The sequence below is a fragment of the Lolium perenne genome, chromosome 6, assembly GCF_019359855.2.
Source record: "Lolium perenne isolate Kyuss_39 chromosome 6, Kyuss_2.0, whole genome shotgun sequence".
Classification (NCBI taxonomy): domain Eukaryota; kingdom Viridiplantae; phylum Streptophyta; class Magnoliopsida; order Poales; family Poaceae; genus Lolium; species Lolium perenne.
In genome coordinates, this window is record NC_067249.2 from 42,843,457 (window position 1) to 42,915,545 (window position 72,089).

At 44.3% G+C, this 72,089-nt stretch overlaps 3 protein-coding genes across 3 annotated transcripts; all 3 read left to right on the top strand.

The window, feature by feature from the left end:
• Positions 1 to 378: 378 nt before the first annotated feature.
• On the top strand, positions 379 to 2,347 carry LOC127321580 (F-box protein At5g03100). Its single transcript, XM_051350600.2, has 3 exons — positions 379 to 1,460; positions 1,567 to 1,728; positions 1,810 to 2,347. Exons 1-3 carry the CDS (start codon positions 564 to 566, stop codon positions 2,170 to 2,172), a joined length of 1,422 nt encoding a protein of 473 aa, XP_051206560.1. The 5' UTR covers positions 379 to 563; the 3' UTR covers positions 2,173 to 2,347.
• A 10,838-nt stretch (positions 2,348 to 13,185) lies between these two features.
• On the top strand, positions 13,186 to 15,635 carry LOC127321575 (sugar transport protein MST8). Its single transcript, XM_051350596.2, has 2 exons — positions 13,186 to 13,761; positions 13,875 to 15,635. The coding sequence occupies exons 1-2, from the start codon at positions 13,629 to 13,631 to the stop codon at positions 15,308 to 15,310; spliced, it is 1,569 nt and encodes a 522-aa protein (XP_051206556.1). The 5' UTR covers positions 13,186 to 13,628; the 3' UTR covers positions 15,311 to 15,635.
• Positions 15,636 to 34,714: 19,079 nt separating this feature from the next.
• LOC127321566 (putative F-box protein At1g67390) lies at positions 34,715 to 36,832 on the top strand. The gene is made up of 3 exons (XM_051350590.2): positions 34,715 to 35,715; positions 35,853 to 35,999; positions 36,114 to 36,832. The coding sequence occupies exons 1-3, from the start codon at positions 34,789 to 34,791 to the stop codon at positions 36,525 to 36,527; spliced, it is 1,488 nt and encodes a 495-aa protein (XP_051206550.1). The 5' UTR covers positions 34,715 to 34,788; the 3' UTR covers positions 36,528 to 36,832.
• The last annotated feature ends 35,257 nt before the right edge of the window (positions 36,833 to 72,089 follow it).

Below are 72,089 nucleotides of genomic sequence, written 5' to 3' on the forward strand. Positions count from 1 at the left end.
GCAGGATAGGATCCTGCTGAATTAAAAAAACAAGGCACAAACCGTGGGCGATTGGCCTCCAAAAGAGTGTGAAAAGGGAACAAAATGGCGGAGAGAATCGTTAATTATTTTGGCAGGAGCGTGCAACAAGGCTGGCGAGTGGCGAGAGAGAAGGGGAAAGAAAAAGGAGGCGAAGGCGGCGTGTGAAACGCGGCCGGCGACCAGGCACGAAGCAAACGCAACGTACGCCCACGGCCCACGCACACAACACAACGGTGCGGACGCGACGCGACGCGAGCCGGGACGGGCGCACCAAACAAAGCAGAGTAGTAGCTAGCTAGCGGCGGTAGAGTAGAGCAGTACTAGAATGGACTAGTCTGTCCTAGTAGGGGGGAGAGGGAGGGGCCAGCCAGCGAGCCAGCGATTGGAAAAAGGAAAGGAAGAAACGCAACGCGCACCGCACCGGCGAGACACCTCCACACGTCTCTTCTCTGCCCCCCTCGCCGTCCCTAGTAGTGACCCCAGCCCAGCGGCACGCCCCCCATCCAGTCCCCTTCCTCCGAATCCTGCCGGATGCGCGAGGGATGATGGAGCGGATGTGGCGGCGCGCGGGGGCGGGCGACGAGGACCGCATCTCGGACCTCCCGGACGCGCTGCGCCTGCAGATTCTCAGCCTGCTGCCGCTCAAGTCCGCCATCCGCACCGCCGCGCTCTCCTCCCGCTGGCGCGCCCTCTGGGAGCACCGCTGGCCCGACCCCTCCTCCCTCCGCCTCCGCCTCCCCGCCCCCGCCCAGCTCGCCGCCGCCATCGACCGCCGCGGGCGCCGCCGCGTCGACGTCCTCTCCCTCGCCTTCCACGCGGGCCAGCTCGCGCAGCCCGACCTGCGCCGCTGCCTCGACTACGCCGCCGCCTGCGGGGCCGAGGACGTGCAGCTCCGCCTCGACGGCACCACTCCTCGCGGCGCGCGCCGCCGCGCGGGCGTCCTCACCGTGCACTTCCCCGTGGGGAGCCCCCTCCTCGCGCGCCTCTCCGTGCGGGGCCTCCACGTCACCGCCTCCGCCAACGCCATGGTCGCCACGCTCGAGGTCCTCCACCTCCACTCCGTCTCCATCACCGACGCCGCGCTGCGCCGCGTCGTCGCCGCCTGCCCCTGCCTCCGCGACCTCGACCTCCGCTACTGCCGCCACCTCCGCCGCATCGACTTCACCGCCGTCGGGGTCGGCAACCTCAGGACGCTCACCGTCGTCGACTGCTCACGCGCCACCGAGCTGCGCGTGCCCGTCGCGCCCTTCCTCCGCTCGTTCCGATTCAGCGGACCGTTCCTCTGCAGCAACCTCTTCACAGGCGTCACCGAGGGGTTTCAGCAACTCTACCTCTGCTCAGGCGGGCCGGAAACAGGCCTGCCGCCCACAAACCTGCCCTCCGCGATTCCCCGCCTCGCCAACCTCACAACGCTCACCATATGCAGCATTGCCCTCCAGGTTCGTTCGCCTCCATTTCCTCGTGCTACCTAAACTCACATTCCATTGCCTATATTATGCACTTAATTAATCATTATACTCCTTCTTCTGCCTGCCCGCACTGCAGTATGTGTCTGCCTCCGTAGCGACCTTCATCAAGGGGACCAGCCTGTCCAGACTCAGGGAGCTTCAGCTGCTCATGTTCGGGATGGCCAACTCCAACCTCGCGGACATCTTCAGCTTCCTCAAGACCTGCTCCTGTCCTCACCTGGAGAGGCTCTTCGTGCAGGTTGCCAACACATTTCCTTCTACTTCATCCATTCGCATCTACCTATATCTTGGTGTTCTCACGCATTCCACATGACAACAGCTGCCAACAAACACCCATGACTCCTTCACCAAGAACTACCTGGACGTGGCAGAGGAGGAACCGCCCGAAGGCGGATTAGAAAACCTCGAGTTGGTCAAGATGACAAACTTCAAGGGGCATCACAACGAGATGCGTCTCGTCGACTTCCTTCTCAGGAACGCCAGCCGCCTTAGCAAACTGCTCCTGCTTGCTCCCAAGGAGGATCACCCGCAGGGGATCCAGAAGACCCACTCGGACGTGCTGCCCCATTTTCAAAAGGGGGAAATTCTTGACAAGGCTTCAGCAAGCACCCAGATATTTTTCAGCGAGCCTGGTAGCTCCCAGGTCCAACCATTGCACTCGGAGATCTTCATCAGATTTTAGCTTCGCATTAGCAGCACAGCTCTAGTTCAATTGCTTCTTCTCAATTATTGCATTTATATAGCTGCTAGGCAACATACATGGATGGAAATCTGGAAGGCATATAGATTTTGGTGCTGCATATTCGCAAATTTGTATTACAAATATTTTGGAAAGATGGTTGAGATAGTTATCCTGATCTGCCTCTCTTCCCTTTTCTACTATTGCCCTGTTCCTGCTACGATTGCCTGGTGATTTGCTCGATCATCCATCTCTCTGGAGTTTGGACTTAGCTTATGTATAAATTGCTGCTGGCAAATCATGTTTTTTTGAAATACATATCCTTAGGAACAGGACTTACTACATTTTGTGGGGACAAGATGGTAAACTGATTTCAGATCCTGGACGATGGAGTCATTTTGTTGTACATTTGGACTGGTAAGCTACTGTGTGATATAAGATACCTTAGTGTTATCCGCCGAGGCAATCTCCCTTTGTTAGTCTGAAAATAGCTATTACCTTATTTTGTCAAAGTTTATTGACTTCTATGTATACGAGCAATCTGATGAAACGAAGTTCCCTATAATCTGTTGCCCTACCATAAAAGATATGTTAATGGCAGATAAAGTTGTATAAAGTGCAGCTGCCAGGAACCTTATATCTCTTCTTTACCCGTTATGTAGGTAAACCTATGTTTGAGCTTAGATACTACATGTAGCATGGAATGTACTTGATCGTATAGACATGAATCATATGGTCACGCGAACTTTTCAATTACAATATGGCCACTCTTTTGGATTCTAGTCATGATGTATGTGCAACCTTTAAGAGATGATATCATCTTGCATAACACATCTTCCAAGTATGTATTGTTTTCTCTGCTTACCTCAGCATACCATTTCTGAAAGGATTCCTTTAGGCCTTTAATACTACTATATTTTACGGAAAGTACTGCTCTCTCCATGGTCATTGATATTAGCAATAGGTGAACAGATTTCAGTATAGAAGCTTGGCAGCCTGGCAGCCTGACAGGGGTAGTGTTATAGAGAGTTATCTCAAGAAAAAAGAACTTTGTGAACACCCTTGCTCTCATTGTATTCAGAATACCTTTTCTTTACTCAGTTGAACTGATGCAAAGGAAAGCAATGTTGTAGATCTTCCCTTCAGACCAATACATATAAGGTTACATGCTCATTTTAAGTGCACATGCTCTTTTGGGCTTGTAGATCATGGAATTTTTTTTACCAATGTTAATTGCATTTATGTTCTACGTCGAGACTGTAGCGATAATTAGCTAATTCTCGTACCTCTCATTTTCCCAACAATCAAATTTAGTTGTATGATCCACATGTATTATCTTTCTGTTTTTTTTTCTTATACAATTACTGTAGTAGGTCAGAATTAATGTTGTCTTTTCGTGTAAGAAAAATTGCAGATAGTGGGAGCTAGCTTTACTCAAAGCTGGCAACAATGCCTTATGAGACAAATGCAGATTTGAAACGGAGCACTGATGATACCTGTGCAAGAAGTTGATATCTAGGAAAGGGATATCCGTGCAAGAAGTTGATAAGGGACAAATGTAGATTTAAGACGGTGCACTGATGATATCATGCTTATGATTTCTTGAAGTATCCTAATAGTGCAGCCAAGAAGGTGGGGGTAGTTCATGGGGCTATGGTGCTCTTACATGAAAGTGAAAAAGTCATACCACATCTCAGTGCTTTGGTTTTGCACCTTATCCAGCAAGCATGCCACATGGAACTGTAGAGCCACACATCATTGGGATTTCTGAAAGGATATGGATAGTGATGCGACCGGATCCACTATCTTACTAGTTGGAACCCATCTTATGCACTTGCATGCTTAAAAGCAGTGATACTTGTGCATTTGTTTGGTTTTGCTATATTTAAACCCTCTATGATAGGATTTGTGTAGCTTTCTTTGGGCTTGATGTCCAGCTATCTGGAATCAGCTGATTACACTTGCTCTAATCTGATGTGAAGGTGTCGAGTAATATTTACTCATTAAAAATGCATTTTGTGTTCTATGAAGCTCATCATTTTCAAGATTGAAGAAAAAAGTTAATGAATTCATGTTCTTAAGAAACAGTAATTATTTAGATACTGCAACATTTTGGAATGAGAATTAGATGGGTATGCTATTTAGTTGTGGGACAAATGTTCAATGAACTCTCATACATCTTAATTTCTTGCTACAGAACCTGTGTTTGTTTTGTGACGGTTTAAAGATGATCCTATATGGTGACCTTGTCATGCTTATATGGCTGTCTGGGATCTATGGTATATAATTTTCAACTCTCACTTTAAGCATTACTACATTGCTTCGTGACGATATCTGAGTGCAGCATACTTATTAAGATGCTATCTAGCTAGTATGTTGCACTATGCACTGTGTAACCTGTTGTGGGACTGGCCATAGTAAACCTTCAAACCGAGTTTAAATTAATTGCTATTCGACACATAGAAAAATGGTGAACTAACAGAAATTTTTTTTGCAGCTTATCGCAAAGCTTCTAAATTAATCCGACTCTTTCAATTCCTCTGAAGTTCATGAAGGCAGTACTGGAAGTTAGGTCTTGGCAATGGAATCATGCATGAGGTAGATCCTTTGTTCATGAGTTTACACATGGACAAGTCTTGTTTGCAATACTAGAAAATAGTTATTGTGCATGATGCTTGTTAACTTGTGTATGACTTGATAAAGAATTCTCTGCTGCAAGGATGTATAAATTGCCCCACCTGGCTGATAATATCTTGGCACATAAACTGAGCCTTACCTTGCTAAATTAAGAAACATCAGATACAAAAGACCTTCGTAGGTAACTTTTCACATATATTATTCTCACATGTGAGAACTTCATATGATTTTCTTCTTTCTTGTACCTAATATATATCATCTTGTTCATTTTTTCTGAGTGATCTTAGTAATAAGCAATCCATGTGTGTAACTATGAGCACTGGGCTTTTTTTTTTTTTTTTTTTTTTTTGTAATAGCATAATAGTCTGTGTATCAGAAGATGACTAATCAAATTTCAGAAGACATCAGTTCATGAGTAAAAACCGTTCTGCTCGGTTTTGTCAATAATAATATTTTTGGAAAAATTGTTTTACACACTACGCTAGAACTTTAGACCTTTGCATTGTGCATTGTGATTTTGTTGTGGTTAGGCCTCATATGTTTGTTTGTTAGTTTGCAGAGAACTAGTTGAGATACGAGAGCATACACTGTTACACAGACATTTCTGGATGTACACTATCTGGTGTACTTGTTCAAGTTCCTGTCCTTTTTGCCATTTGCAAGAGCAGTTGGATGTGTTCATGATCTTGTTGTCCAGTCATAAATGCTTGTAGAATGGATGATTCATATTTGCTGAAGGTACTTCTGGGTACTCGAGCAAGCCTAAGGAGCAAGCAAGATTGTGATAAAGATGTCCTAGCATGTAGTAATAACTGTGAAAGAACTTATCAGACATAGCTGGCGAAACATCTTTACCTCAGAGCCATACAAAGGTTTTTTTCTTTTCTTTTCGGGTGCTGGTATTGGGAAATCTGTCCGATTTTTTATTTCATTGTGAGCAGCCGGGCATGTGGTTGGAGTTCCGATAGGAAACGTGGGCTGGAGAAGTCTTGCAGCAACAGCTCAGGTCAGCTCTGCTTCCAACCTTCTATGCATAGTACATTGTTCACTATGTCTGTACTAAAAAAATAAAAAATGAGAGGCAACAAATTATATGTTGAGTTTTCAACGAACGAGTGCTCATTCTACGTTTTCTAGTAAAATTGTCTGGGTTATGTGAGTCCAGACTACTTTCTCTGTGTGCTTTAGATCTTAAGTCAGTGGGCTATTTGCTACGTGGGGTCTACATAGAGAAATGTATTTTCAGTTGTGAATTGGAGTAACATTAGTCCTCGCCTCCTTAAAGTGGGTAAGCTTGTAAAAGGTAATCTACAAAGTTATGGGTAAGCTTGTAAATTAATAGGAGACTACTCAATTGCTGGAAGTTTTGAATCCTACTGATGTTCTCTTTATTCAGTTGGTGGCCCTTTTTCTATATTATGTGCCCCTTCCCTTTAGGCATACTTTATTTTCCTTGCTCTTCAAAGTTCAAAGCGACATATCTCTCACCCATGTTATTACAACGTTGCTTAGTTGATTTTGTGAAGAACTCTGGCAGATTGATGCAATCTTTGAAGTAAGTTTATGTTCATCCTGTGTTTTGCCTACTGTATTCCTTTGGCCAGCAAAGTCCACCCATGACAGATGAAAGGGGCCCGTTGTAAAGCTGCACGATCTTATACTTCAGACCCTGGGGCCAGCTGGGAGTAATTAGCATTGATCAGGTACGCTGGACACTGCAATTTAATTTGCAATTCAATTTGCACATTCAAAGACATTATTCATTTAAGAACTATACCCAAATCTCACTGTACAAAGTTCATGTCTCTTTACTACGGAGTAGATTATAGATTGAATCCAAATGTTAATGCTTAGGGTCTATTTACTTTTACTTTCAGTGGAGGGGCTGTGTTCTTTTCAGTTCTTTTTGTACAAAGATAGAGGCTCTTTCGGGTAAACCGTCTAGCTATCAGCCTTCTACAATTTTTCTCTCATATTAGGAGCTAATGCACCATTATTTAGTTCTCTACTGTACCATTTATGCTTTTGGGGCAGAGGTCGAAGGATGGTTAAAAAAAAGGCTATGTTGTAGGCTCTAAATTTTCTTATCGTTTTATAAGATCAGAAATGACATAATGTCGAACTTATCCAATTCTGAAGTCTGAAGGGGGGTACATCATCACATCACATGGTGGGCTGGCACTGGGCTGCTGATACTACCAGAGTACTAATGAATAGTGGTAGTACAGTTACAGTGTATTTGATTATGGTCCATTCCTGCCGGTGCTCAAACCAACCAAATGGCCCTTTCCATCACGTGCGCTGCGTACCTCCTTATCTTCCTGTCAACGTTATCTCTTGTACAGCAACTAACTTGTTAATTAATGTAAAACACGTGCTCTATAGCTGCTCTTTTCGTTCACATTTTGCAGTTTTTACATGGCTCCTCGGGGGCTATATGAAATACTGCAACTGCCAATTTGGATGTTGGGGGTCTTTCGGTTGGTGCAGGCGTGCAACTATAGTTGTGGGTGTGACATTTATGTTACTTTCTCTCTATAATGTCTAATCACGTTGGTTATCCTGCATTTGCTTACTTTTATTTTTGGAAACGAGGCAAAAGGCTTGCCATTTCATTAATTAAGAGAGGAGATGTTGCACCGCTGAAGCCAAACTCCCCCTGATGGCACGGAACACAGGCAGTGTTAAAGGAGACAAAAAAAAAAAAACACGACAACTATTCTCCCTGGATTTTTTTTTTTAACGAGGATCGGGTCCAGAAGGACCCAGTTGCTGCATATATTAAAGCGGTGGGTTTACAAATTGTATGGAGGTCCAAACTAAAAGAAAAAGTGCAAGTACGACCTCCATTTTTACACAGAGCACCCTCGAACAAATAGAGAAAAAGAAATCAAGACCTTCGAGCCTTCTCCACCGCAGCTTGACGAACTCAACTTCGCGGCCGTCAACACCGACGCCGGGGACGAGACCACTTGGCGGAGGCGTGACGAAGAACGCCGTGACGGAGCCGTGGAAGGGCCTCCTACTTGGCACACCGGCCTGGAGGTTGAAGAAGCCACGATTCCCGCAGGACCGCAGCGCGGAGTGGTCGCCTTGACCGAGAATAACAGCGGCGCCAGCTCGCCGCCATTGAGGAACTCCGCAGATAGCAGCAGCAAATCCCCACCAAGAAGAAGCAAGCTGAACTGCACGCTTCCAATCCCCCCTCCATCTCCTTGATGGCTGCAGCAGATAGGAAGAACAGCCAATCCAGATTTCTCCTCCCCGGCAACGGCCTCCGGATCGAAATCAGAAGGCCAGGCACCGAGCTTATTGACAGAGGATCTTTGACAAGCCTCGACGGCCGCGTCCGGCTCCCACCGCAGGAGCACCACGGCCAGGGCGAGGCTCGCCGCCTCCAGGCTGGAGCTCGAGAGCAGCCAGAGCACCCCAGACATCGGCATCAAGCCAAACTCCAGCAAAAGCAAAGAACCTAGACCTAAATCTACACTACTGCTGTACAAGGGGAGGGTCCCTCACCACACCACAACGCCGGCGAACGCCGGAGAAGGGAGGGGGAGGGGCCGGCCGGCCCGGATCTGGAGGGGGCGAGACGGAGAGAGATGGGGTGGGAGCAGCGGAGGGTTTCACTCTATTCTCCCTGGATGAAGTTCACCAAACACTTGGCTCATGCAGAGATGAGACATGAAAGATCCTAGAGTTGTGCTCATTGCCTCGTTTCAAATTTTCCCAAGACATGAACAGTTGACAAGTGCCTCTAAAAGGTCAGTCTCACCTGAGGGAAGCCTAACCACGGAGAAACGGGAGTGTAAACACATGAACATGAGGTGGATCGCCAACTCCTTCATCTGCTTGAAAGGGAACAAACCCCCAAATTTGGCTAACCCTTTTGATCAAGGTGGCCAGCTGTCCAAACTCTATTCTAGATCACCAAGACACCAACCAAGCAAAGAGATTGCACTTGGGAGGAACCCAGACGTTCCAACCCAAAGGTTTCATCATTTTAATGCTTTGATTCGAAGGTGTCCTATAATAAAGCGTTTCTTCCAACTCCATGCCTACAAGGCCAAGAATCCCAGTAGATGCATGGTGAGAAGCTGCAACCTCTGGAATCATTAGCACAAATGGTTCATTCTATCCCAAAGTCCAGTTAAGTGGCAGTCTGCCACACACGAGCTTCAGCAACTCTGCTCCGACCTGAATGTGTGAGTGTTGTTTCAGTTCCTTTAGACGGCTATGCGGAACTCATATTCAGGTTATTGCTTTTCGTTGCAGCGTGGATCATACTATGTCTAGATTCTTAGTTTGATGATAGCAGATTGTAGTACTGCATCTGTCCATAAAAGGATGTCTCAACTTTATTAAAATATGCATGTTAAGTGGCAGTCTGGCAAACATGCTCCGACCTGAATGTGTGAGGTGCAAGTTGACACGTATAAACATCTGATGCTGTTTTAGTTCCTTTAGACGGCTATGCGGAACTCGTATTCAGGCTATTGCTTCTCACTGCAGCGTGGATCATACTATGTCTACATTCTACGGTTGATGATAGCAGATTTTAGTACTACTTTTGTTTATAAAAAAACATCCGAATTCTGCTAAAATATGCATATATGTAGACGTGTTTTAGTGGAGCATCAGGTCTTTGTCAAAGACCGAGCAGCTGAGACGCTAGAGCAGACATCTTCCAGCTCCGCTTTAATCGTGTCGATCCAGATCTTGTGTTCTTTGAAGTCAGTTGTCGTGGTCGCTTGACCCTGGTGATAGCGAGATGATGGCACAATGGCTTTGGCAAACTCTGAACGTTGGAAAAAGAAAGAACATTTTTCTTGAGCATTTCTAACAGGCAGTCCTTTGGTGATCAATCTACTACTTCTAGTCGAGTAGGCCTTTGCTTATGACAGCCAATTCTTGAAAACTTTAGCTCGTTTCCATTCTACTTGTATGAGATTCTTTTTATCTACTGCCAAAACCATTCACCTTGGTGCATCCAACTAACGATGCTAGTGGGACGGGCCTACCTCAAGCCCGTCTCTCGTCCCGCCAGGAAAACATGTTTGTTCCATTTGTGGGATCGCAATTTCCACTAGCGGGATTAGCGTAGCTGTCATGCGCCTCATCAATCTTAACAATAATAGGTGACTTGGCGCCTCACACTCTCCGAGGCCGACAGTGTGTAGCGTGGTTGAGAGTTCTCCATGTGCGGAATAATTAACGAGTCCCGCGGGACACATCTCTCCAGCTCCAGGAAATCCCACCAATCCCGTTTCTCCCATCGGGTTGAGTATGCAGGAGGCGGGATCTCCAGTGCCTGTATCGTTAGGCAGGCCGTTCACGTTGGTCGCTTCATACCATAAGCGAAGCATGGTCATACATTCTTCCATTGTTTTTCATGTCACGTGCAATGGTGAAAGTACTAGAGGTGCTAGAAGAATTCTTGTTGTGTTACATGAGCAAAGTAGGGGTTTTCCTTTTTTGACAACTTTCGTCCCTATTACTAATTCTTATTCTCATGAAATTTTGGAGGAAAAATGTAAGGCTTTTTTTTTACCAAGATTCGAATTCTGAATACGCCAAAAACACTACCCACTCAAAATGTGACATTCATAGCCATGTGTATTCTCACTTTAGATTTAAATTTTACAAATTCACATAGCGCATTAAGCTTTGTATCTCTTTCTCCTAGTTTGTGTTCCTGAAAAATGAATCTTAACATAGATGCACAAACTAGCACAATAGAGCTAGAATCAATGTGTATGAGGGCGATGGCAAGCAATAAGTGAGAAAAAGGTAATCCTAAGACATTGGAAGCTTATGAGTATAGTGGAGATTGGTGCATTACACAGCCAAGTGTAGCACAGATAATGGTTGTCGATGCCAGAACCATGAGTTGGTTACGAGATCTTATGGGTTTCACCTCTAGCCTACCCCAACTTGTTTGAGAATAAAGACTTTGTCGTTGATGTTGTTGCTAAAGGTTAATGAGGTAGAAATAATTCAGCATTACAGAATGATTTGCCTTCTTAATGTTTGCTTTAAGGTTTTCACGAAAGCCGCTAGTATTAGGCTTAATTCAGTGATTGGCCATGTAGTACGCCATACTCAAACTGCTTTTAGGCAAGGAAGATATATCCTGAAGGGGGGGGGGGGGGGGTAACCTTGCATGCGACAGTCCATGAGTTGAACCGTAAGAAGATGAATGTTGTCATCCTTAAGATCGATTTGAAAAAGCGTACGACGAAGTTAAGTGGTCTTTCCTTCAGCAAAAACTCAAAATGAAAGGATTTTCTAATAAGTAGTGAGCTTTAATTCATAAATTTTAGGAGGAAGCGTCGCCATCAAAGTCAGCAATGACGTTGGTAAATATTTCCAGATGAAAAAAGGTTGAAGGCAAGGCGATCCGCTATCACCAATGCTATTTAACATAGTGGCGGATATGGTTGCTATAATTATAGAGCGTGCAAAAGCTGATGGAAAATTGAAGCGGTGGTTCCTCAACCTGTCGATGGTGGAATATCCGTACAATCATCTTTATGAAACATTACCTTGAGAAAGCGAAAAAACTGAAATTAATATGATCAGTGTTTGAGCAATTATCAGGTCTTAAGATTAATTTCCTTGAAAGTGTACCGTTTTGATGAAGCCCAAGATGTGGCCAACATATATGCCGAGCTTATGGTTGTGGGTTGGGACAGTTTCCAATTAGCTATCTCGACATTCTGAATCATTTTTGGAGGCTTACTTTAGCAAAACGGAAACACGCCGTGGAGAGGCTGCAAAGACGTCTGAGTAGTTGGAAAGTAAGACTACTATCTCTGGATGGAAGATTGGTTCACATTAATTTAGTACTAACAAACATGATACCGTATGATTTCCTTCTTCCAGATACCCAAAGGAGTCTTGAGTAGATTGGATTATCTCCAATCAAGATTGTTTTGGCAAGGAGATAGTGAGAAAAGAAAATACCGGCTAACCAAATGGAGTGTAGCCTGCTGCCCAAAAGAGGAAGGATGGCTTGGTGTTCATGACCTTCAGGTCAAGAACATGGCTCTATTAGGTAAATGGATGGCAAGACTACTCATGACGATGGGGCTTGGCAATCCATTCTAAGGAGAAAGTATGTTGGCTCTCATATCGGGAGATCCATATAATTGGGTTGGCCTTATGGCGACAAAAAAACATTTATTTCCATATGGTTCTTTCTCTATAAAAGTTGGATCTGAGATAGGATTCTGGGAGGACAAATTGTTAGGAATTACCACACTCCTATAACAATATCTAATTCTATACAATATTGTGCATCACAAAGGTGATACAATTACTAAGGTGATGGAATCCTACCCACCTGTTGTGACATAGATGACTTCCGTTGGAACCTAAATGAGAATGGTAAATTCTTGATGGATTCCATGTATGGAGCGATGATTTAGCCTCTTGAGCCGGTTGTAATAATAAGATGATTTGGAAGATGAAGATACCACTTAAGACTAAGCTTTTCGCATGGTATCTTTGAAGGGTGTTATTCTAACTAAAAACGACCTTGCAAAACGTAACTGACATGAAAGTAAAAAATATGCCTTTTGTCATCATGATGATATATTAAAACACTTATTCTTCATCGGCAACCACGGACCAGATCAAATTCTCACCTCCTCAATAAACTCTACCTCATGAAACAAACAACTCCAGCATAGGATGTTTCCTCCGCGGGTTTTGCCTCCAAGATGTTACCATCCGAGTAGTAATGGGCACATAAGATCTTGGCCCATAAACTATCCCGGTTCTGAATCAACCTCTACACCTATCTTGACAACATTGCGATGTTAAACACATGGATATCATAGAAACCAAGCCCTCCCACCGACTTTGGTCTTGCCATCCTCTCCCATCCTATCCACTGTATTTTGTATTCCTTATTATTTTAACCAATGTTTAAAATAGCCGGCTACAGAATATAGCCACGGCCTCCAAAACAGCTATAGCCCGGCTATAGCCTGGCTATAGCCGGCTATTTAAGGATTTTGACACCTTTTAGTGGGCTAATGCAGTTAGCCGCACCATGCGGGAAAGGCTATAGCGGGCTATAGCCCGTCTATAGCCGGCTATTTTAAACTATGATTTTAACTCTACCGAAACTTGCCGATTAGGGTCGACAATCCTTCTGCACATATCACAAATAGGTTGGGCAACAGATACAACTTTGGGAAAGTGGAACAATTTCGATTGTGACCATTGTGCAACTGACCAATACCAATCCCCCCTTCAACATCCTCAGGAGTTTGTTGGTGTTTAAGTTATTTCTCATTTGAATAAGAATTAGGAAAACTATAAAGTTTTCTATAGAATCCAATTGCTCCAAATTGCTCGTAAAATCTCTTATACAAAGAGGGTATGGGAAACGCGAAATATCAGCTTCCAAAATTAGCAGTCCGAAGCGTGGTTGACCTTGAAACAAAGGAGACAAGACAATAAGACATCCATTCCCGGTCCATTGACACACGAGTACAAGAGACGGTTAGGTGCATGCATGCCCACCACGCCTCCTACGATTTAGGACGAGAAGCCATGGCGCCCGACCATGCACCGACATTGCCGTCGCACCGCTCGCCGGGGGCTCTTCCCGTTTAAGTAACTCGCCACTCCCCTCTTTGACGCATTCCCTCTCCTCCGCTGCGCAGGCCACCGATCGATCGGAGGGGCCTTCTAGCTAGCTGCACGACCGTGCGTGGTAGCAACACCTACCATCGATCATCTCTGCTCGATCCCCTCTCGCGCGCCCGCTGAGCTAGGCCGACGTCGTCGTTGCTTCCTGGCCGGGCAAGATGCCAGGAGCCGTGATCGTGCACCACGCCAGGTACAAGACATACCCTGGCGATGTCACCGGCTACGTCTTCTACTCCTGTCTCGTCGCCTCCGTCGGCGGCTGCATCTTCGGCTACGACATCGGCCTCACCGGTAAGTAGTTCATTAACCTGGCTTCATCCATCGATCGCTGCCCTACCCGTGCATGAATCTGACTCGTTTTTCTACGCCGGCGTCGGCGAATGACTGAATGAACAAAAATGTAGCCGGTCTGACGTCGACGGAGTCGTTCTTGATCATGTTCTTCCCGGACATCTACCGGCAACAGAAGGAGCAGGTGATCACGAACCAGTACTGCAAGTTCGACAGCCAGGAGCTGTCCCTCTTCGGCTCCTCGCTCTTCCTCTCCGCCGCCGTGGCCTCCCTCTTCGCCAGCCTCATGGCGCGAACCTTCGGCCGCAAGTGGACCCTCTTCTCCGCCGCCTCCGCCTACGTCCTCGGCGCCTGCATGGGCGGCGTCGCAACCACCTTCCCCATCCTCCTCACCGGCCGCCTCCTCCTCGGCGTCGGCGTCGGCCTGTGCATCCACGCTTCGCCGCTCTACATCTCGGAGATGGCGCCCGCTCAGCAGCGTGGGATGCTCAACATCCTGTTCCAGTTCATGATCACCATCGGGATCCTGTCCGCGAGTCTGGCCAACTACTTTACCGCCAAGTTCATCGGCGGCTGGGGCTGGCGCGTCGGGCTGGCCCTCGGCGCCGTCCCGGGCGGCGTCATCGCCCTGGGCTCCCTCGCCATCCCGGACACGCCCATCTCCCTCCTCAGCCGCGGCGAGACCGAGACGGCCCGTGCCGTGCTGTCACAGATCAGGGGCATCGGGCCCGACGACGTGCGGCAGGAGTTCGACGACCTCGTCTCCGCCTGCGAGGAGAGCAAGGCCGTGGTCAACCCGTGGCGTGAGCTCTTCATCGGCGGGAGGTACAAGCCGCAGCTCGTCTTCGCGCTCACCGTGCCCTTCTTCCAACAGCTCACCGGCATCAACGTCATCATGTTCTACGCGCCGGTGCTGTTCAAGACGATGGGGTTCCGGCAGGACGCGTCCATCGTGTCCTCCGTCATCACGGGACTCGTCAACGTGTTCTCCACCTTCGTCGCCCTCTGTACCGCCGACAAGGTGGGCCGGCGTGCCCTGTTCCTGCAGGGCGGCACCCAGATGATCATCTCCCAGATCCTGGTGGGCACCTTCATCGGGCTCCAGTTCGGCCTCAGCGGGACGGGGGCCATCTCGGAGCAATACGCCATGTGCATCGTGCTCTTCATTTGCGTGTACGTGGCCGGCTTCGCGTGGTCGTGGGGGCCGATGGGGTGGCTCATCCCCAGCGAGGTGTACCCGCTGGGGGTGCGGTCGCAGGCGCAGAGCATCACGGTGGCCGTCAACATGTGCTTCACGGCCTTCATCGGCCAGATCTTCCTGACGCTGCTGTGCCACCTGAGGTTCGGCCTCTTCTTCTTCTTCGGCGCCTGGTTGCTGCTCATGACGCTCTTCATCGCCGTCGTGCTGCCGGAGACCAAGTGCGTGCCGCTCGAGGAGGTGTCGCACGTCTGGAGGAAGCACTGGTTCTGGAGGAAGTACATCGTCGACAGCAGCGCCGACGCGCGCGGCGCCGAGATGAGGAAGAGGATAGCGCTAGAGATGAGCTGATCGATCTAGTGATCTCTAGCCATGGAGGTATAGGCAGATCGGATGATCGGTGGGTACACTACACGGACCGACACGATTGGCTGCAGGTACAGCTCTGCTTCATCGATGTAGCTAGCACGAGAGCGCGAATTGGTTAAGCCAAAGTGTGCAGAATCTAACTAAATTAACTAGTGTTATGATTCTTGTGTTGTAGAATTGATCATAGGAGACTCATCATCTTGTAATTGTTTCATGTTTGTTTGGTGTCAACTTGTCAGAAAGTTCTTGTAAAGTATTACCAAAACAAAAAATGACCATAATCTCACTATATGGTTACTGTGGTTCAGTGATCACTGTTGGTTGTCCTGGTCCATCCTTTCATGCTCTTGTTCTTTGCGCAAGCACGAAGCGATTCGATGGCCTTGCATGCTTGGTCTTTTTCTATTTATTTTTTTCACTGAATCATGGAGGAATATCAAGATGCACAAATTATCTTTATCTGGCATATGTGTTGTCGAGTTTGCTCCATTTCCTTCGATCTAATATACTACTTTGTTTACTTAATTCATAAAGTTGGATTGTTTACACAAAACAATATACTCCCTCCGTTGCCAAAATATAAGGCATATAAGTTTAGTAAAAAAATCAATATCTTCTAAGTTTGACCAAGTTTATATAAAAATATGAAAATCTAAAATAGTAAATAAATATCAAAAGATTCACCATAAAGTATATTTTCTCAATATGTCTATTCAATATCGTGAATGGTTAGATTTTGCCGTAAATATTTGGTCAAACTTAGTGGGGTTTTACTTTTGACTAATCTTATACGCCTTCCATTTTATGATGGATGGAGTATTTATGAATCCACAAGGCTTCATGATTGCCACAAAACCGTTATTGGGACAACATCGGGGAACCTACATTCCAAGCAACTTGGGCTTGAGCCTAGGCCTAGGCCCCAATGCTACATAATCAACTTTGAAAATTTTACTTGTAATCTTTTAGTTTGCTAAAACGGCTTATATTATGGAATAAAGATATTACATAACAACAACTCAAAGTATGATATAACCGAATGAGAAGACCCAACTAGTCGTGGGCGGTTTCTATATTTGCCAGATTTCATTACACTTTCTAACTTAATGGGTGAACACACAATCAATTATTATATTCCTCATCAACATTTTAGTGTTATGAACAACCTTGAAAATAAATTTTCATATCCATATTATCTACACACAATACTACCAAGTGATATTGTAGACACATATGGAAATGTCCATTGAGAACATAGAAGAGCTCCATCACCATGACACTGTCACGGATGTGAAACCTCACGGATGTTTACGTAGTTGCCTATGTTTACGTGGCCAAAAATGCACATAACTAAGACCATCACCTAAGATACTGACACCCATCACGAAGAAACAAAAAATACATGTTTTCAATGTCTATTGTACAAAACAACAAAAACCGGTGACACCGGCTTCACTAAACCGTAGACGTGACCCTGATGCTATGTCTTCATAGCTGCCGCAACAATGACGGATACTCCGTATTCCAATTCACCGTACTATAATTTTTTTTAACAACTCATCATCATTGACTTCACTGGGACATTCAGGGAGCCTCTCTCCTACGTCTCCACGGTGTCTCGCCCTAGAGGACATAAGAATTCATTAGTAATAAAAAATAGTAAATACACCCTATTTTAGATTGCAAAGAACTAACCCACACAAAGATTGTTAATGATATTTATGGAGTCTAAAACTAAATTAAATACTAACATGCAAGCATATACAACAAATGGAAGAACAAACAACTAGCATATAACAAACTAGCAGACTAAACTAACATACTAAATTGCAAGCATATAGAATTAAACATCAGAACAAAGAACCAAACTAAAACTAAATTACAATAGTAACTTTCAAGCACACACAATTAAAGAAAATACAGAGAACAAAATAACTTAATTATATTTTTTGAACCTTAGGCACCGCTCACATTGGCGTCAGATGACTTCTCATCCTCATCTTCTACATACGCCGTCATCAGTGGTCCTTGGTTCTCACGTGGGACCAACGATGGGTCATGACATTCAAATGTGTGCTTTGTACAATGCCTCCTCACTTGTGTCCATCTATTACTTAGCTGCTGAGAGGAGGTTGGTTGAATGCTCATGCTCGGTCATGGTGTAGGAGAGGAGCAACACCACTCTTTGTTTTGCAAATTGAAATATATTAATCAAGGCAAAGGCGTTTGATCTTGGTTACAAGCATCTATAATTATGTATGGTCCCTTCCAGACCAAGTCTTGGAGCATCTAGACATGCTACCAAGTCTTGCTAAGGTATGACTAATAGAATTCATATGCCTACTAATATGCTGGGTAGAACCAACATTTCCCTCCAGGCACAAACGTTTGGTCTCATTGACCAGGGCTGCCACCGATTACCTGTTGATCCCCCCTTTATTGATCATTGAAACGAGCTCTTGAAAAGGAGCAACACCACTCAAGATGGAAAGGAGAGCCATCGCTAGATATGGAGTGAGGGCTATGTGAGTGAGAGGGAAGGGGTGAGGTGGCTAGGGCTGGGTCATTATGGGAGTGGCGAGAGGGGGCGTTATAGGTGGAATGGGTGCGGTTTTGTGTAGGATAACGTTGCATAGAAAACAAAAAATTTCCTACCGCGAACACGCAATCCAAGCCAAGATGCAATCTAGAAGACGGTAGCAACGAGGGGTTTATCGAGTCTCACCCTTGAAGAGATTCCAAAGCCTACAAGAGGAGGCTCTTGTTGCTGCGGTAGACGTTCACTTGCCGCTTGCAAAAGCGCGTAGAAGATCTTGATCACGATCGGTTTCGGCGCCACGAACGGGCAGCACCTCCGTACTCGGTCACACGTTCGGTTGTTGATGAAGACGACGTCCACCTCCCGTTCCAGCGGGCAGCGGAAGTAGTAGCTCCTCTTGAATCCGACAGCACGACGGCGTGGTGTCGGTGGTGGTGGAGAACTCCGGCGGAGCTTCGCTAAAGCTACACGGGAGATATGGAGGAGAGGGGGCGGCTAGGGTTTGGGAGGGGGTGGCCGGCCACTTCAAGGGGGGCGGCCAGCTTGTGGTCTTGGGGTGGTCGGCCCCCTCCCTTGGCCCCTCATTATATAGGTGGATCCCCAAGAGTTGGTCTCCAAGTCTTCGAATAAGACCCGAACCAAAAACCTTCCATATGGAGGGGAAACCTAGCCAAGCTAGGACTCCCACTAGAGGTGGGAGTTCCACCTCCCATATGGGGGGGTGGCCGGCCCCCTAAGGGGGAGTCCACTTGGGACTCCTCCCCCACTAGGGTTGGCCGGCCATGGAGGTGGAGTCCCATGTGGACTCCACCTTCCTTGGTGGTTTCTTCCGGACTTTTCTAGAACCTTCTAGAACCTTCCATAGAACCTTCCGCGACATTTTAATTCACATAAAATGACATCCTATATATGAATCTTATTCTCCGGACCATTCCGGAACTCCTCATGATGTCCGGGATCTTATCCGAGACTCCGAACAAATATTCGAACTCCATTCCATATTCAAGTTCTACCATTTCAACATCCAACTTTAAGTGTGTCACCCTACGGTTCGTGAACTATGCGGACATGGTTGAGTACTCACTCCGACCAATAACCAATAGCGGGATCTGGAGATCCATAATGGCTCCCACATATTCAACGATGACTTTTAGTGATCGAATAAACCATTCACATACAATACCAATTCCCTTTGTCACGCGATATTTTACTTGTCCGAGGTTTGATCTTCGGTATCACTCTATACCTTGTTCAACCTCGTCTCCTGACAAGTACTCTTTACTCGTACCGTGGTATGTGGTCTCTTATGAACTCATTCATATGCTTGCAAGACATTAGACGACATTCCACCGAGAGGGCCCAGAGTATATCTATCCGTCATCGGGATGGACAAATCCCACTGTTGATCCATATGCCTCAACTCATACTTTCCGGATACTTAATCCCACCTTTATAGCCACCCATTTACGCAGTGGTGTTTGGTGTAATCAAAGTACCTTTCCGGTATAAGTGATTTACATGATCTCATGGTCATAAGGACTAGGTAACTATGTATCGAAAGCTTATAGCAAATAACTTAATGACGAGATCTTATGCTACGCTTAATTGGGTGTGTCCATTACATCATTCATATAATGATATAACCTTGTTATTAATAACATCCAATGTTCATGATTATGAAACTAATCATCCATTAATCAACAAGCTAGTTTAAGAGGCATACTAGGGACTTCTTGTTGTCTACATATCACACATGTACTAATGTTTCGGTTAATACAATTATAGCATGATATATAAACATTTATCATAAACATAAAGATATAAATAATAACCACTTTATGATTGCCTCTAGGGCATATCTCCTTCAGTCTCCCACTTGCACTAGAGTCAATAGTCTAGATTACATTGTAATATACCTAATACCCATGGCATTCTGGTGTTGGTCATGCTTTGCCCTAGGGAGAGCTTTAGTCAACGGATCTGCTACATTCAGATCAGTGTGTACTTTGCAAATCTTTACTTCTCCATCTTCGATGTACTCGCGAATCGAGTGGTAACGCAGCTTGATATGCTTCAGCCTCTTGTGTGACCTTGGCTCTTGTGCATTGGCGATGGCACCCATGTTATCACAGTAAATGATTAATGGGTCCAATGCACTAGGAACCACACCGAGCTCTACAATGAACCTCTTCATCCATACCGCTTCTGATGAAGCCTCTGAAGCCGCTATGTACTCTGATTCTGTTGAAGACTTCACCACCGTGCACTGCTTCGAGCTTGCCCAGCTTACTGCAGCACCATTCAATATAAACTCGTACCCAGATTGTGACTTAGAGTCATCAGGATCAGTGTTCCAACTTGCATCGGTGTAACCATTTACAACGAGCTCTTGGTCACCTCCATAACAAAGAAGGGCTTTCTATTTTCGTGCCCTCAGGTCCTTAGTTGTACTCAGTTTTCCCCAGCTCCTTAGTTTTTCCTCAGTTTTCCCCAAGCCCTTGTTTGAAACCCGCAGAAGCAGCTCAGACGGCAGGATTCCCGTTTAGTTGACCGTTCTGTCACGTGTGGGGCCGCGTCGTGTGGGCCCGCGTCGCGTGGGGCTGGTAGAAAGGGACCGCGTGGGACAGGACGAGAAGCGTTTGGTTGCACGTGAGCAGGAGCTGGGTTCTGTCTCTCTCGGCCCCAAATTGGCATTATTAAGTGCACCTTTTTCCCCTCTTTCTCTCTGTCCTTTTCACCAAATTAGTATAAAATCTAGAGAAGCTTGCATTTCTGACTTTCTTCAATTATTTGTGCCTTTTGGCCCTCGTTGTTTGCCCAATATGGCAGCAAATCTAGTACTCCCTCTGGTCCATATGTATGTAGTTAAATCTAGAAGCAAATCTCCAGGATAATGTACGATAAATTCACAGTCAAAGTAAATCAAGAAAACTAAGTACGGCCAACAAAATATAGTAGACTAGGGATAGATAATCCCTAGATAATATGGATAGATAATAAGCTGCATACACAGCAGCCAACATAGTAACAGGTTCTTCACAGCACCATCATACTAACATAACAACAAGGGATCCCTAGCTAACAACAAAGGGATCCCAACAACAAACTAGGAGGCAGCAGCAGCGGACACGTCCGGGACTCCGCCTACCCCATCTCGGCTCTGCCTCCACTTGTTGCTCTTGCTCCCCTTGGGAGCCTTGGGCTTGAGCGGAGGCATGCGCCCGGCGGAGATCTCCACCCGCTGCAAGCTGCGGAGGTGCATGCCGAGCGCCCTGTGCTTGGCGCGGAAGGAGTGGACGTTCACCGTCGTGCCGACCTTGGGGCGGTGGTGCTGATGTTCTCAGCATGCGTGACGAGGCAGTTGAAGTCCGTGGCGCCGAGTCTCCTGGTGCAGAAGGGGCACCTGTAGACCTCCTTGGCGAAGTAGGAGATGTACTGGCCGACCTGCCGCCTCCGCAGCACCTGGCCAGTCATGCCGTCCCCCCCCTCCCCGCCGCAGCCGACGTCGCTGCCGAACATCTGATCCATATCAAACAGAAACTAGTGAATGAGTTGCAACGATGACTAACGTACATGATAACAAAGTTAAGAAAAACAGAGTCAGCCTCAGTTAGAGTGGACATGATTATATATCTATAGGGAAGGTGTAAGCGAACTAAAGCTCATGCACAACAGATTTGTACACAGCAATGGTTCGCTGAACCCTCCCTGTAAAAATTTGTGCCCAACCATTCATCATAGGCAAAGAAACAGATTCTAGATCTGAACTAGATCTGAACTTGAACACATTCGAGATTATTTGCAAAATTAAACGGTTGATATCTTTTGATTAGTGCATAAGATAACTGATTGAGATCCCATGATTACTTGCATAAATTAACTGATTGAGATCCAATATTACTTGCATAAATTAACCGAACAGCCGAACCCCAAATCTTAAACGAAATCAAGAAGTGATCAAAACAAAATGGAATAAAATCGGCGCAAATATTAGCCCAATACTCATCCATCTACAGATCCATCTACACCAGCAAAAATAGGGTTCAAAAAGGAATGGGGAACAAAAAAGGAAGCAAACCGTAGTTACCTCGTTCCATGGGTCCTCCAGGGAGGTGTCGTAGGGGTTCGGGGGCGGGACGTACGGCACGGGGTCGTAGGGGTCCCATCCCGCCGGGATCTGACTGCCACCGGCGGCAGCAGCCTCCGATGCACCGGCGACGGCGGCGGCGGCGACGTCCGTAGAGGGGACGGCGCCGAAGATGGAGGCGTCGCGCTTCGAGCCTACCTCGACGATGGGATTGGCATTCTCCTTGTCCATCTCTCCGGCGGAGGAAGAGGAAGAGGGAGAGGGTTTTTTGCTTTGGAGAAGATGATGGGACGTGAGAGAGTTGGCGATGCGTGAGCGAGTGAGAGTGACAGAGAGAGTGCGAGGAGGCGTCTATAAAGGCGAGGGGTGGTTAATGCGACCCGCGTCCTACGCGTGCACAGGTGCACGTCTGCACGTCTTGGACTTCTGCAACGCGACACGCGTCCACGATTGCACGTCTAGACTTCTCCACCGCGACCCGCGTCTACGCGTCAACAATTGCACGTGTCCTCGAGTCTAACCCTGGAAATTTAGATATACTCAGGTATACCCTCGAGTCTTATACTAGCATTTTTGTGTGCTCAATTTTCCCTCGAGTGCTAATCTTGGCTAGTGCAATATACTCAGTTTTACCCTCAAGTGGCTGGTCAACAGAGAGTCAACAAATGGGATTAACTAGTTAAATGAGTCATTTAATGTGCAAAAAAATCCGAAAAAGAGTGGCACTTACTCATGGAGTCTTTACCACAAATTGCCACTTCTCAAATCATAGATAAATCTTAGATAAATCAAGTTTTACCACAAATTGCCACTTCTCAAATCACCTAGTAGCTATGAAGGTGCATGGTTTTCCACAATAAGCCCTTCCCAAAACAGCTTCCCCCAAATCATACTTTGTCTAAATGAGGCCACAATTCTCACACTGATGTATATTGGTATTGCAAACAGTTTGAGGTAGGCCAAGATGGGTTTCATTGTACAAAACACGCATTTTCCATTTTTTAAATCTCATATTTGAATCCCTTAGTCTATTTACTACTCAGGTGCCCTTGGTTTCTTGATAGTACTCAGTTTTGCCCTCTCTCTTCACAAATTCTCGCAGATGTGCAACATCGCCCTGATTGGTCTATCCCATGTCACGCGGATCGTGCCCGCCGACCGTTGATCGTATGATATAGGGAACGGGCAGGATAACCCCTCTCTCTCTCTGTTGGCGGTTAATTAGCTTCCACCCTCTAAGTATCTTTGAAGGGCGGTTTTACGTATTATTTTTCACGCGCTAAAAATTATAAACTCTTTTAGGCGTTATTTTTCACGCAAAAAATGATAAACCATCACCGATTTGTTGTTGCCATTACTTTTCACGCAAAAAAAATGATAAACCATCACCGATTTGTTGTAGCCATTACTTTTCACGCAAAAAATCATGAACCATCAACAATTTGTTGTAGCCATTACTTTTCACGCAAAAAAAAATGATAAACCATCACCGATTTGTTGTTGCCATTACTTTTCACGCAAAAAAAATGATAAACCATCACCGATTTGTTGTTACCATTACTTTTCACGCAAAAAATCATAAACCATCAACAATTTGTTGTAGCCATTACTTTTCACGCAAAAAAAAATGATAAACCATCACCGATTTGTTGTTGCCATTACTTTTCACGCAAAAAAATGATAAACCATCACCGATTTGTTGTTGCCATTACTTTTCACGCAAAAAATGATAAACCATCACCGATTTGTTGTTGCCATTACTTTTCACGCAAAAAATGATAAACCATCAACAATTTGTTGTAGCCATTACTTTTCACGCAAAAAATCATAAACCATCTATCTTTGTATAGAATGATAAACCTATCACGTATGATTTTTGAGGTCATTTAGAGAAGGCAGAAAAAACCTAATTTGTTACAAAAGTTTGGCATACATGATGGCATACCTATAACAACAAGGAATATCTAAAAGGGAAAGTTTCAGAAAATTTGAAATTTAGGGTGAAAATGATGCCATACATGATGCTGTTTTTCGAGGTTTTGACCTGAAAATCAATTGGGTATTATAAAGGGAAATAAAAAGTTCGAAAAATGTAAAAACGAAACAATCTATCTATCTATGTATAGAAGATCAGCTGTATGAAATTTGAGGTTATTTAGAGAAGGTAGGAATAATCACCTTGTTAGAAAAGCTGGTTTCAGCGAGACGAAACGGCATGCGCTTAAGCAAAGTGATTTTTTCGAACATCTCCAAATTACCCCAAATTTTCCATACATGATGCCATACGTGTAACAACAAGGAACCCTATCTAAAAAGTGTCAAAAAAGTTTGCCCAACCGTATAGCTCTATCAAAAAGAACCTCACCATGGCGCTAGTATAATTTTGGGATAGTTACAAACTTTCGTTACCTAACCTTCAACATGAAACTTGTTTCAAATTCATTTTGGCCTACAAGAAACAAATCCCAACTTGATTCGAGCACCATAGCCTCCAAACGATGCCGATGCCGATATCGGCATGGTCAGAATGGCTATGCTCGCCGCCACTGCTAGGTCAACGTCGGGATGCACCCTCAATCCCGTCCCCTCATTCGATCACTGACACACCAGAGATACCGCCGAGGCCAATGCCGAACGTACATGCTGATGCTAATGCCGAACATGCATGCACGCCGCTGTGGGCACGGCCATGCCGACCCGCTATGCTGGACGCCACAGACCGCCGCGAGGTCTTTCCCTTCGCCACCACACTCTCCTAGCACCCACCTATACACGCCAGAAAGGAGAGACACTAGTTTTCTCTACATTGCTCGCGTTCGTATCCGACACGGTCAGTCAAAGTTTTGAGGTGGTCGTCGATGTCGTCGACCATTTCTTCTCTTCTTTGCATGGTTAAACGCGTCTAGTTCATATCTATCTAATGCGTCTGGTCTCGCCTCATGCAGTTCTTTGTGGAGGTCGATCTCATCTCGGCACCCCGCATGCCACCTCCTCCGTGCCATCGCTGTAGAGCTTCGTTTAAAAATCTAATCCTACCCGTGTATTGCCCCTTGTATCAGCGTCATGGCCCCACTTGTCATTTGATATAGCGAAGCCCCACTCGTTCGCGTTTTGGTCAGGGATACAGCGATGCTTACGGTCAAACAAAGATGGATGGTCTGACGTGTCTTTGCAGGCTCTACGTGGCCCCACTAGTCAGAAGATAACGGTCAACCGTCGGGCAACCGGCCGTTACATCACGTGTGATGGTTTCAGACAAACGCTTGGGTAAAACTGAGGAAAAACTAAGGAGCTGGGGAAAACTGAGCACAACTAAGGACCCGAGGGCACGAAAATAGAAATCCCAACAAAGAAACATATCCTTAGTTCTTTTCAAGTACTTCAGGATATTCTTGACCGCTGTCCAGTGTTCCATTCCTGGATCACTTTGATATCTGCTAGTCAAACTAACAGCATGTGCTATATCCGGTCTAGTACATAGCATGGCATACATGATAGATCCTACTGCCGAGGCATAGGGGATTTTACTCATCCTTTCTCTTTCTTCTGCCGTAGCCGGTCCTTGAGTCTTACTCAAGACTTTGCCTGGTAACATAGGTAAGAACCCTTTCTTACTTTCGTCCATTCTAAACTTCTTTAGAATCTTGTCCAGATATGTACTCTGTGATAGCCCTATTAGGCGTCTTGATCTATCTCTATAGATCTTTATGCCTAATATATATGATGCTTCACCAAGGTCTTTCATTGAAAAACTATTATTCAAATAACTTTTAACACTGCTTAATAGTTCTATATCATTCCCGATTAATAATATGTCATCTACATATAATATCAGGAATGCTACAGAGCTCCCACTCACTTTCTTGTAAATACAGGCCTCTCCATGACACTGTATAAACCCGAAGTCTTTGATCACCTTATCAAAGCGTCGGTTCCAACTTCTCGATGCTTGCTTCAGTCCATAGATTGAACGCTGAAGTTTGCATACTTTGTCAGCATTTTTAGGATCGACAAAACCTTTGGGTTGTACCATATACAACTCTTCCTCAATGTCTCCATTAAGGAACGCCGTTTTGACATCCATCTGCCAAATCTCATAATCGAAAAATGCAGCTATTGCTAACAAAATCCTCACAGATTTTAGCTTCGCTACAGGTGAGAAAGTCTCATCGTAGTCAACACCTTGAATTTGTCGGAAACCCTTTGCGACAAGTCGAGCTTTATAGACAGTAATATTACCATCAGCATCTGTTTTTCTCTTGAAGATCCATTTATTTTCGACAGCCTTTCGGCTATCAGGTAAGTCTACCAAAGCCCATACTTTGTTATCATACATGGATCCCATTTCGGATTTCATGGCTTCTTGCCATTTGTTGGAATCTGGGCTCATCATCGCTTCTTCATACGTCGCAGGGTCCTCATCATTGTTATCCACAATCATGACATTTAGACAAGGATCATACCAATCAGGAGTGGTACGTTCCCTTGTCGATCTGCGAGGTTCGATGGTTTCCTCGTTCGAAGTTTCATGATCATTATCATTAGCTTCCTCTGTTGCCGGTGTATGCGGTAATCGGTACAACTTCCGATCTTGCGCTACTCTCGATCAACGAGTATAGATTCATCAATCTCATCGAGTTCTACTTTTCTTCCAGTCACTTCTTTAGTGAGAAATTCTTTCTCAAGAAAGGTTCCGTTCTTAGCAACAAAGATTTTGCCTTCGGATCTGTGATAGAAAGTGTACCCTATAGTTTTCTTAGGGTATCCTATTAAGACGCATTTCTCCGCTTTGGGTTCTAGCTTGTCCGGTTGTAACTTCTTTACATAGGCTTCGCAACCCCAAACTTTCAGGAACGACAGCTTAGGTTTCTTATTAAACCATAATTCATACGGTGTCGTTTCTACGGATTTTGATGGTGCTCTATTTAAAGTGAATGCGGCTGTCTCTAATGCATAACTCCAAAATGATAATGGCAAATCAGTAAGAGACATCATAGAACGAACCATATCTAAGAGAGTTCGATTACGACGTTCGGACACACCGTTACGTTGAGGTGTTCCCGGCGGTGTCAATTGTGAAAGTATTCCGCATTTCTTTAAATGCATGCCAAACTCATAACTCAGATATTCACCTCCACGATCAGATCGTAGAAATTTAATCTTCTTGTTACGTTGATTTTCTACTTCACTTTGAAATTCCTTAAACTTCTCGAAAGTTTCGGATTTATGTTTCATGAAATAGATATACCCATATCTACTCAGATGATCTGTGAAGGTTAGAACATAACGATAACCACCGCGCGATGCTACGCTCATTGGTCCGCATACATCGGTATGTATGATTTCCAATAAGTCAGTAGCTCGCTCCATCATACCAGAAAATGGAGTCTTAGTCATTTTACCCATTAGACATGCTTCGCATCTATCAAGTGACTCAAAGTCAAGTGATTCAAGTAATCCATCAGTATGGAGTTTCTTCATGCGTTTCACTCCAATATGACCAAGACGACGATTACCACATATAAGTAGAATTATCATTCAATTTAATTCGCTTAGCATCAATGTTATGTATATGCGTATCACTACTATCGAGATCTAACAGAAATAAGCCATTCTTTTGTGGTGCTCGACCATAAAAGATATTATTCATAAAAATAGAACAACCATTATTCTCAGACTTGAATGAATAACCGTTTTGCATTAAACAAGATCCAGATATAATGTTCATGCTCAACGCAGGTACATAATAGCAATTATTTAGGCTTAAAACTAATCCCGAAGATAGATGTAGAGGAAGTGTGCCGACTGCGATCACATTGACCTTGGATCCGTTTCCAACGCGCATCGTCACTTCATCTTTCAGCAGTTGTCGTTTATTCTTTAGTTCCTGTTTCGAGTTACAAATATGAGCAACAGCTGAACCGGTATCAAATACCCGTGTACTAGAACGAGAACCGGTGAAATGAACATCTATAACATGTATATCAGATATACCTTCTTTCTTCTTCTTGACAAGGCCGCTCTTCAGATCAGCCAGATACTTGGAGCAATTACGCTTCCAGTGTCCCTTTTCCTTGCAGTAATAGCACTCAGCATCAGGCTTAGGGCCGTTCTTAGGTTTCACAGGAGGTGTGGCAGCTTTCTTGCCACCCTTCTTGAATTTTCCCTTAGACTTGCCCTGTTTCTTGAAACTGGTGGTCTTGTTGACCATCAACACTTGGTGCTCTTTCTTGATCTCAATCTCAGCAGCTTTTAGCATGCCAAAGAGTTCAGGTAACTCCTTGTTCATGTTCTGCATATTGTAGTTCATCACGAAGTTCTTGTAACTTGGTGGCGGTGATTGAAGGACACGATTAATCCCAGTCTGTTAGGAATCACTATTCCCAAGTCATCGAGTTTCTTCGCATGCCCGGTCATGGCGAGCATGTGCTTACTAACGGAGCTGCCTTCTTCCATCATGCGGTGAAGAATTGTTTCGATGCTTCATAGCATTCCACGGCCGCATGAGTCTCAAAAATAGCTTTCAGCTCTTTCATCAACTCATGAGGATCGTGGTGCTCAAAACGTTTTTGAAGATCGGATTCCAGACTGCATAGGATGGCACACTGAACTTGAGAGTACCGTATTTTCCGAGTCTCGTAAACAGCTTTTACTTCATCGGTTTCAGTTTACTGCGGGAGGGTCACCTAGCGGTGCATCAAGCACATATTGCAGATTTCCGCCGAGAGGAAGATCCTCACATGACGGAACCAGTCGGTGAAGTTGCTACCGTTGCTCTTAAGTTTCTCTTTCTCTAGGAACTGATTAAAATTGATTGGGGACGCCATCTCTACAACATATATTTGCAAAAGTTTAGACTAAGTTTATGACAGATTGAGTTCAAATTTTAATTCAACATAATTAAAAATCTAAGTGAACTCCCACTCAAAACAATATCCCTCGCATTGTCTTAGTGATCACACGAACCAAATCCACCGCACCTAAACCCGATCATCACGAGAAAAGGTGTGATTTCAATGGCGAACACTCAAAGTGTTCATCATATCAACCATATGATTCATGCTCTACCTTTCGGTATCACGTGTTCCGAGACCATGTCTGTACATGCTAGGCTCGTCAAGGCCACCTTAGTATCCGCATGTGCAAAACTGTCTTGCACCCGTTGTATGTACTTATTGAATCTATCACACCCGATCATCACGAGATGTTTCGAAACGACAAGACTTGGTAACGGTGCTACTAAGGATGAACACTTTATTATCTTGAGATTTTAGTGAGGGATCATCTTATAATGCTACCGTCGCGATCTAAGCAAAATAAGATGCATAAAAGGATTAACATCACATGCAGTTCATATGTGATATGATATGGCCCTTTTGTCTTTGCGCCTTTGATCTTCATCTCCAAAGCACGGACATGATCTCCATCATCTTCGGGCATGATGTCCATCATCGTCGGCGTAGCGTCAAGGTCAATGGCGCCGTCTTCATGATTGTCCTCCATGTAGCAACTATTACAACTACTTTGAAATACTACTCAACATGAAATTTAAAGACAACCATAAGGCTCCTTCCGGTTGCCACAATACAATAATGATCATCTCATACATATTCATCATCACATTATGGCCATATCACATCACCAAACCCTGCAAAAACAAGTTAGACGTCTCTAATTTGGTTTTCATATTTTACGTGGTTTAGGGTTTTCGAGAGAGATCTAATCTACCTACGAACATGAACCACAACGTTGATACTAATGTTTTCAATAGAAGAGTAAATTGAATCTTCACTATAGTAGGAGAGACAGACACCCGCAAAGCCTCTTATGCAATACAAGTTGCATGTCGAACGAGGAACAAGTCTCATGAACGCGGTCATGTAAAGTTAGTCCGAGCCGCTTCATCCCACTATGCCACAAAGATGCAAAGTACTCAAACTAAAGATAACAAGAGCATCAACGCCCACAAAACCATTGTGTTCTACTCGTGCAACCATCTATGCATAGACACGGCTCTGATACCACTGTAGGATAATGTTGCATAGAAAACAAAAAATTTCCTACCGCGAACACGCAATCCAAGCCAAGATGCAATCTAGAAGACGGTAGCAACGAGGGGTTTATCGAGTCTCACCCTTGAAGAGATTCCAAAGCCTACAAGAGGAGGCTCTTGTTGCTGCGGTAGACGTTCACTTGCCGCTTGCAAAAGCGCGTAGAAGATCTTGATCACGATCGGTTTCGGCGCCACGAACGGGCAGCACCTCCGTACTCGGTCACACGTTCGGTTGTTGATGAAGATGACGTCCACCTCCCGTTCCAGCGGGCAGCGGAAGTAGTAGCTCCTCTTGAATCCGACAGCACGACGGCATGGTGTCGGTGGCGGTGGAGAACTCCGGCGGAGCTTCGCTAAAGCTACACGGGAGATATGGAGGAGAGGGGGCGGCTAGGGTTTGGGAGGGGGTGGCCGGCCACTTCAAGGGGGGCGGCTAGCTTGTGGTCTTGGGGTGGTCGGCCCCCTCCCTTGGCCCCTCATTATATAGGTGGATCCCCAAGAGTTGGTCTCCAAGTCTTCGAATAAGACCCGAACCAAAAACCTTCCATATGGAGGGGAAACCTAGCCAAGCTAGGACTCCCACTAGAGGTGGGAGTTCCACCTCCCATATGGGGGGGTGGCCGGCCCCCTAAGGGGGAGTCCACTTGGGACTCCTCCCCCACTAGGGTTGGCCGGCCATGGAGGTGGAGTCCCATGTGGACTCCACCTTCCTTGGTGGTTTCTTCCGGACTTTTCTAGAACCTTCTAGAACTTTCCATAGAACCTTCCGCGACATTTTAATTCACATAAAATGACATCCTATATATGAATCTTATTCTCCGGACCATTCCGGAACTCCTCATGATGTCCGGGATCTTATCCGGGACTCCGAACAAATATTCGAACTCCATTCCATATTCAAGTTCTACCATTTCAACATCCAACTTTAAGTGTGTCACCCTACGGTTCGTGAACTATGCGGACATGGTTGAGTACTCACTCCGACCAATAACCAATAGCGGGATCTGGAGATCCATAATGGCTCCCACATATTCAACGATGACTTTTAGTGATCGAATGAACCATTCACATACAATACCAATTCCCTTTGTCACGCGATATTTTACTTGTCCGAGGTTTGATCTTCGGTATCACTCTATACCTTGTTCAACCTCGTCTCCTGACAAGTACTCTTTACTCGTACCGAGGTATGTGGTCTCTTATGAACTCATTCATATGCTTGCAAGACATTAGACGACATTCCACCGAGAGGGCCCAGAGTATATCTATCCGTCATCGGGATGGACAAATCCCACTGTTGATCCATATGCCTCAACTCATACTTTCCGGATACTTAATCCCACCTTTATAGCCACCCATTTACGCAGTGGTGTTTGGTGTAATCAAAGTACCTTTCCGGTATAAGTGATTTACATGATCTCATGGTCATAAGGACTAGGTAACTATGTATCGAAAGCTTATAGCAAATAACTTAATGACGAGATCTTATGCTACGCTTAATTGGGTGTGTCCATTACATCATTCATATAATGATATAACCTTGTTATTAATAACATCCAATGTTCATGATTATGAAACTAATCATCCATTAATCAACAAGCTAGTTTAAGAGGCATACTAGGGACTTCTTGTTGTCTACATATCACACATGTACTAATGTTTCGGTTAATACAATTATAGCATGATATATAAACATTTATCATAAACATAAAGATATAAATAATAACCACTTTATTATTGCCTCTAGGGCATATCTCCTTCATTTTGGGCAGCCAATTTTGGCAACAAACAAATACATTTCCCCGTTGCCAATGATTCAAACATAGAAACAAGCAATCAAAGTTAACCACTCCAAAATGTATAGCCCAGTACTAGCGGATTCCTCCCAGGCCTCATTGGCCACATGCAATTTTTTTTAACCTTGAACCTTTTGGCCATCATTACCAATGGGATATCTTTTGTACCACCCTGTACTACTAGCATTTGATGAAGTATTATTCCATTTAAACATTTACAATTTTATGGATATGCAAAACCGAAGTCTTGCTGACCGCACATCTCTTCACATCTGTACATAAAATTTTAATTTGAACTTGTAAAACATTGGCTCTTCCATAACTACAAAACAAGTTCTACGCAATTGCCATCTTGGGCCCCAGTCCAGTTGAGTGAGTCCAGCGCAGATTAGATGAGAATTTAAAGGATGCCAATGTATCCGTTCCTTAGCTTGAACATATTTGTAGGCCGGTATGAGTGCCACGTGATTGGGAGTTTGGGACTGAGATGCCATCGTATCCATGCTAACACACCTAGGGTAAAAACTCATGGGTGCGAGTGATGAGAGTTAACCTCGGAAATATCCATGGATATGGACTTAGGGTTTTAGGGAAAGAGGCGCAGACAAACAAGGTAGTCCAATAATGTATTGATTGTAAGGCAAAGTTGATGTAATACTAGAATAGATCTAGTAGGGTTATAACAATGATTTGATATCTCCTCCCGCTGGATCCTCCTAGCATTTAAATAAGAGGCAAGGTCTTAGAGTCGAGTTCGGACCGGTTTACAAGTAATTGTACACGGCTATATTTATGTCGGCTTCTTTGATGGGCCTTTCCTTATTCGACACACTTTAGTTCATGTGCTTCAGATGCTTCTAGTCTTCTGGCTTCATGGCTTCTTTCCGAATACGTACCAGTGATACCGAAGTCACATGCCCAATAAGGTATACCTATGTCAGCGACAACAAGTACCAACTTAACGTGGACATGCGACAAATTAGTTGCAGTAGGTGGCAAAGTGGCTTCTTTACATATATTTTTGATAGATAGCATGGGGTACAACTTAACCCTGGTTACCATGCTAAACAATGAAATCATCAAGCACCTCACAATTTAATGGAATTTGGATTATTCTCTTCACATCCAATGAGTTAAATATAGATCTGGCTTGCTTTAGTCCCTATCATCAATCTACTTTGTGACAAGCAAAAGGAAAAATATTCCCAGGAAGCCAGTAAGGAAACGTGCCAACATGTTGGGACCGACCTAAAGATCTTGTAAAAAAATACAAGATTTCTTCCAAAGAATATCTCAATTTGTTGGCTGGATGTAAAAATCTTTCTAGCCTTGACTATCGTTGCATTTAGCGAGCTTGAAAAACAAACTATCTTCAGGATTCTCAAAACAAGGCAAATTAAGGGAGAATGCCATCTTTGCCTAGATACCGTGTCAATCAGGCTGTTGACTTTTGTTAAGGAAGCTACTCCCCTTCGTGTGATAACCTTGCGGTCTAGACTGCTAGGTAACCATAGATCATTCCAGGTACCACGCGATGATGCTTTGCCAAGTAAAATAGGAACCCGCCCTGGTTCCTCTTTTTAGAAGAGGCCTTTTAGAATGTCACCATTTGTCCAATATTTGTCCTAAGCACTGTCGCACAAAGAGTTGGTTCAGTTACCATCTCCAAACTCACATGATAACATAGCAATACTAAACGAATGTAAATCCCCGAAGCCCATTCCTTCTCCACTTTTCGGAAAACAAAGTTTTAAACAAGCATATTAATGCATACTTTTTTCCTTGATCATCGTCGCCCCACCATAATTAGGATATAGCATCGGTAATATTCTTGCACACTGACTTTGGCGGTTTGAAAACGGACATGTAATATACTCTTGAGCAATATTTATTTACCACCAATGGATAACATGTTTTCCTTCCATATATTAATCCTCTCAATTATTCTCTCATAGAAATGCAAGAAACAATCGGTACTATCCGCTCACACTAAAGCAGGGACTTCCAAATAAATCATTTGACTAAGCTTCATTGTTTATGTTCAAGATATCAAACATGGCTACCCTTGTACCAATGTTTGTGTTGGGACTAGAGAAGATACTTGTCCATACTAACGAGTTGTCCCTTCATGCAAGAAAGTACTTCCTCCATTCCGAACTATAACATTTTCTGGATATTTCAATGCGGACTATATATGAACTAAAATAAGTAAACAAACACATTGAAATGTGTCTAAATAATTTTAAATGGGCTGATACTTGACAAACACACTGGAATACGTACGGGAAAATATGGAAAAGGAGTTTCCATGTATAATACTACCTCTGTTCTTACAAAGATATCGCAAGTGTATCTAAGTTTAGATGTATATACACTCTTTCATGTATAGATACATTTAAATTCAGACAAATCTCTGACGTCCTTTTATGGATGCCTATTGTGGCCTTGTGGGAATAAAAGTTTCTGCCAATTGTCTCATTCACCTGATTATACTACTGTACTTAGGGTGTGTTTGGATTGTGCCTACAACAACCCTACCAAAATTGGTTAGCCAATTTTTTGGCGTGGGATTCTGCCGCCGACAGGTTGCCAAATTTTTGGCTAGAATCAATGAAGGAAACTACAAGTAGTCCAAAGGCAGCCAAAAAATTGGTAATGAGCCAAACAGGTGGAAAGATATTTGGCATGACCAATTTTTTTGGTAGGGTGAGTTGGGGCCACAAACCAAACAGGCCCTTAGTATTTAAGAGAACCCTGCTCATGTAAACACAAAACAGAATCCTGTTGTGCAAAGAGGGAGCAACAGGCGGGCCTATCTGCTTGTCACATCCGGCCCATGATCTTTCTTCAAACCCTAGCAAGTGTCCGCTCCGGCCGACACTATAAAAGCCATCAGCGCCCAGATCGGCCATTCCCCCGTTTCACTGGTCGGCCGGACTGAGCCACCGCCTACTCTACTCACATCCGTCGCCGTCGCCGGGCGCCATGGGCTTGAACGACATCCTCGAGCAATTGTACGACTGCCTCCCGGAATCCCCCTTCTCTTCCGACGCCTCTCTCTCCGCCTCCACCTCCAACGACGGCGGGGCGGAAGACCGCATGAGCGCCCTCCCCGACGACCTCCTTCGCAATGTGGTCTCGCGCCTCACCGTCAAGGACGCCGCCCGTACCGCCGCGCTCTCCTCCCGCTGGAACGGCCTCTGGACCTCCACCCCGCTCGTCCTCGAAGACCGCTACCTCCTCACCCAGCCCTCGTCGGGCGACCGGAGCGCCCTTCCCGCCGCCGTGTCTCGCGTCCTCGCCTCCCACCCGGGCCCCTTCCGCTGGGTCAGTCTCTCCCGCAGCTTCATGGTCAACCAGGAGGAAGCGCTCGCCGACTGGCTCCGCCTCTTCGCCGACAAGGGCGTGGAGACCCTCGTGCTCGTCAACCGCCCCTGGCCCCTCGGCGTGGCCCTGCCGGAGTCCATCCTCCGCTGCTCCTCGCTGCGTCGCCTCTACCTCGGGGTCTGGCTCTTCCCGGACACTTCTCGCACCACCGCTCCCCCACGCGGCCCCGGCGTCTTCCCCCGCCTCCAGGAGCTGGGCATCTGCCACATCATGATGCGGGAGCGCGACATCGAGTACCTGCTCGCCTGCAGCCCTGAGCTCAAGATCTTCGCGCTCATCCTCGGCTACGGCTTCCCCGAGCGCGTCCCAATAACTAGCAACAGCCTCCGCTGCCTGCTGCTCTGGTTCACCATTGTGGAGGAGCTCGACATCGTGGCAGCCCCATTACTGCAGCGCCTCATCCTCTTCTGGCTTCACAGGGGGCGCACCACCAGGGTCAAGATCGGATATGCTCCTAAGCTCACCGTGCTAGGCTACTTGGATACGGCGAACCACGTGCTTCAGATCGGCAACACCACCATCAAGGTCTCAGCTCGATTTCTGTCCTCTATCTTACTATTTCCAAACTGGCTAGAACAGGATGCTTGTGATGTGCTGGTCCAGTATCTCGTCTATAATCCAATCACTAGTTATACCGCACGTTGTCTCTTTTGGTTTTGCAGGCTGGGGTAACAAATGTGATCCCAAATGCTGTGGTTCCAAGTGTGAAGGTGCTAGCTTTGAATGTGGATTTCAGAGTAGCCGAGGAAGTGAAGACATTGCTCACTTTCTTGAGATGCTTTCCCCAAGTGGAGACGCTGCACATTAAGGTCGTGAATTTGTGACAACCCAACTAATTTGGGTTATCAAGAGCACAATTTTCTTGGCCACACGTAACAATAGCTTTCACTGAATCTAGAGCGCTTGCTTTGATTGTTTTGCAGTCCCACAATGACGATGAGAACCAAGATGAGGAGCAGGACTACGAGGACACTGGTGGCAAGCTTACTTCCACCTTCTGGCAGGAGGTTGGTCCGATCGAGTGTGTGGAGTCGCGAGTGAAGAAGGTGGTGCTTGATCAGTTCAGCATGGGGGACAACGAGATTGAATTCCTCATGCTTTGCAAACTGAGAGCAAAGGTGATGCACAAGGTGGTGCTGGTGCTGCCAGTCGAGTTAAGTCCGGAGGTGCTGACTGAAAACATTTGGAAACTGTTGCCCCTGGGTGCCGCAAATTGTGCCAGTGGGAGTTGCGAGTTCGCATTGCATACTCGTCCAAGATTTACTTGTGACTACCGCGGAGCGTCTGATCTTTCTCTGAGTGACCCATTTCCGGAAGGCATTGTGCTGAACTGCTGATAGATCGCGAGCGGTCATTGCGCCGTTGATCATGTTGGAGTTTGTCGGAAGAACTTGCTAGTTGCTAGGAGTGCTATGCAGAAGACCTGCATGACCTGTTTATGTTCGTTGTTACGCATTCTGTGCGATATCCGTGGCTACTTTTTTTTTTTGGCATGTTGCTAGGATTGTCTGGCATGTTGCCATGTTGCCATCTAAACTATGGCCTGACTTTGTTCATGCTGCAGTCACGCGCCATTTATCTATGCTTGCTTGATTCTAGGGAGTAAAAGAAGAGTACTACATTCATCAGTATCTAGAGACAACATTTATCTGTGTCTGCATGATTCTGCTAGGGACTAAAACACTAGTACCATTAGAGAACATGAGTAATATTATTTTTGCTTACCATCTCTGGATATTATTGTGCTTGAACTTACTGTAGGTACATACAAAAAACAACTTGACTCTAGGTACATGCATTAACTTTGTCATGATACAATTTTAACATAACTACTATATTAAAGAGCAACAAACTTCTTTTTTCTCAGAATTTTGAGACCTCCTCTGAATTACTGTGGTGGTTCTTCTGTGTGCAGTTCTGTGTTGCATAGCAATTTCGGCTAAAGTATTTCTTTGATGGTTGGCTGTCCTGGTATATCACTTGGGTGGCTGTAGCTGAGAGATAGGTTGAGCGGTGGTGGGACATCCTGGTTTTGTGGGAATTAGTTAAAGCGGTCTCGCATATTTTGACGGACAATCCAGACAGCTCATCACCATCTTCCTTCTCCTAAATCCCCCACCATATCTTCCATGCCCCAATGAAATCTCCACGCGCGTGACCCTCGGCATCCTAGAGGTCCACAGTCCTGCAATTTCTAGGATTTGAGTGGAGGTCGCCGCCGATGAGTTGTCTGGCCATGCTCATCTCCGACCTGGCCGCGCCTCCGCTCCATGCTCGAGTTTCCCCTCGATAGAGCAACTCAGCCTTCCGACGAACGGCCGCCACCATGAGAAAGCAGGGGAGATGTAGGAGCCGGGAGCATCCCAGCGACACCAAGATGTCAGCGGCGGAGCGGCCAATCGCCACCAGTGGCGGATATGCATCTCCACCGGCCTCTCCCGCCCCCACATGATCTCCTCCCTACTCGATCCCCCTGCCCGAGCTCTCATCGGCCGAGCCCTCCTGGCCGCGAGCTCCTCTCTCCGAGCTGCCCACGGACGCGGCGGCGGCTGTGCTGGATGCGCGCGAGGGCGGCGGCGAGGAGCGCGCCGGAGACACTAGCAGGACGTACTGCACGAACTCAGCGTCCAACGACGAAGCATACCGCGGAGGCAGAAGACCGAGCGCCGGTCGTTGTAGGGCTCCCGTGAGAGATCCCAGCCGGTGCAGAGCATCTCCACCCAGGCGTTGGGCAGTGAGGTTGTGCAATTGGAAGATCTGCATAAGGTAGCTAAGCTCTTCCCATTTATTACTTGAAATCTTAGATCAAGTTTCTGATGAACTTTTACCTTAATTTTGCAAATTCACATCAACAGTCCTTGATAGTAAAAAGTTGTGGTCAGTTCCTTCATTCAAATCAGGTGTAATTTTTTCAGGTTGTGGTCTTCATCCTGATTGATGGCAAATTCGAGACATTATTATATAGCCAAAGATCACAGCGGCATGTACTATACCATGTTCAGGTTTGTACAGCCAAAAATCACAGCTACATGTCAAATTATACAATGTTCAGATATATATCAGGTTTTGGCGTTTTGCTTCCTTTTAATACCTATCTGTGGGGAATCCTGCAGTGTTAGTTGTTTGTCAAGAGAAGTACCTAATTTCAAGTCCAATGGTTGGTCATTTCGATACAAAATATGTGAGCAATGTGTGTCCGGGTTAAATTGTGCCAAGTTGTCATATTGGCACTTATAGGGTTGGCGTCTGGTATTTCTTTTGGTCATCACACTGGCTCTTGGGGCCATTGGGGCATTACATATGGTGGTACTGCATGCAGATAAATTATGAAATCCAGTCTTGATTGTGCCAAACTTATTTTCTGAACGTATGATAATATACATGTCAGAACTGTCAAGACCGGCCATTTTTTTCTCCAGTAAGGTTCATTTGAGTTTTGATGGCATGACAAGGCAAGGTAAAATATTATAAATTTACCCTGGCTTTTAGACATTCACGGATTGACTAACATGACTTTTCACCAGGTTGTTTCCCACTGACGCTTTATACTTCTCTATCTCAAAAATTAGTTACATCATGAGGAGATAAGTTGTTGGTTGATAGAACCATAGTGTGATCAGCCATTTTCCTGGCAAATAAGAGCTAAAGTGTTTCTTCTTCTGAAAGTTGGATATGCAATGCTCTTATATTCATGTTAACACACTCAGGTTTCTATGTACTTTGTTATTTACTCAAATTTTTAATATAGCCAAGTTTTCATGTGTAATAGCTCCTCTTATATCCATTTGTCTGCAAGCGTTGTATGTATTTCCAGTGGCTATGCATTAGATTTTCTCTTGGTGTAACATTTAATCACTATAATGATTCTGAGTTATTTGATGTGAACATACATATTGTTTTTATGTCTAGCTGAACACCGCCTCCTTTAATTTTTTGTGTGTAGCTTCTGGGAATTAGTGTCAGAAAATCGTCAATATCTTCAAACTGAGCTCAGCCTCAGTTGGTACATCTTCAATAGTTAATTATTTACAGTCACATTGTGATGGACTGATACACTAGAAGTGTGACCAACCTTAGCAATTGTGCGCAATGGGTGCAATTTTTTATGTTTAAATTGGCTATTTGAGCAAGAGAATTTTTTTCTCTTGCGGCATATGCTAATCCAATGAGTTTGGTAATTAAAGAGAACCTGATGTGTACGATTTTTAAAACTGTGGAAAAGACACTTGCTCAGATGAACCATTTCCATGGGAGCTTGATTATTAGCTAGCTGAGCTGAAATGATCTGAGTGAACTGCAGGAATGAACAAGAAAGAAGAAATGTGGAGAGCACCAGTGCTAGGCCTGCAGCCATGGTGACCTTCAACGCCTGGGAGTGGCAAGCTGCATGTCCAATGCTCTACAGGACAAAACAACACATCGTTGTGCACACCACATGCATATGTTGGCCTTAGACGTCAGTTGCCCAAATTCAAGAGAGGAGCCAAGGTATTTTTGTATACATTGTGCTGTTATTCAGCAAGCAACCTACATCTTTTATTGCTTCACTACAATGGTGCTAAATCACTTTTTCTTAATATGTAACCCGTGTCTTTCATCATTTTTACTCTATTCTTAATTGTACTCCAGGCATGTACATACTACTTTGATTTGCTTCACGCCCTCATAAGAACAATTGTTCCTTTATACTTTTTAAATGTTTGTCATATGCCTAGATTATTATTTTTACTACTTTGATGCCCCTGCCCTGAAATTGTTTGTGCCAATTTTTTTCTTTACTGCTTATTCATTTCTTCGAATTCGACTACCTTTTTTTCCATTTCACACACAATCTAAATTTTCATATGGAGTATTATATTTGTTGTTGTACAGGCCAAGTATGAGGCTATGAGTCAGGAACGCTATGTGGTCGACTCCCCCTCTCAATTTGTACATTAATTCAAATCTATTCCAGTGATATGACCATTCATTTGTCTACGGATGAAAAGATCATAAAGGCACTAGGAGCTGAGAAGGTTTTTTTTTTTTTTTTTTGCATCAACTGGTCTGTTTATCGGTTCTCAATATGACACATACTGGTCTACCTTTTTTTTTGAAAGAACATACTGGTCTACCTAAGAAGTGCTTATCACATTACTAAAAAAGAAGATGGTGCACCAAGTGAAAGAGCTCACCATCCCCTCCTCCAACCATGAAGCTAACGGCGCTGAGCACTAACGACCCAAAGACATGGGAACACTGACAAGACCCACCATAGGTGCCACTTTAGCATCTCTGCTTAGCTGTTCTAGCTAGAAAAATGTTATCATGTATACTAAATAGAATTTATGGTCTATACAGGACAATTCCATGAACTATGTAATGAAGTTCCAAGTATATATTAACACGGAGGCTAACTTCTATTTTATAAGTGGGATTTCCCTCCTATGTGTCACCCCTCACCAATGTTGTGACGAACTCCTCATAACCACCAATGCTGCCTCAGGGGAGTGGCGTGCTTACGTACAGTACATGTTCTTATGTACAGTACGATGATCAATATACAAGAGACTTATTATTACTAGATTTAATTTCTGTGTCTTTCTGATGTTCGCTTATTTACTTGATTCTCGGAATCATTAACTTTTCATGCATATTATTTCGATGTATGTTCTATCAAATTTTGTTTCAACCACCTTAAAACCCATTGTTTAAAAAACAAGTATTAATTACTTTTATCAATTCAAGTGTGGTCTTAAATTTATTAACACCATCACATTACACGGTCGGCGCGGCGTGCCGCCGTGCCCATTCCTGCTAGTATACTACTATAATGAAACATTGTCTCCCGTCCCTGAACCATCACACTCTCATCTCCTTGGTTGCATCTGTGGTGATTCTCATCCCTGTCCTTGAAAATAATGTATGGTTGATGAGGCAATGACATCCACGTGAATTGGATTATCCTATACGGTATCATCTCGCCGCGTCCTCACCTTCAACCCATGGCTCTCCCGTGACTGAATAACACCTAACAATTAATAACTACACACGGCTCAGAGAAAATTTATAGGAGTAGTGGACCGGTGAATGAGACAAGTCGAAACACGAGAGGAGCACATAACGATGCCAATAATTTGAAGAACCCAACCTATGCAAAGTTATAGAGGGTTCTAGCTACCGTATATTGGGAACTAAAATTACCGCGAGTAAAAGTACATTGCGACGCTAAGGGTACCCCTCTATACAAACTACAAAGATACGAGCTACGGTTAAAAATATTTACGCGTGGCCGACAAGGCCCGCGAGAAATGGGCCACGGAGACAACACGGGTGACGGCAATATTGTTATGGCCGTCACCGAAAGATTGCGAATGGGCTTTTAGATATCTCCGTTTGTAATATAGGACTCTCTAGAAACGGTGCTACAAGATTCTACGTTTCCGATAAATTGTGCCCTATATGTGCAACACTTAACCCTGCCTCACTCTCTCTGCATTTGAATGAAGCACCGTGGGGGCTTGAGTTGACCTAGTCGTCGAGCGTGTCTTCTCCCATCGCAAGAGAGCGTATCTGCAGTGTCTAGCTACGTTTGCTCCTTGTCCTCATCTCCTCTATGTCCAAATTTGGTCGCATCATGTAGGATATGGTCGGATCCGGTTGAGGTCGGGCGAATTCAAAATCCCCTCCGGCCTCCTCGTCTAGTGGGCGACGGCCGACACCTACCCGAAGGTATCATGCATCCCATGGCACGTAGATCCGTGGGAAGCACACCCAATGGTGAACCGGCGGGACCTGAGGACGATGACGAACTCCCATGAAATCGAAGGTATAAATATTTGTGTGACGAACCGTCGTGCCGATAAACTAGGTCTTCATGATTAGAACTCTTATTTCAATCTATTATGTTTTTCTTAGTGCGTGTCATAGTTCCAATTAGGATATTGTTATTGTATTGTTTATGTCGGTGAATGTTTTGTTTATTACAATTCGTTATAGTTATCAATTTGATATAGGTCTATTGTGAGTGTTTTTTTTATAGTTTTATGTTAGGTTGTTATGTTTTTATTTCACCTATTAGATTGTGTTTACATTACACAATACATGTAATTGAGTTCACTTTGGTTAAAATGTATAAAAGCACCTTAGCACTAATGTGTTAATGTTTGTAATCCTTTCTTCTTTTCTTAGTTATTAGTTTGATTAAGTAAAGGTCATGTGGTGATCGGTCGAGAATGGGCAGTTTGTGATTTCTATCCGGACAAGGTGCTACCCCTACCTCCTCTCCATCGCCCCTTCCCGGGAGGCGGCGGAGGAACTCTCCCATCCCGCGCAGCCGCCCCTCAGACCGCCGCCCCACAGGCCGCCCCTGTTGCTGGCCCGGCCCCGCCCGGCCCAGGCGGGGGTGGCGGCACCCCTTTCGTCTAACAACGAGGGGGAGGAGAGGGTTTCCGTGGCGGCGTTCCATGGGAGGTGATGAGGCACAGGTGGAGGAAGCCGGACGGCAAGGCTGCTTGGCCGGGGCCCGATGCTCTTCGTTGGTAGCCATGGAAGAGTGGGTGGAGCAGTGGCGGTCTCCACCCCCGGTGGTGGTTCAGCAGCGGTACGCATGATCCGCGCCACCATCCTCTTCCCTAGTGATCCGGCAGGAGGGACTGGCTGCGTGGGGGCTGCTGGTCTTGATTTGTTTTAGAGGCGGTCCTCGGGTTTCTCGCAAGCGAAGATGAAGATATACCAGAGGTCAGTTTGCCTTGATCTGGCTGGAGAGATGAGTTCCGGAAAGCTCCACCGACGAATGGAACAGTGCATCTTTTGCCTGGAGTTTGCTGGATCGGGTGGTATTCGACCACGTGCACCCATGTTTTTAATCCGACCGTTTGGTTCCGGGAGCAGCGCGAAGCTCTATTTTTTATTGACATCATGTGACTTTTTGATCCATGGTGAAGTCAAAAGAAGGAATATCATGAAGGCCGGATTGATGGATTGGCTAAAGGAGGTTCAAGTCTCCGTGACGCTGAGGGACTTGCTTGGCGTTCCGGGCTCCACAGCTGTTGTATGCGAGTAGGGCCGGCAGCACATGTGAAGTTCAAATTCTTACCTTTCAGGGTGAAAACCCAAGGTCTGGCCTTAACTGGTTGTGCCTGGCAATGACCTTGTTGGAGGCATTATTTTGAGAGTGGAGACTATCTTTAGGGTGAAAACCCAAGACCTTTGATCGGGCGATGACAGTGCTGGTGCACTGTTCCCTTCTTGGAGACGTTTCTTTTGGAGAGTATGTATTTCAGGTGTTGTCGTGGTGGTGGTTGTATTGCTGTTGCTAGGTCTGGAATGCTGTAACGGGACTTTTATTTCTTAGTTTTCTTTTATCTTTTTTTGGCTGTGTGCATCCATACTGCCACTAGGATGGGACGTTGTTGCAGAGGCTGGGTGTAATTGATGTCCTTTGATATTAATATATTTCCTTTATCGAAAAAAGTAAAGGTCATGTGTTTATAATTCGGTCTATAAAAACACATATGTGTTTCTAAGGTTATTGTGAATGTTATGCTTATGTATCCCGTCATGTGGTATACTTTAAGATAATGGTATAGTTATCAATCTGAGCAAGCTCTCTAAAATGTATGTTGCATGAGTCCATTTCGGTTATAATGCATAAAATAAACTTTCTTCAGAGGAAGAGGGGTTGGATGAAATATCACTCATAACATGACCTCCTTATTTTTCTATTGGAAGAGATTTCTTGTAATCTCTAATTTCTTGCTTGGGGTAATCTTTACGATCATGTAAAACTACATTTATGTAGCATATCATTTTCTGTCGTCATATTCTCACATTAATGATTTTTTTTGTAGAGCCTGCTTTGTCACAAAACGAGCAAGCTATAGCACATTCTGCGGCATCCCAAGATAGGCAGATATCCAAGAGGAACAAAAACAATATCCTTGCAAGTTGCAACCTGAGAAAAGTCAATCTTCCGACTTCCGAGTTATCTGTTAGGTTTACTGTGTGAGATATTATATTTCGGCCACAGTGTGCAAAAAAGGTAAACCACATCTTCGCACCATTGGTGAAGCAAACTGCAGTCAAGGCTCTTGGAAGGGTTCTCATTAGGCTTAGTTGCATCCAACGGTGTGATTGTTCTAGATTGTGGCTGCGTTTAAGACTTACCATAGTGGGAAGTATTATATGCACTCAGAAAATGATGTGGAAGTATCTAGGTAGTCCAATATGATGTGGGAGTATCTTTGGTAGGCTTGGTCGTCTTGGCCACATTTTCTTTAACATAACACTTATGTATGCCTTGAATTGATCTCATTTCGTATTGATAGTGATAATGTTATGCTTGTGATGTGAACACAGTTTAATGTGATGTCAAAGTATCTATGGATGATGTATGCATATTAAAGATACTCAATGAAAACATGTGGAAAAATGACGACGCGCCACTTCCCTACAGCCGCCGCGCATCTAGGCATCCGAATCGCCGATCCGCCATCGCCAAATCGCCGCCATGACTTCCCTACATTCGGAGCGTCGGCAAGGTGCTTGAAGGTATGCGCCGGCCTTCTTTGAATTAGATTTTTAGTTCATTTTTTGAATTTGTTGCGCTTCATGGATAGATGAGCTCTTCATACGATTCATCCGATGAAGAATGTGACATTCAAGAAGAAGAAGAGATGGCAATGCTATGGGCTATGCACGTAAAGAAGAAGCCGAAGCATGGTGGTTTCGTTCTTGGTCGACAGAAATTGTGGGGGGAGAGGACAGAAGGACACGAGAAACTGGTGCATAGCTATTTTGCGGAGAATGCCACATTTCCATCGATTGTATGCATTGGAGTTGGAAGAATTATCCTGCCGCATAGCATGGACAGTTTAAAGGCCACAAAAAGATTCCACTATAATCCTTGAAGCTATGGCTGACTATGAAACTTGGATTTAGGGTTACAAAAAGATTCCACTATAATCCTTGAAGCTGTGGCTGACTATGAAACTTGGATTTAGCATGCTTTTTTGGATTGCCTGGTACATTGAACGACACCAACCGTTGTCAAACGATCACCCTTAATGAGCATGATTGCTTTGGGTGATACTCCACCGGTTCATTTTCAAGCCAAAGTGCGCACATACAACTTTGGGTACTTCTACCCAAAGTGGCAAACATTTATGAAGCCAGTTGTCAGACCATCCAATTCCATAATGCACAAGCGGTGGCAAGGAAAGATGTTGAGAGAGCATTTGGAATTTTGCAAGCCCAATTTGTTATTTTCAGAGGACCGGCTTGATTTTGGGATCAATAGGTCCTTTGGTATATCATGAATGCATGTATCATCATGCATAACATGATCATCGAAGATGAGCGTGGTCAAGACAATGACTTCTTGCACTATGAGTTGATGGGCCGACCAGTTCAAGTGCATAGGGGAGAAGAGAGAGTGGCCAAGTTTATTGCCTCCTACAAAGTTATTCGGATGGAGGAAACTCATCTTGAGCTTCAGAATGATCTGATCGAAAAGTGGTGGACATGGAATGACCATTAATAATTATATCTCATTTGTAGTTGTTATTCCAATGCCGCTTTGCCAGAATCTACATGGTCATGGGTCCAAGTAGCTTCGGATCTATATCATCCGACTAGTGTAGCCAATATCTTTGGAAATTAGATTCATGGTATTGATCACAGGTTTAGAACTCTTATTAGGGTGGGAGCGCTTGCCGTTATATGGGCGCTATGGCTATGTAGAAATGATAAAGTTTTTAATGATAAGAATTGTTCCCTTTTGCAGGTTATATACAGACGCACCGCTATTCTCCATTCGTGGTTTACGCTGCAGAGAGTGGAGAACCAAGACCTCTTTACGAAGGTATGTACATGGTTGGAGGATACGGCGAGAGATACTTTTTCCCTACATGGGTAGCAGCATAATCTACGAACTGGGCCACCATTAGCATCCTAGGTGCTCTACAATTGCTCATGATTTGATATGTAATTTGCCTTTGTCGTTTTTTACTTTGAGATTTTTGAGACTCTGGAACGGCTGTGTGCATTCTTGTTATGCAGAGGCCGGGTGCAATTGCTTGATTAAGTAATAAAGTGTCCATTATCGAATATTTTTGTATTTTTTATATTTTATTTATTCACAGATTGTATTAACAACAATTTTTTATTTGATAGTGTTGTAATAAATTATTTATATTTGATTTATTTGATTGTGTTTGATCTTCATAGTGCTTTCTAGTTGTTGATTTCTGTTTGTGAGCATTTTACATCGCATGGAAAAGACGTGTTTTGCACGCGCTATATTTTATAGCGCCTGGTGAAGCGCTACGCAACCGCGCGCGCTAAAACAGGAAAACTGGCGTTGTAAAATATTTTTAGCGCGCATCTGTTGGATATGCTCTAATACATCTCTAGAACTAGATGGTTTTGTAGCAGAGTTTTACTAAGCAATAAAAGGGAAGTCATAAAAGAGGACTTGGTGTGTATGTTTGTTTAGTTATAGCTAGGGGCTAAATTTGATTTAGTTGAACCTCGACGTTGTTACTTTTTACTCGCAAAAGATGCAAATTTCATCATATTTGCCTCTTAAATGTGAAGCTTTTATGATTTTACTAAGTGGGTGATAATCAAATATCGAGATTTCTCACTGAGGGATTCTGCGAGCTCAAACTGCTTTCATGCTTGTGAACAATATTCTAGAGGTGTGGTCATCTTTTATGAAACAATACGTGAACTTCGCAGAAAACTCTATGGAGTCATCTTCAGGCTAGACTTTAAAAGATCCCATGAAAAGGTGAAATGGTTCCTTCTTGCAACGCACGAAAGGGTTTCTCGTTACTGGTGTGAATGGACTGCTTGGTTTAGGCAGGTATGTAGTGTTGGCATATTGATCCTTATTTACAAACTTTGAAATAATTGAGATATGTGGATCCTATGTCACCAATTCTACTATTCAATACTGTTGTTGATATGTTGGCAATCCTCATAATAAGGGCAAACGAGAATGATTGAGTGGGAGGTCTCATTCCATATTTAGTTGAGGATGCAGTGGCCATCCTCCAATACGTGGATGATAACGTTTTATTCATGGAACACAACTTGGAGAAAACCATTAGCATGAAAACCATCCTATTAATTTTAAAACAATTGTCTATACTATTTTTTTCATAATAGTGATAAAATTTGTGTAGAAAAAGTGTGCCATTTATTTTCTGCTGCCTTGGTTGAGCTTTTTTGTTTTGAGGAAAAACAACAAGTGATCTGTCAAATCAATTAGGCGGGGAGAAGGAGTTCAGATACAAGCTAGCTGGTTGATAAAAACAAAGACAAGTAAAAGGAAAAAAATAAACAAAAAAAACGAAGCAGCTTAGACAGACTACTCGCTAAAAAAACAGGCTCTAGGAACATGAGGTCATCTTTCATCAGCTCCAGGAGTTGGCGCTCAGAGACGGTGATATTTTTGATTATGTAAAACTTTGGATCATAACGATCTCATAATAATATAATAGTGTGCATAATTAAATCAAAAAATACAGAGAATGACCATTACTTGCGTACTTGCCATCCCCGCCCTTCCAAATGAATCCGTAGAATATAACTGTGTGCATAATAAAATGGAAAAAAATACAGAGAATGACCATCGCATGCAATACTCGCCATCAGTCACTGCACCCTTCCAAATGAATCCCTAGAATATCTAGTCCTACTTTCGCTGTTTTGCATCAGGATTGTTTTTCCAACCGGGCTTCCACCCACGGAAAGAACAAGTCCATACACATTTCATGTCTATTTGCAAGAAACGTTAAACAAAGGGGATAGGGAACATGAAGCGAGTTGGGGCACCATCAGGAACCGAATGCGAGCCTTCGACGTCGCCGAAGACCCACCATGGAATGAAAACCTGATGCCACCATCAATCTCGACTAAGTACTACATCAGGGTCAAAGGACACAAAAAAAAAAAAATAGCAACATAGCCAGACAAAACTTTCAAAGGGAACCAACATACAGACAACACTTTAGCTAGCTTTCTCCACATTGAGGTCGCAACCACTTCTTTTTCAAAGACACAACAAAAGCATTTCCCATCATCTATCCTTCTGTAAACTCCCAGTGATCACCCCCCCCCCCCCCCCCCCTTGCAGAAAAACTCCCAGTGATCATCACGCAAGTGCGCCCGCTTCTCTCTGCTTCGTGATTCTAGCCCGGAAACAAAATTGATGCAGTTTGCACCAACTTGCATGCGTACCTGCCCAATACGTCAACAATGATCCAACAAAAAATATAATTTCGTTAGGATGTCTATCTTGTGCTCATCAAAAGTCACCCTATTTCCTACATTCCATATAGCCTAGCACACAGCTGCCAAACAAATCATATGAAATCTTTTCCCATGAGAGAAGAAAGAATGAAACCAAGCAACTGATTTGCCAAAAATTATTAGGCACACAAGATCTACCCAACAGAGCGCCCCGAATTCCCCAAACACATGTAGTCACATGACAAGTGAAGAAAAGATGATTAGCAGAATAATTTTATTTGAAAAAATAACAAAAAAGGGAACCTACCCATTTCCTCTTCTTCATATTGTCTGTTGTCAAGAGAACATTTCTGGAAAGCTGCCACACGATTTTTATATTTATTTTGAGAGAGATTTTAACCTCCCATATGCATTTCTTATTAGCACCAGCGAGATCTTTTTCTAACCATTTATAAACATATTTAGTGGATAAAATGCCTTTTTTATCAAGGGACCAAGAGATAGAATCAGAAACATCAGATAGACTCAAAGACTGAATATACTTAATAACCTGACCCCACTGTGCACTCAAAGCACCACGCAAGGTTCTCCTAAAGGCCAAACAGAAACCATTATCCACAAAGTTTTCCACATTACACTCTTGATCTTGACAGATAGAATAAAGTTATGGGAATTTATCACACAGAGAGGGAGCTCGGCTTTCACTATCTTTCCACAATCCCATAATATCCCCCCCCCCCCCCCCTAGATTGATAACTATTCCAGCTATATACACACATCTTTCACTTTCAAAATAGCTTTGACCACTCGAAAAAATAGCTTTCTAGCAAGGGGAATCGCTAAACCGCGGTACTACAGTTTTGTTACTAAGATAATTAGCTTTCAAAATTAGGATTATTACTTGGTTTATAAAGAGGAGGTAAGTGGCGATGGGCGTCACTTCGGGCGTGTTTGGTAAGCTGAGCGTCCCTTGGCTCGCATCGAGCCAGCAAAAAATGGCTCGTTTGGTTTTCTGGGCTCACCCGAGTTGTTGCATGAACCGGATATTAAAGCACCCTTGGGCTAGGTTCTGGAGGAACGCTCAGATCGGCCGCATGCATGTTCTCTTCACTAGGGCTCTTGATGGTTGCAACCTTTGTATGTGAAAGAGCTTCTGCTCACTTCCCCTTACACTACTCCACACACTTTCTCTTCAAAGAACACAAACATACTCCAAATTAAAATAAGTTGTATATGAAAAAGGTGCGTGTCGATGATATACATCAATTCTGGACAATCGGTTTTGAGTTTAGTCAGACGTAAATTGTTAATTTCGTGTATGAAGTTTTGAGCAACTTTTGCCAAATTCGCCGCACACGCTCAATCGTTTGAAATTTCCTTTGAGGAGCAGGTTCACCTTACCATTCCACATGACTTTCATGTTGACAGGTTTTTGTTTCGGTGTACATACACGGATAGACAAATGGGTCGCTAGTATAATATAATCTGTACGTATGTGTGAGTGTAGTTTGGAGTACTCTTGCTCAACTTCTCGCTTGCATCTTCATGGACGACGACGTGGTGATGAAGGTGAGAAGTGAGAGGTGATAATCCATGGTGGTGGCGGCATGATGATGTTCGTCTTCGTGGCCAGCGACGTGGTGATGCTTGTGACCTGCGTGACTGGCGGTGTCATGGTGGTGTTCGTCTTCGTGGTCGACGACATGGTGATGCTTGTGACGGGCGTGAACAACAGTGTCATGGTGGTGTTTGTCTTCGTGGTCGGCGACGTGGTGATGCTTGTGACCGGCGTGACCGATAGTGTCATGGTGGTGTTCGTCTTCGTGGTCGATGACATGGTGATACTTGTGACGAACGTGAACATCGGTGTCATGGTGGTGTTCATCTCCGTGGTCGACGACGTGGTGATGCTTGTGATCGGCGTGATGGGCGGTGCCATGTGGTTGCTTGCTTCATGGTCGGCGACATGCTTATGCTTGTGATGGGTGAGGTGAGGTCATCATGTTGCCATATAGATAAGGCTAGAAAAAGCATGCGAGGAACCACACAATACAACCTCGTTTCTCTACCCGGTGTAGAAATGAGTGGTCCAGACGATCAAATAATGGGGGCTTGCTTCCCTACCCGGTGTAGAAATGAGTGGTCTAAACGATCAAACAATATGGATTTTCTGGCCATGACCCGTCCCTAACGTGCAAGTGTTTTCTTCCCACTGGTGGAGTGGTGGGAGAATCGATCTAGGCTACCAAACGGACCCTTCGGTACTCTTCTCATTCTCGAGGTTTTTCGCGTGCTGATTTGCTGAAAGTCGACTTTGCTGAGATATTTACCACATCTTTCTGCTGGAATTTTGGGCATTTGGCCTTTGGCCCATGGCCCATTATTAAATTCTGAAACTCACATGGCCCATTCCAATAATCAGTGGCAGCACTAGTGGGAGCTAAAGTTTAGTCCCACATTGCTAGTTGGGAGATAGTTGGAGTGGTATATAAGGTGGACTGTTCTAGTCCTAGTAAGTGAGTGAGAAGAGAGAGAGCCCTCGCGCACTCCTCCTCCTCCGCCGCCCGCCTCGCCACGCCTCGCCTCGCCTCGCCTCGTCACGACACGTCACGACGCGCCGCGGGTTGCAGGAATCTCGCCGAGCCGAGCTTATCTTTGTGCTGTTTGGGAAATTAATTGTGTAATCAATTTCGAGTCATTAACGGACGCGTTACTCAGCCGTTTTGCCTTCCGGTTTTTCTGGATCGTGGCTGTGCCGACTCGGACGTGGGCTGCGTCCCACGACCTTCCCGAACCGCACTATATAAGCGCGGACGCCAACCCTAGTCTGTACCAGACGCATATGCGACTACCTGTTTCCAGTTCATTGCGCCGCCGCCTTCGTTTTCCTCATCCCGTCCGTCGGCGTGCACCGACTGCCGGGACAGTAGGCCTCCGGAACCCTGCCTCTCGTGAACCTGTACGGGTGAGGGGCAATCAGGTTTTTGGGGAGCGCTCCGGCGCGACTACTGGCATCACGACGTCGTCATCGGACGACGAGTTCCTCCACACCGACAACTTCTTCCCGGACCTCAGCAACTTCTTCGACAACCTCAACATGGGCGACAACGACGCTGCTGCGAAGTATGTGATCTTGTCATTTCTCTTTCAGTTTCCGTTAGAGTTCCTTCTTCTAGTTTCTGTGGTAGATGCGATCGGTTTATCTTGTTTAGACGTGATCTGTTCATCTATCTTACTAGTCTACATGATTAGTTTATTTGTTATTTTCATAGTCATGATTTATCAATTACTTGTACGGATTATTTCATATGGATATTTGCTTATATATTCAACAATCCAAAAACCTGATTATAGGCAAATCAATTCAAGCAGCGTTGCTGCCGCTACTCGACCTCCCCTCTTTGATGGTATGCATTACAAGAGGTGGCGCACAAAGGCAGTTCTATGGTTTACAAACCTAGGCTGTTTTAGCGCCACAGATGCAAGACCTGAGGGGCCTCTCTCTGCAGAGGAGCAGGAAAAGTTTGAGAAGGTCGATGCCATGTTTAAGGCGGCCTTGTTCAGCATTCTTGGGGACAACATTGTTGACCCGTACATGGCTTTCGACCATGGCAAAGATGCGTGGGATGCGCTCGAGGCCAAGTTTGGGGTCTCGGACGCTGGCATTGAATTGTATGTCATGGAGCAATACTATGACTACAGGATGACTGATGAGCGCTCCGTGGTTGAGCAGGCTCATGAGATTCAGACCCTTGCCAAAGAACTCGAGCAGTTTAAGTGTACCTTACCGGACAAATTTGTGGCCGGTGGCATTATTGCCAAGCTTCCTCCTTCATGGAGGAACTTTGCTACTTCTCTGAAACATAAGAGACAAGAGTTTTCCGTTTCGGATCTCATTGGCTCGCTTCATGTGGAAGAGAAGGCGAGAGCAAAGGACACACGCGCTCGTAGTTTTGAGGGAGGTTCTAGTGCCAATGTGGTACAGAAGAAAAACTTCCAATCCCACAAGTCTAAGAATAAGAACAATGGAAAAGGCAAGTTTGAAGAGAAGAACAAAGCCTCAAACACAACCAACTTCAAGAGGAAGACTCCTTATAAGAAGAAAGGGAACTGCCATGTTTGTGGCGCTCCTGGACATTGGGCTCCTGATTGCCCAGAACGCCATGATCGGCGTGGGAACAGTGGCAAGTCCGCAAATGTTGTTATTGGAGTTGATACTGAGATGAAGGACGTTGGGTACGGTATTTCCCCTACTGTCCTTTCAGTATGTAATTCTCCTGATTGGTGGATAGATGATGCTGTCCAGGACTGGCGCGTGGTTGACGAGGGAGGAAATCCCTATTGTGTAGCTTTCTGGTCCCCGGCAACGGCGCCAGAAAATTGGCTTGATGTCTACGTTCTCCCTCCTTTCCTGTAGACAGTGTTGGGCCTCCAAGAGCAGAGGTTTGTAGAACAGCAGCAAGTTTTCCCTTAAGTGGATCACCCAAGGTTTATCGAACTCAGGGAGGAAGAGGTCAAAGATAGCCCTCTCATGCAACCCTGCAACCACAAAGCAAGAAGTCTCTTGTGTCCCCAACACACCAAATAGGTGCACTAGTTCGGCGAAGAGATAGTGAAATACAGGTGGTATGAATATATAGTAGCAGTAGCAACGGTGCCAGAAAATAGCTTGCTGGCGTGTAGTTGATGGTGGTAGTATTGCAGCAGTAGTAACACAGTGAAACAGTAAACAAGCAGCGATAGCAGTATTTAGGAACAAGGCCTAGGGATTACACTTTCACTAGTGGACACTCTCAACATTGATCACATAACAGAACAGATAAATGCATACTCTACACTCTTGTTGGATGATGAACACATTGCGTAGGATTACACGAACCCTCAATGCCGGAGTTAACAAGCTCCACAATTTATTCATATTTAAGTAACCTTATAGTGTAAGATAGATCAAAAGACTAAACCAAGTACTAACATAGCATGCACACTGTCACCTTCATGCATATGTAGGAGGAATAGATCACATCAATATTATCATAGCAATAGTTAACTTCGCAATCTACAAGAGATCATGATCATAGCATAAACCAAGTACTAACACGGTGCACACACTGTCACCTTTACACACGTGCAGGAGGAATAGAACTACTTTAATAACATTGCTAGAGTAGCACATAGATGAATAGTGATACAAAACTCATATGAATCTCAATCATGTAAAGCAGCTCATGAGATTATTGTATTGAGGTACATGGGAGAGATGAACCACATAGCTACCTAAGACAGCCCGAGCCTCGATGGAGAACTACTCCCTCCTCATGGGAGCAGCAGCGGTGATGAAGATGGCGGTGGAGATGGCAGCGGTGTCGATGGAGAAGCCTTCCGGGGACACTTCCCCGTTCCGGCAGCGTGCCGGAACAGAGACTCCTGTCCCCCAGATCTTGGCTTCGCGATGGCGGCGGCTCTGGAAGGTTTCTGTGGTTTTCGTCGAACGCCTCAGGGTTTTCGCGACGGAGGCTTTATATAGGCGAAGAGGCGGCGCAGGAGGGCTTACAGGGCCCACACCATAGGGCGGCGCGGCCCCCCTCTGGCCGCGCCAGGGTGTGGTGTGGGGCCCCCAGGGCTCCCCTCTGGCGGCTCTCGGGTGTTCTGGATGGTTCCGGGAAAAATAGGAACCTGGGCGTTGATTTCGTCCGATTCCGAGAATATTTCGTTACTAGGATTTCTGAAACCAAAAACAGCAGAAAACAGGAACTGGCACTTCGGCATCTTGTTAATAGGTTAGTTCCAGAAAATGCACGAATATGACATAAAGTGTGCATAAAACATGTAGATAACATCAATAATGTGGCATGGAACATAAGAAATTATCGATACGTCGGAGACGTATCAGCATCCCCAAGCTTAGTTCTGCTCGTCCCGAGCAGGTAAAACGATAACACGAGATAATTTACGGAGTGACATGCCATCATAACCTTGATCATACTATTTGTAAAGCATATGTAGTGAATGCAGCGATCAAAACAATGTATATGACATGAGTAAACAAGTGAATCATAAAGCAAAGACTTTTCATGAATAGCACTTCAAGACAAGCATCAATAAGTCTTGCATAAGAGTTAACTCATAAAGCAATAATTCAAAGTAAAGGTATTGAAGCAACACAAAAGAAGATTAAGTTTCAGCTGTTGCTTTCAACTTATAACATGTATATCTCATGGATAATTGTCAACATAGAGTAATATAATAAGTGCAATATGCAAGTATGTAGGAATCAATGCACAGTTCACACAAGTGTTTGCTTCTTGAGGTGGAGAGAAATAGGTGAACTGACTCAACATTGAAAGTAAAAGAATGGTCCTCATAGAGGAAAAGCATCGATTGCTATATTTGTGCTAGAGCTTTGATTTTGAAAACATGAAACAATTTTGTCAACGGTAGTAATAAAGCATATGTATCATGTAAATTATATCTTACAAGTTGCAGGCCTCATGCATAGTATACTAATAGTGTCCGCACCTTGTCCTAATTAGCTTGGACTACCGGATCATCACAATGCACATGTTTTGACCAAGTGTCACAAAGGGGTACCTCTATGCCGCCTGTACAAAGGTCTAAGGAGAAAGCTCGCATTGGATTTCTCGCTATCGATTATTCTTCAACTTAGACATCCATACCGGGACAACATAGACAACAGATAATGGACTCCTCTTTTATGCATAAGCATGTAACAACAATTAATAATTTTCTCATTTGAGATTGAGGATATATGTCCAAAACTGAAACTTCCACCATGGATCATGGCTTTAGTTAGCGGCCCAATGTTCTTCTCTAACAATATGCATGCTTAACCATAAGGTGGTAGATCTCTCTTACTTCAGACAAGACGGACATGCATAGCAACTCACATGAAATTCAACAACGAATAGTTGATGGCGTCCCCAGTGAACATGGTTATCGCACAACAAGCAACTTAATAAGAGATAAAGTGCATAATTACATATTCAATACCACAATAGTTTTTAAGCTATTTGTCCCATGAGCTATATATTGCAAAGGTGAATGATGGAATTTTAAAGGTAGCACTCAAGCAATTTACTTTGGAATGGCGGAGAAATACCATGTAGTAGGTAGGTATGGTGGACACAAATGGCATAGTGGTTGGCTCAAGTATTTGGATGCATGAGAAGTATTCCCTCTCGATACAAGGTTTAGGCTAGCAAGGTTATTTGAAACAAACACAAGGATGAACCGGTGCAGCAAAACTCACATAAAAGACATATTATAAACATTATAAGACTCTACACCGTCTTCCTTGTTGTTCAAACTCAATACTAGAAATTATCTAGACCTTAGAGAAATCAAATATGCAAACCAAATTTTAGCATGCTCTATGTATTTCTTCATTAATGGGTGCAAAGCATATGATGCAAGAGCTTAAACATGAGCACAACAATTGCCAAGTATCACATTACCCAAGACATTAATAGCAATTACTACATGTATCATTTTCCAATTCCAACCATATAACAATTTAACGAAGGAGAAACTTCGCCATGAATACTATGAGTAGAGCCTAAGGACATACTTGTCCATATGCTACAGCGGAGCGTGTCTATCTCCCACAAAGTGAATGCTAGGATCCATTTTATTCAAACAAAACAAAAACAAACAGACGCTCCAAGTAAAGTACATAAGATGTGACCGAATAAAAATATAGTTTCAAGGGAGGAACCTGATAATGTTGTCGATGAAGAAGGGGATGCCTTGGGCATCCCCAAGCTTAGATGCCTGAGTCTTCTTGAAATATGCAGGGATGAACCACCGGGGCATCCCCAAGCTTAGAGCTTTCACTCTTCTTGATCATAGTATATCATCCTCCTCTCTTGACCCTTGAAAACTTCCTCTACACCAAACTCAAAACAAACTCATTAGAGGGTTAGTGCATAATCAAAAACTCACATGTTCAGAGGTTACACAATCATTCTTAACACTTCTGGACATTGCCCAAAGCTACTGGAAGGTAATGGAACAAAGAAATCCACCCAACACAGCGAAAGAAGCAATGCGAAATAAAAGGCAGAATCTGTCAAAACAGAACAGTCCGTAAAGACGAATTTTAAAATGGCACCAGACTTGCTCAGATGAAAATGCTCAAATTGAATGAAAGTTGCATACATATCTGAGGATCACTCACGTAAATTGTCATAATTTTCTGAGTTACCTACAGAGAATTAGGCCCAGATTCGTGACAGCAAGAAAACAGTTTCTGCGCAGTAATCCAAATCTAGTACTTACTTTTCTATCAACGGCTTAACTTGGCACAACACAACACAAAACTAAGATAAGGAGAGGTTGCTACAGTAGTAAACAACTTCCAAGACACAAAATAAAAACAAAGTACTGTAGCAAAATAACACATGGGTTATCTCCCAAGAAGTTCTTTCTTTATAGCCATTAAGATGGGCTCAGCAGTTTTAATGATGCACTCGCAAGAAATAGTATTTGAAGCAAAAGAGAGCATCAAGAAGCAAATCCAAAACATATTTAAGTCTAACATACTTCCTATGCATAGGAATCTTGTAAATAAACAAGTTCATGAGGAGCAAAGTAACAAGCATAGGAAGATAGAACAAGTGTAGCTTCAAAAATTTCAGCACATAGAGAGGTGTTTTAGTAACATGAAAATTTTTGCAACCATATTTTCCTCTCTCATAATAACTTTCAGTAGTGTCATGAGCAAACTCAACAATATAACTATCACATAAAGCATTCTTATCATGAGTCTCATGCATAAAATTATTACTCTCCACATAAGCATAGTTATTCTTATTAATTGTAGTAGGAGCAAATTCAACAAAGTAGCTATCATTATTATTATCATCATCAAATATAGGAGGCATATTGTAATCATAATCAAATTTATCCTCCATAACAGGCGGAACCAAAAGACCAATATCATTATAATCATCATAAATAGGAGGTAAAGTATCATCAAAGTAAATTTTCTCCTCAATGCTTGGGGGACTAAAAAGATCATGCTCATCAAAACCAGCTTCCCCAAGCTTAGAATTTTCCATATCATTAGCAACAATGGTGTTCAAAGCGTTCATACTAATATCATTGCTACTAGCATGCAAATAAGATTCCATAGGTTTTTTAATTTTCGCATTAAACCATTCATGTCTTGATTCAGGAAATAGAATAAAAAGCTCACATATGTTTTCCATTATGCCTTACTAGTGTAAACAAGAAACAAAAAGTTGCAATTGCAGGATCTAAAGGAAATAGCTTCGAGTACTTACAACACCGGAAAATAGCTTAGTAGCCGAGATACGGAGTGTGAGTACCTTTTACCTTTCCTCCCCGGCAACGGCGCCAGAAAATTCTTGATGCTGTCCAGGACTGGCGCGTGGTTGACGAGGGAGGAAATCCCTATTGTGTAGCTTTCTGGTCCCCGGCAACGGCGCCAGAAAATTGGCTTGATGTCTACGTTCCCCCTCCTTTCCTGTAGACAGTGTTGGGCCTCCAAAAGCAGAGGTTTGTAGAACAGCAGCAAGTTTTCCCTTAAGTGGATCACCCAAGGTTTATCGAACTCAGGGAGGAAGAGGTCAAAGATAGCCCTCTCATGCAACCCTGCAACCACAAAGCAAGAAGTCTCTTGTGTCCCCAACACACCAAATAGGTGCACTAGTTCGGCGAAGAGATAGTGAAATACAGGTGGTATGAATATATAGTAGCAGTAGCAACGGTGCCAGAAAATAGCTTGCTGGCGTGTAGTTGATGGTGGTAGTATTGCAGCAGTAGTAACACAGTGAAACAGTAAACAAGCAGCGATAGCAGTATTTAGGAACAAGGCCTAGGGATTACACTTTCACTAGTGGACACTCTCAACATTGATCACATAACAGAACAGATAAATGCATACTCTACACTCTTGTTGGATGATGAACGCATTGCGTAGGATTACACGAACCCTCAATGCCGGAGTTAACAAGCTCCACAATTTGTTCATATTTAAGTAACCTTATAGTGTAAGATAGATCAAAAGACTAAACCAAGTACTAACATAGCATGCACACTGTCACCTTCATGCATATGTAGGAGGAATAGATCACATCAATATTATCATAGCAATAGTTAACTTCGCAATCTACAAGAGATCATGATCATAGCATAAACCAAGTACTAACACGGTGCACACACTGTCACCTTTACACACGTGCAGGAGGAATAGAACTACTTTAATAACATTGCTAGAGCAGCACATAGATGAATAGTGATACAAAACTCATATGAATCTCAATCATGTAAAGCAGCTCATGAGATTATTGTATTGAGGTACATGGGAGAGATGAACCACATAGCTACCGGTACAGCCCCGAGCCTCGATGGAGAACTACTCCCTCCTCATGGGAGCAGCAGCGGTGATGAAGATGGCGGTGGAGATGGCAGCGGTGTCGATGGAGAAGCCTTCCGGGGACACTTCCCGTTCGGCAGCGTGCCGGAACAGACTCTGTCCCCGGATCTTGGCTTCGCGATGGCGGCGGCTCTGGAAGGTTTCTGTGGTTTCGTCGAACGCCTCGGGGTTTTCGCGACGGAGGCTTTATATAGGCGAAGAGGCGGCGCGGGAGGGCTTACGGGGGCCCACACCATAGGCGGCGCGGCCCCCTTCCGCCGCGCCGTGGTGTGGTGTGGGGCCCCGGGGCTCCCCTCGCGGCTCTCGGGTGTTCTGGATGGTTCCGGGAAAAATAGGAACCTGGGCGTTGATTTCGTCCGATTCCGAGAATATTTCGTTACTAGGATTTCTGAAACCAAAAACAGCAGAAAACAGGAACTGGCACTTCGGCATCTTGTTAATAGGTTAGTTCCAGAAAATGCACGAATATGACATAAAGTGTGCATAAAACATGTAGATAACATCAATAATGTGGCATGGAACATAAGAAATTATCGATACGTCGGAGACGTATCAATAGACACCGGAGCCAATACACATGTATGTTCTGATGTGTCTATGTTTTCTTCTTATCAGGTTGCAAGGACTTCCTCCGTGCTGATGGGAAACGGCTCACGTGCTTCTGTTCGTGGTGTTGGTACGGTGGATCTGAAGTTTACTTCGGGAAAGACCATCCAGCTGAAGAATGTGCAGCACGTTCCCTCCATTAATAAGAATCTCATTAGCGGATCGCTTTTATGTCGAGATGGTTTTAAGTTGGTCTTTGAGTCCAATAAAGTTGTAATTTCCAAGTGTGGACAATTTGTTGGAAAGGGTTATGTGTGCGGAGGCTTGTTCCGCTTATCTCTGTCAGACATATGTACTCAAATTATTAATCATGTTTGCAATGATAGTGAGTCCGATATTTGGCATTCACGACTTTGTCATATTAATTTTGGGTGCATGACGCGGCTAGCGAATATGAATATAATTCCGAAATTTGCTATTGTCAAGAAATCCAAGTGCCAAGTATGTGTGCAAGCAAAACAACCACGTAAGTCTCACAAGACTGCGGAGGCAAGAGACTTGGCACCGCTGGAGCTTATACATTCGGATCTTTGTGAAATGAATGGCGAATTGACAAAAGGAGGAAAAAGATACTTCATGACTTTAATTGATGACTCTACTCGATATTGTTATGTGTACCTCCTGAAATCTAAAGATGAAGCTCTTAATTACTTCAAAATCTTTAAAGCTGAAGCAGAAAACCAACTTGATCGAAAGATCAAGCGGCTAAGGTCTGATCGTGGTGGAGAGTATTTTTCCAACGAGTTTGATTCTTTTTGTGCGGAACATGGTATTATCCATGAGAGGACGCCTCCCTACTCACCTCAGTCAAATGGGGTGGCCGAAAGAAAGAACCGTACTCTAACTGATTTGGTTAACGCCATGTTAGATACATCGGGTCTATCCAAGGCATGGTGGGGGGAGGCGATATTGACTGCATGTCATGTCCTAAACCGTGTCCCCACAAAGAACAAAACTATTACCCCGTTTGAGGAATGGGAAAGGAAAAGGTTGAAACTCTCTTACCTACGAACTTGGGGCTGTATGGCGAAAGTAAATGTGCCAATACCCAAGAAGCGCAAGCTTGGACCAAAAACCGTAGATTGTGTTCTTCTGGGATATGCATTTCATAGCATTGGCTACAGATTTTTGATAGTAAAATCTGAGGTATCCGACATGCATGTTGGTACAATTATGGAGTCGAATGATGCGACTTTCTTTGAGGACATCTTTCCTATGAAAGAAACGTCTAGCTCATCAATTCAGGAGATGCCCAGTTCATCTACTCAGGAATCATTTCCTGAACCTACCATGGCTTTAGAACACTTTGATAATCCTGTGGAGGATGACAATGAAGCTCCCAGAAGGAGCAAGAGACAGAGGACTGTAAAGTCCTTTGGACATGATTTCATTGTGTACCTCGTGGATGATACTCCCACTTCTATTTCAGAAGCCTATGCATCTCAGGATGCTGACTACTGGAAGGAAGCTGTCCGTAGCGAGATGGATTCCATCTTAGCCAATGGAACTTGGGAGGTTACTGATCGTCCTTATGGGTGCAAACCTGTAGGATGCAAGTGGGTGTTCAAGAAAAAGCTTAGGCCCGATGGTACTATTGAAAAGTACAAGGCACGACTTGTGGCCAAGGGTTATACTCAGAAAGAAGGCGAAGACTTCTTTGATACATACTCACCTGTAGCTCGACTGACCACTATTCGAGTACTACTTTCCTTGGCTGCCTCACATGGTCTTCTCGTTCATCAAATGGATGTTAAGACTGCTTTCCTAAATGGAGAGCTTGAAGAGGAAATTTATATGGAGCAGCCTGATGGATTTGTAGTAGATGGTCAAGAAGGAAAGGTGTGTAAATTACTGAAGTCTTTGTATGGGCTTAAGCAAGCACCTAAGCAGTGGCATGAGAAGTTTGAGAGAACTTTAACCGCTGAAGGCTTTGTTGTAAACGAAGCTGACAAATGTGTATACTATCGCCATGGTGGGGGCGAGGGAGTTATTCTTTGTCTCTATGTCGATGACATATTGATATTTGGGACCAACCTTACTGTGATTAAGGAGGTCAAGGAGTTCCTATCTCGTTGTTTTGAGATGAAGGACTTGGGAGTAGCTGATGTGATCTTAAACATCAAGCTGTTGAAGGATGACGATGGTGGGATTACATTGCTTCAGTCCCACTATGTGGAAAAGATCCTGAGTCGCTTCGGGTATAGCGACTGCAAATCTTCTCCAACGCCTTATGATCCTAGTGTGATAATTCGAAAGAATAAAAGAATTGCTAGAGATCAATTGCGATATTCACAGATCATTGGCTCGCTTATGTATTTAGCCAGCGCCACTAGGCCTGACATCTCCTTTGCTGTAAGTAAACTCAGCCGTTTTGTGTCTAGACCTGGAGATGTTCATTGGCATGCTCTTGAGAGAGTTTTGCGCTATTTGAAAGGCACTGCGAGTTATGGCATTCACTATACTGGGTATCCAAGGGTACTTGAGGGTTATAGTGATGCAAATTGGATATCTGATGCTGATGAGACTAAAGCCACAAGTGGTTATTTGTTTACACTTGGAGGTGGCGCTGTTTCCTGGAAGTCTTGCAAGCAGACCATCATTACGAGGTCAACTATGGAAGCGGAACTTACAGCATTAGACACAGCCACTGTTGAAGCAGAGTGGCTTCGTGAGCTCTTGATGGAGTTACCTGTGGTTGAGAAACCAATACCCGCTATTCCTATGAACTGTGATAATCAAACTGTGATCGTCAAAGTAAACAGTTCTAAGGATAATATGAAGTCATCAAGGCATGTGAAGAGGAGACTGAAAACTGTCAGGAAAATGAGAAACTCCGGAGTTATAGCGTTGGATTATATCCATACGTCTAGAAACCTGGCAGACCCCTTCACAAAGGGACTATCACGAAATGTGATAGAAAATGCATCGAGGGAGATGGGTATGAGACCCACACTATGAGCTGCCCACGGTGGTAACCCACTCTATGTGATCGGAGATCCCGTGAATTAGAGCTGGGAGACAAGCTGTTGGTCAGCTGAGAGGAGAGTATCTATCCCTATAGCAATTTTACCACTCCGTAAGATGCAATACTCTCCTAATCTGCATGGCAGGTTGATAATTATCTTAATGTGTTCTAAGTGGCTTATTTTAGCAGAGATGTTGTCCTGCAGAACATCTTTTGAAGAACACACCTATATGAGTCTGATTGTTAAACGTCGCAATCTATGAGAGTTGGGTGCTCTCTAGTAAACTCATGAAAGGCCCTGGAGTATGACGTATAAGATCCAAACCGCGAGGAAGTCTCGTGGCAGCCTAGTATCGGTCTAGGCTTTGTATGAAGCTAGTGCGCAGAAAACTTGTAGTTCAAGGCATAGTCCACTATCCAAGTTGCAATCTAGTGTAATATGAAGCTTTAAGTGGAAGTTCAACTTAACAGTCTCCACGACATACCGGTATATAAAACAATGTTCTGAAAACTTACTGATGAGATGTGCCAATGAGAGTTTGTGGGGGATTGCTGGAATTTTGGGCATTTGGCCTTTGGCCCATGGCCCATTATTAAATTCTGAAACTCACATGGCCCATTCCAATAATCAGTGGCAGCACTAGTGGGAGCTAAAGTTTAGTCCCACATTGCTAGTTGGGAGATAGTTGGAGTGGTATATAAGGTGGACTGTTCTAGTCCTAGTAAGTGAGTGAGAAGAGAGAGAGCCCTCGCGCACTCCTCCTCCTCCGCCGCCCGCCTCGCCACGCCACGCCTCGCCTCGTCACGACACGTCACGACGCGCCGCGGGTTGCAGGAATCTCGCCGAGCCGAGCTTATCTTTTTTCTGTTTGGGAAATTAATTGTGTAATCAATTTCGAGTCATTAACAGACGCGTTACTCAGCCGTTTTGCCTTCCGGTTTTTCTGGATCGTGGCTGTGCCGACTCGGACGTGGGCTGCGTCCCACGACCTTCCCGAACCGCACTATATAAGCGCGGACGCCAACCCTAGTCTGTACCAGACGCATATGCGACTACCTGTTTCCAGTTCATTGCGCCGCCGCCTTCGTTTTCCTCATCCCGTCCGTCGGCGTGCACCGACTGCCGGGACAGTAGGCCTCCGGAACCCTGCCTCTCGTGAACCTGTACGGGTGAGGGGCAATCAGGTTTTTGGGGAGCGCTTCGGCGCGACTACTGGCATCACGACGTCGTCATCGGACGACGAGTTCCTCCACACCGACAACTTCTTCCCGGATCTCAGCAACTTCTTCGACAACCTCAACATGGGCGACAACGACGCTGCTGCGAAGTATGTGATCTTGTCATTTCTCTTTCAGTTTCCGTTAGAGTTCCTTCTTCTAGTTTCTGTGGTAGATGCGATCGGTTTATCTTGTTTAGACGTGATCTGTTCATCTATCTTACTAGTCTACATGATTAGTTTATTTGTTATTTTCATAGTCATGATTTATCAATTACTTGTACGGATTATTTCATATGGATATTTGCTTATATATTCAACACTTTCCTCTCTTTTCTGAATCACTCAAACTCGATTCCCCTTTTTGGCTTTTCAAACAAAAATCCGACACAACACTCTAGGAGGCTACATAATGATTTTATACAATGTTTGAGCAAACATAGATGCGAATATACCAACCACCTCGAACACAAGACAGCAGACTAGGGAAGCAAGGGGTCAGCTGCTCCAAATCTACACGGCACAGCCACACTCTCACAGAGTGATCACCTCCATACATGTTCGCTATGCCTATACAAACAACTATGCAGTAGAAACTTCACACACACGGTAATACTATGCAACAGCAGCAAACTGGCCATTACTACAGACAAGCAGTGAAGAAATCAGCAAACTGGGAGCATGGAGCAGCTATTGTACAGTCCGGCCGGGAAACCGGGTCGATCTCACTTCACTTGGGTCCCCAGAGCAGCAGGTGCATCACCTTGGCCGTCTTGCCGGTGTTGCCGCCATCCTCCGCGCGCCGCCCCAGCTCCCTGCCAGCAACGGCTGCGCCGCCGGCACGAGGCAGCTGCTGTTGCCGCTGCTCGCCGCCGGCCGCCCGCGACGCCAGGAGAGTCGGGAACCCCCACCCCCGATCGCCCTCGTTGCTCATATTATCACACTCGCTCGAGCTTCAGGCTTCAGCTGGTCTCTCTGCACACACAGGCGCTGGCAGCAGACGACCTCGCTGCCTCGCTGGCTCACTCACCTGATCACCTCTACGCCTCTCACACCTGGTCTTATAAGCAGAGCAGCGCTATGAATGAACCCTTGTATGATTGAGGCGAGCTAGTGGCCATGAGTAACCGGTACGACCATGCCCGATATTTCCCCCCTCGGTGGAGGGACACTGACGCTCTGACGCTGCTGTTTCGAGATCTTTCTCCATCTCTCCATGTGGTGTCGTTACGTTAGCTCGTAGGTCAAGCCATTGGAATAAATTCGAGCTAATCAGCAAGCCGCGCGTCACCATCTCCGGTGCAGCGAATTTCCACAGGGCGCGCTTGCGGGGGGCACTCCGATGGTGTTGTGGGTGTGGCTCGCCGGGTGGTCACGGTCCGAGGATTGGTCCCAAAGAACCAGTGATGCGCCTGTGGGCGCGTTTGGGGGAATCGGGGATTCATTTTCTTATCGCGACCAATCTGTTCTGGAACGAACCGTTTGTTGGATGTGCCGGCTTCCACCCACTCGTGCTTCCCGTACTCTCAAATTCGTAGAAATCTTTTCTAGCACTGAAGTATTATGATACCATTGTATTTGACTGCCTGGCATAGAAATACTTCAGTTTTGGAAAGGTCGTTCTTTTTCCAATACCTCAAAAATATTTGAAACTGTGATGTTTTAAGAAATTGTAGTATTGCTAAAATACTTCAAAATTACTTTGCTACCAGGCAAATCCGTAATGTTTTAGAGTAGATGTTATATGTGTAACAAGTCACAAAATTCCATCTTCCCCTACCACAGGCTGCTTTTACCGAGTTCCATAGCTTTTTTTTAATAGAAAAACAAGACTTCAACCCCGGTTCCATTTCTGAAACCACAGTGATAAACAAGCATCCAGTTTTTCACAAAACCATATGACACCATCAGCAAAAGCCTACAGTTTTTCCACCCACACACCATATCATTACAGACCGAAGATTAGAGGTTTTTGACGCAGCGAGGGGGCAGGAGAGGGCACATGAACAACCAGCAACACCCTGGAGTTTTCATGGACGTTCCAGCACCTTGAAGCCTGCGCCAACCAACATCAATGCGTTGGCCTCCAGAGTCCTCGCTAGGTCTTCCGTCGTGATTAGCATCGGCCCAAACCCTCTCACCCTATTTATGTCACACACCTCCAGCGATGATCTCGCCTTCTTCTGAGGGGTTGGCCAGGCTCCGGCCACGACAGCAGCGGCGGCGGCCGAGCTAACACCTCCAGCTTGCTTAGCATCATGTTCAGTCTTCCTTTTTCTTCTTCCTTTAGCAGGACTTTGCATTGAGCACAGCTGAAGACCACTTGTCTCCACATCACCTGCATCCCAAGCCATTGAGTTCGATTGAAAACATGATCATTTCTGGTAATCCAGATGGTTCTCAAGATAGCAGCAAAAATCATATTGAATAAAGCATTCTTTTTCTTGTCATTCCAAAGGGCAGTGACATCAGACAAATTGGTAACCTGAATCATAAGACCCAAGGCCAACCCTATCTCCTTCCATAAATTGGAAGCAACCACACAGTAAAAAAACAAGTGTTGGCAAGACTCAACTTCATTGCAAAACACACAAGTCAAATCATCAACATTTTGTCTTTTAACCAAGTTGTCTCTAATGAGCAACTTGTTATGAAATAACAACCAGAGAAAAAAAATGAATTTTTGGGGGAATCTTCAGTTTCCAAACACAATGAATATCAACAGGTTTAATCCCACCAAAGTTTACGACATCATACTTAGATTTCACACTATATAGCCCATTGGCTTCCCACATCCAGATCAGAACATCATTCTCAGTATTCAAGGTGATGGTCTATGCAATTTGCTGGATTTCCAACCACCGCACCCTCAACCTATGATCAAAAAATCTTCTAAAGGTTACTTTCAAGGAATCCCCATCCCAAAGCTCAGCAATGGTTTTGTTTTGCTCATTAACCAAGAAATAAACTTTCCAATATTGAATAGCTAGGCTGCAAGATCCAAACCAGTGATCTTTCTAAAACTTAATTTTCTTACCATCCCCCGCTTTCCATTGATACCCCATTTTGCCAGCTTTAGCAGCCCACATCACCCCTTTTCAGAAAGGTGAGGCACCAAAAGAAGAGCAAGAGAAAATATTTGGATTATCGATATTATACTTAATATCAATAATCTGTTTCCAAAGCTTATTCTCATTCAAATTATATCTTTTAATCCAAAAAGCTAAAAAGCACATATTCATCTCTGATAAGTCAGGAACGCGCAATCCTCCATACTCCTTCTTTCTAGTGACCAAACCCCAATTAGCTAAATGGTATTTATGATGTCCCTCATAATTATCCTAGAGACAATGAGCCACCTAAGAGTTAATAAGAGTAATAGCCCATTTTGGAAATTTGATCACACGAGGGATGCTAGCTAGAACACTTATAACCAACTCTAATTTAGCAGCATGGTTAAAAAGCTTTCCCCTCCAACCAGCAGCCTTCCTCAGGATTTTATCAACCACAGGTTGGATATCTTCTCTTCTAAGTTTACTATGATGCAGAGGAACCCCTAAATATTGCATGGGGAATTCACCCAACTTACAACTCAAAGCCTGAGCAATAAGATGTGCATCACATTCATCCACATTAATTGGAACCAAATCACATTTGTAGAAGTTGATCCTCATGCCAGACATATGTTCAAAGCAGGTTAGGATCCACTTTAAATTTATAGCAGATGACAGATTATTTTCTAGAAAAAGTAAGGTATCATCAGCATACTGCATGCTGATAGTACCACCACCTCCCAACTCTTGTAACAGTCCAGCTAACTGTCTATTAGCAGCAGCTTTGGACAAAATTTTGGTAAACACATCAGCCCTAAAATAAAGAGGATAGGGGAAATAGAATCCCCTGCCTCACACCTCTACTGGTCAGGAAAAAATGGCTCCTAACACCCACATAACCATTATGCAAAAGTCCTTCAATAATAGATACCATCTTGGGCTAAAACCCCCCATCCTCATGACTCTGAAGAGAAAAGTCCTATCAACCCTATCATATGCCTTCTCATAGTCAAGTTCAAAAATAAAACCAGATTGACCATTATGCACTGCATTATGAATTACTTCATGGGCAGAAACTACTCTCAAGAATATATCTCCCATTAATAAAAGATGTTTGATTTGGTGAAACGAGTTTTTCACTAACCACTCCCAGCCTATTAGTGGCACACTTAGAGAAAATCTTGAAACTACAATTAGTTAAAACAATTGTTCTGAATTTCTATATAGTTACAGCTTTAGCCTCTTTAGGAATTAAAGTTAGAAGAGAGAAATTCAACCTGAAAAGGTCTAATTTCCCTTCATTCCAATTCTTAACCATAGCCATAAAATCAGCTCTAATAAGCTCCCAAAAGTGTTGATAAAAGAGAAAAGAGAAACCATCAGGGCCAGGAGCACCCCCAACATAAGAACCAAAAATGGCCTCCTTCACCTCTTTTTCAGAAAAAGCAGCATCAAGCATGTTGTTATGATCCTGGGACACAATATCCTCAGGGCCCCAAAAGTCATCCTCTAAATCAATATCAAGGCAAGGCTCTTGGCGGAAAAGGTTCTTATAGTACTTCACAGCAATATCAAGCATACCTTTATTATCTTCCACCATGCCCGAATCACCTTGCAGTTGACCAATCTGCTTTTTCCTCCTCCTCTGGTTTGCTACAGAATGGAAGTAAGTAGTATTACGATCACCCTCTAGAATGTAACGTTCCCTAGACCTTTGTCTGGTCTTAATTTCCTTATTTCTCCATATATTAGTAAGTTCAATAGAGACATTCTTCATTCTAGACTTAGAAACAGGGGATAAGCATTGTGTTTCAGAAGTAATATCAAGCAAATCATATTCAGCAACCAACTGTTGCTTAAGTTTTCTTTGAGCAGATTCAATATTAGATGACCATCCTTTCAACCCTTTCCTAGTATTTCTCATTATTTTAAATTGCCATCTATCAACATAATTTTGGATATGCCAAGGGGTTTGCCAAAATTTGGCCACCACTTTCTCAAACCCCTCAATTTTAAGCCACCACTTTACAAATCTAAATTGTTTTTCATGTGGAATTTTTAAAGCACCAGTGTCAACAATAATAGGGGTATGATCAGTACCAACTCTAGCCTTGGAAGATAAACTACTAGCAGGAAACAAAGAGTCCTAGCAAGTAGAAACAAAAACCCTATCTGGCAAGGCCATGACCAGATTATCCTGGTTATTAGTCCAAGGAAACTGTCTACTAGTGTTCTTGGGTTCCATCAGGCTGAACTTATTAATCCAATCATTGAACAAATTAGCCCAATACTGATTTATATTACCAGTATTCTTTTCACATCTTTCTCTAATGAGGTTGAAGTCACCACCTACTAATGTAGGTCCACTCCAACAAGCATAGACATTATGCAATTCATTGATAAACTCCAACTTATGCTCCTCATAAGCAGAGCCATACACAACAATAACTCTCCAATCAACATTATCTTTTTTAGCTTTTATTTGAACAGAAACACAATAAGTAAAAATATCCCATTTGACTATATCAAACAAATCAAGACTAATGCCAACAAGAATGCCACCAGCAGTTTTAACAGCTGGCAACCAGTTCCAGGAGAATTTTCCCCCAAGGATCTAACTGTTGCAACTGTAAATTTGTAAACTCTTCTTTTTAGACTCAGAAAAACATATAATATCAGGGCTTACTTCTCTAATGAGGTCATGCACTCTAGTACGCTTATCAGGTCTATTACCTCTAGGGTTCCAAATTAGAGCTACTACCATTTTTAAAGATCAACTTCCTTCTTCCTCTTTTTCTACTATAGACTAATGTCCATGGTTCATCCTCATCAGGAACATCACTAATGTGATCATCCTGATCTAGTGAATCATCATTTTCATCATCTACACCCACACTCAACTCTTCCACAGATAAGCTAATGTCCACAGAAAGAAATAAGGCAGGGTTAGAAACATGAATTTTTTTAAGTCTATTGATTTCAACCTCTTTAACTTTGTTAATAATAAAATCAACATTCAATTTCTTGTGACCCAGGCTAATGCCAGCATGTTTTGCTTTATCAAATAAATCTTGATTGTCAAGGGCAGCAAAAGAGTTGGAAAAACCATAAATTTTGTTACCTTTAGGGATTTCCAAGTTCTTTGCCTTCTCAATAGCAGTCTTGCCATCTCTTTGAATCCTAGAGCTCATCCTTGTAGCTTGGACAGGACCCCATTGCTTCTTCTCCTTCCACACCAATGAAAGCAAAGGAAGGTCAGGTTTGTCAGTTAGAGCAGCATCAATCCTCATCTTTGCAACCTCATCATCTTCATCACTTTCAGCATCAAATTGTTGGAGGAGGCTCTTCCCAATATTCTCCTCAGCATCTCTCAGCACCAAAGCACTAGCAGCAGGTATATGTTGATCAATCCCCAACACCCTATCTTTCACACTTGATTCCAACACTTGATGAGCAACACTCCTAGATACATTCTTTCCTCCTTGGGATTCAGGGATGGAAGGATCAGTCTCCATCCTACGGTTGTTTCCACCATTTTTTCTTTTATCCAAAGCCTTGAAGTCATCACCAGGCTTAGCTTCTTCATCAACCTTGTCTTCATCATTGCTCTGATCATGGTCATCATCATCTACATCAATAGCATCCCCTTCAGACTCAACTGTGAAGTCAATCAAGAAAAAGCATTGCTCCATCTCAAATAGCTTGTTAGTAGGAATTTTTGACTAGTCCCTCACAGCCACCTTAACCCTCACTTCCTTATAGAAGCTTTTGACTATACCATGCCAATCAATGTTGAAAAGCACACCCAAAGTAGTAGAGATCTGACAAATTGTTTTCCAGGTCAACCACTTAGCTGAGATGCCAACAATTAATCTTGATCCAGACTTCTTAGAGCTCTTCAAAGGGTCCAGCTTCACCTTCCCAATTGACAAAGTAGATAACCACACCATCTTTCTTGAGGTTGATGAAGGGTACTCCACCAATTCTTTAATCCTTTTGCTAGCGGAAAACCTCACCAAGAACTTCTTGGAATCAAGCTGTCTAATCTGCCAAAACCAGTTCACCTTGCACATCTCATTGAAACTCTTCACCAGTTTACTGATAGATATCTCTCCTTCCTTGACCACTACAACCCCAACAGTGTCCATGTTAAGCCACTGGACTGCTTCTGGTCCTTCAACCTCCACATGGAAGAATCCCAACCCTGGATTGGCACTTCCCCAATATTGAGCAGTAGGTAGAAGAGAGTACCACATATGACAACTATCCATATGATGACCAGTTCTACTGCATATGAAACATCTCTTGATCCCGGTGCATAAACCAACATAGTGACCAAGCTCACCACAGTTGTAACAGGTAATATTCTTGAACTTAGGATCCATCACTGGTCCAGGACCACTAGACACCACCATTTGCATATTACCTCCATTCCCGTCACCACCAGATTTAGACCCCTCAGAAGCAGGAGCCTTTTGATTCTTCTTCTTGCTCTTGTGACCACCAGAAGACTGCAGCTGCTGTGAAGGATTCAAACTAGCACTACTCCCCTGGCTGTTGGATTGAGTAATATTAGGAGGAACCCCCTAGGCATCATCATCATAGGGTTGAATCCAGCTGGATGGACTTGTTGATTCCTGAAGAACTGTGACCACTAATTCATTGGCATATTCCACATGTTTGGCTGCATCATGGGGAATATACCTGGGCCAGACGCACCCAATTGCTGCATCATCGCTTGCGGGAACTCTGATTTGATAACTGTTTGATCTGTAGGAGCGCTCGGCTGAGTAGCTGTCGATCTACCAGCAGCCATGGCAGCCACTGGAGGAGCTCGGCCACCTCCCGCACCACGCCCACCACCAACACCACTAAACCTCCCCGCACCATGACCACCACCCGCCATCTTGACCACCTCAACGAAAGATTTCCTCCCTTCTTACCTCCCCACAATTCCACAAAATTGATTTTCGTGGGTTTGGGGAGGAACCTACCACGGGCAGGGTGACAATCCTTCGGAGAGAAGGACCACGCACCGACCAAATCTCTCCTGACCTAGACGAGTGTCTGAGGCACATGAGAAGACCTAGATCCAGGCCGAGCGGGTTTCTCTGAAGCAGGCGGAGCTACCGCACCTAAATCCAAGTTAGAAAACGTCTTTCTAAAAACCGTCTCCCCAGGTATGCCATCAACGGTCCGAAATAGACCAGAAGGATCAGAGTAACGGTATCCCATGGCCAGCAACGTGGAGCGGCTGCGCAGTGGGGCCTGCCGCTGGGGATCCCGCAGCTGCTCCATCAACCTCTTCGACGAAGAGCAACTCATCGGAGAAGGATCACCCTGACGAATTCTCTCCATGCGACGCCGCACTTCCACAAACGACCGAGGACCAACCACGCCCT

Coding starts and splice junctions, on each gene's coding strand:
- LOC127321580 (XM_051350600.2), top strand. CDS start 564: ATGATGGAGCGGATGTGGCGGCGCGCGGGGGCGGGCGACGAGGACCGC. Junction 1,461..1,566: donor TATGCAGCATTGCCCTCCAG/GTTCGTTCGCCT, acceptor CCCGCACTGCAG/TATGTGTCTGCCTCCGTAGC. Junction 1,729..1,809: donor TGGAGAGGCTCTTCGTGCAG/GTTGCCAACACA, acceptor ACATGACAACAG/CTGCCAACAAACACCCATGA.
- LOC127321575 (XM_051350596.2), top strand. CDS start 13,629: ATGCCAGGAGCCGTGATCGTGCACCACGCCAGGTACAAGACATACCCT. Junction 13,762..13,874: donor CTACGACATCGGCCTCACCG/GTAAGTAGTTCA, acceptor ACAAAAATGTAG/CCGGTCTGACGTCGACGGAG.
- LOC127321566 (XM_051350590.2), top strand. CDS start 34,789: ATGGGCTTGAACGACATCCTCGAGCAATTGTACGACTGCCTCCCGGAA. Junction 35,716..35,852: donor TCGGCAACACCACCATCAAG/GTCTCAGCTCGA, acceptor TTGGTTTTGCAG/GCTGGGGTAACAAATGTGAT. Junction 36,000..36,113: donor TGGAGACGCTGCACATTAAG/GTCGTGAATTTG, acceptor ATTGTTTTGCAG/TCCCACAATGACGATGAGAA.